At 38.0% G+C, this 60,948-nt stretch overlaps 12 protein-coding genes across 17 annotated transcripts in view; 9 read left to right on the forward strand and 3 right to left on the reverse strand.

The window, feature by feature from the left end:
• The window catches only part of LOC137742250 (protein OCTOPUS), a 2,188-nt gene extending 394 nt beyond the window's left edge, over positions 1-1,794 (reverse strand). The window contains exon 1 of the mRNA XM_068482068.2: positions 1-1,794. This exon is cut by the window's left edge and continues 394 nt beyond it. Coding sequence (XP_068338169.2) covers positions 1-1,427 — 1,427 coding nt within the window. The 5' untranslated portion in view covers positions 1,428-1,794.
• Positions 1,795-8,116: 6,322 nt separating this feature from the next.
• On the reverse strand, positions 8,117-9,211 carry LOC148692742 (uncharacterized). Its single transcript, XM_088679592.1, has 3 exons — positions 9,206-9,211; positions 8,331-8,871; positions 8,117-8,157 (listed from the first exon to the last, which is right to left on the reverse strand). Exons 1-3 carry the CDS (start codon positions 9,209-9,211, stop codon positions 8,117-8,119), a joined length of 588 nt encoding a protein of 195 aa, XP_088535718.1.
• On the forward strand, positions 9,164-11,030 carry LOC137743446 (uncharacterized). The gene is made up of 3 exons (XM_068483335.2): positions 9,164-9,401; positions 9,731-9,871; positions 10,725-11,030. The coding sequence occupies exons 1-3, from the start codon at positions 9,210-9,212 to the stop codon at positions 10,866-10,868; spliced, it is 477 nt and encodes a 158-aa protein (XP_068339436.1). The 5' UTR covers positions 9,164-9,209; the 3' UTR covers positions 10,869-11,030.
• A 1,219-nt stretch (positions 11,031-12,249) lies between these two features.
• On the forward strand, positions 12,250-14,084 carry LOC137742576 (uncharacterized). The gene is made up of 3 exons (XM_068482486.2): positions 12,250-12,531; positions 13,213-13,353; positions 13,891-14,084. The coding sequence occupies exons 1-3, from the start codon at positions 12,328-12,330 to the stop codon at positions 14,035-14,037; spliced, it is 492 nt and encodes a 163-aa protein (XP_068338587.2). The 5' UTR covers positions 12,250-12,327; the 3' UTR covers positions 14,038-14,084.
• A 5,612-nt stretch (positions 14,085-19,696) lies between these two features.
• On the forward strand, positions 19,697-22,291 carry LOC137742575 (uncharacterized). Of its 5 annotated transcripts, none has more exons than XM_068482484.2 (4): positions 19,703-20,060; positions 20,710-20,850; positions 21,390-21,561; positions 21,838-22,291. In XM_068482484.2, the coding sequence occupies exons 1-3, from the start codon at positions 19,824-19,826 to the stop codon at positions 21,531-21,533; spliced, it is 522 nt and encodes a 173-aa protein (XP_068338585.2). In that variant the 5' UTR covers positions 19,703-19,823; the 3' UTR covers positions 21,534-21,561; positions 21,838-22,291. The 5 variants fall into 5 exon arrangements, with proteins under 5 accessions (XP_088535202.1, XP_068338585.2, XP_068338584.2 ...); XM_088679075.1 differs by having other exon boundaries at positions 19,708-20,027; XM_088679076.1 differs by lacking the exon at positions 21,838-22,291 and having other exon boundaries at positions 19,697-20,060; positions 21,337-21,477.
• A 4,856-nt stretch (positions 22,292-27,147) lies between these two features.
• On the forward strand, positions 27,148-30,230 carry LOC137741441 (uncharacterized). Its single transcript, XM_088679077.1, has 3 exons — positions 27,148-27,488; positions 29,398-29,535; positions 29,836-30,230. Exons 1-3 carry the CDS (start codon positions 27,267-27,269, stop codon positions 29,980-29,982), a joined length of 507 nt encoding a protein of 168 aa, XP_088535203.1. The 5' UTR covers positions 27,148-27,266; the 3' UTR covers positions 29,983-30,230.
• Positions 30,231-31,594: 1,364 nt separating this feature from the next.
• On the forward strand, positions 31,595-34,992 carry LOC137741330 (uncharacterized). The gene is made up of 3 exons (XM_068481051.2): positions 31,595-32,284; positions 34,168-34,305; positions 34,601-34,992. The coding sequence occupies exons 1-3, from the start codon at positions 32,063-32,065 to the stop codon at positions 34,745-34,747; spliced, it is 507 nt and encodes a 168-aa protein (XP_068337152.2). The 5' UTR covers positions 31,595-32,062; the 3' UTR covers positions 34,748-34,992.
• Positions 34,993-36,334: 1,342 nt separating this feature from the next.
• On the forward strand, positions 36,335-38,197 carry LOC137742574 (uncharacterized). The gene is made up of 3 exons (XM_068482482.2): positions 36,335-36,617; positions 37,526-37,666; positions 37,934-38,197. The coding sequence occupies exons 1-3, from the start codon at positions 36,396-36,398 to the stop codon at positions 38,078-38,080; spliced, it is 510 nt and encodes a 169-aa protein (XP_068338583.2). The 5' UTR covers positions 36,335-36,395; the 3' UTR covers positions 38,081-38,197.
• A 2,808-nt stretch (positions 38,198-41,005) lies between these two features.
• LOC137742420 (putative anion transporter 4, chloroplastic) lies at positions 41,006-44,725 on the forward strand. Its single transcript, XM_068482280.2, has 9 exons — positions 41,006-41,539; positions 42,055-42,281; positions 42,423-42,789; positions 43,000-43,044; positions 43,129-43,275; positions 43,606-43,743; positions 43,851-43,884; positions 43,991-44,170; positions 44,381-44,725. Exons 1-9 carry the CDS (start codon positions 41,108-41,110, stop codon positions 44,386-44,388), a joined length of 1,578 nt encoding a protein of 525 aa, XP_068338381.1. The 5' UTR covers positions 41,006-41,107; the 3' UTR covers positions 44,389-44,725.
• Positions 44,726-45,394: 669 nt separating this feature from the next.
• Positions 45,395-48,872, forward strand: LOC137743579 (calmodulin-binding receptor-like cytoplasmic kinase 2). The gene is made up of 6 exons (XM_068483502.2): positions 45,395-45,808; positions 46,446-46,687; positions 46,771-46,939; positions 47,175-47,264; positions 47,385-47,680; positions 48,298-48,872. The coding sequence occupies exons 1-6, from the start codon at positions 45,577-45,579 to the stop codon at positions 48,619-48,621; spliced, it is 1,353 nt and encodes a 450-aa protein (XP_068339603.2). The 5' UTR covers positions 45,395-45,576; the 3' UTR covers positions 48,622-48,872.
• An 872-nt stretch (positions 48,873-49,744) lies between these two features.
• On the forward strand, positions 49,745-55,917 carry LOC137743866 (alpha-glucan phosphorylase, H isozyme). The gene is made up of 16 exons (XM_068483798.2): positions 49,745-50,114; positions 50,231-50,487; positions 50,573-50,752; positions 50,977-51,153; positions 51,237-51,322; positions 51,574-51,763; positions 51,970-52,062; positions 52,386-52,570; positions 52,716-52,833; positions 52,915-53,043; positions 53,550-53,768; positions 53,881-54,084; positions 54,286-54,444; positions 54,575-54,838; positions 55,124-55,314; positions 55,554-55,917. Exons 2-16 carry the CDS (start codon positions 50,269-50,271, stop codon positions 55,678-55,680), a joined length of 2,541 nt encoding a protein of 846 aa, XP_068339899.2. The 5' UTR covers positions 49,745-50,114; positions 50,231-50,268; the 3' UTR covers positions 55,681-55,917.
• Positions 55,918-56,330: 413 nt separating this feature from the next.
• On the reverse strand, positions 56,331-59,454 carry SR45A (RNA-binding (RRM/RBD/RNP motifs) family protein). Of its 2 annotated transcripts, none has more exons than XM_068483800.2 (7): positions 59,315-59,454; positions 58,782-58,804; positions 58,410-58,481; positions 58,198-58,300; positions 57,955-58,104; positions 57,448-57,511; positions 56,331-57,368 (listed from the first exon to the last, which is right to left on the reverse strand). In XM_068483800.2, exons 2-7 carry the CDS (start codon positions 58,802-58,804, stop codon positions 56,590-56,592), a joined length of 1,191 nt encoding a protein of 396 aa, XP_068339901.2. In that variant the 5' UTR covers positions 59,315-59,454; the 3' UTR covers positions 56,331-56,589. The 2 variants fall into 2 exon arrangements, with proteins under 2 accessions (XP_068339901.2, XP_068339900.2); XM_068483799.2 differs by having other exon boundaries at positions 58,404-58,481.
• Between the last annotated feature and the right edge of the window lie 1,494 nt (positions 59,455-60,948).

Consider the following 60,948-nt stretch of genomic DNA (forward strand, 5'->3'; position numbering starts at 1 on the left):
TGATCGAGATTGCTTGGTGAATACCGAGCACTCTTGTTCCTCTGCAGAGTCTTCACTTCATTACATTTGTTTTCCGCCCCAACACCATGCACATTGCTTAACAAGCCAACCATTTTGCACCGGTTCTGGCAGCTGACGCTGTAACTCCGAATCAGCTTCTGACTCACGGACGCGTTGGCTTCTTCTCCATTGGCAACCCTCCTCAGCTTTTGCCAAGAATCCGCGGATTCTTCATCCACGCATTTCTTCTCGCTTCTCCACTGCATCAAACCCCAAAAACTCCACTTCTTGTGCCGCCTATTCAGCTTTTGGTGGTCAGCATCAACCCCATTGGTTGATTCCGAAGCTGCATTTTTACAAACAGGTTCACCGCCAATCCCAACGCCGCCGCGGCTCTCTTCCGCGCGCTCATCATCTTCAACAGGTTTCAACTTCGAATTCGAACCCATCGAACTCATCAATTCCTTCTCTGTAATCAGCAGCTTGGCCCCATAGAACAACTCTGAAGTGGCCGGGGAGACTCTGGCATTTGATCCCAACTTCAGCTCATCAACCTCCGCCGCCAAGGATCGATCGAAACTCGGCCGTTCGAAGCTCCGCCGCCGCTGCGAATTGTAATAGTCTTTGGTCTGAGCTGACCCGCCTGGACTCCGCTCCCAGTTTTCTTCCACAACCGAAACCATCCGGGTCAGCCTCGGGTGGGCGGCTCTCGGACCCAAATACCCGTCCCAAGAAGCCCGAGGCTCGTCCATTGACATCCGACCCGGATCCGGATCAGTATCGCACGATCTTCTCCCCAATGCGTACTCTCCAACCTCCGACTGGGTCTCCCGCCGCTTCTCCGCCACGAAACCCTCGTTCTCAACCTTCTTCATCTTCTGCTTCCGCCGCCATTGCCTCACCTTTCCGCACAAAACCGACGTCGTTCCCCAAAATGTCCCTGCAATGTCCTTCAAATCCCTACCCGCACCCTTCTTCTTCTCCCATTCCAGATCTATCAACTCCTTCATCGTCTTGAACTCCGCATCTGCATCCGCATCCAAATCCAAAACATTACCTTCGTCTCCACCTTCGTTCTTCTCCTCATCTCTCACTTCGACATCGAACTTTCTCGGCACTCCCTTGCGGTCGTCGTCGATGTTGAAGAGTTCGGACAGAGTGTTCCGGGCCCTTACATCGCAGGACTTGCGCCGGGTCGGGTCAAGTGCGTTGTCCGACGACGATTCGGTTCTCGTTCCGGAACACGACTTGCTTCTCCGGAGCTCAGACCCGGAATGGGGGTTCTGGGTCGGGGGTTCATGGTGAGCGGTGGCGGCGGCGGAGTCGAGGCCGGCGAGGCGTTCGCTTAGGCAGGGGGCGCAGAATCCGGTGATGGGTTTGGTAGGGTGACGGTGACAGGTGGATAGACGGCGAGTCTGGGGTTTCATTGCTCTTTTACAGTTGGAGGAGGAGGGCGGAGGCGGTGGTAGTTGAGAGTGCGTGCATGGCAGAAGAAGGAAGTGGTGTGTCAGTGAGAGAGGGGCGGCGAAGTTGAGAAAGGAATGGGAAATTGGAAAAAAAAAAAATGGAAACCCCGGAAAAACCTCCTTTTTGGGATTTTATGGTATCATGAATCTTTTTTTTTTTTTTCTCTAAGCAATTAGCATGGAGATGCAGGGGTCACAGAGGAAGAAGAATCCTATGCGTATAGGAATTTACGGCAATTTTAGCAGCATGCATATAATAAAACGTTATTTATGTTGTAAGGCCTGTTTATTTTTATTTTTTTAAAAGGATTCAAAGGTTGTTTTGTGACGGCAATTTATCTTTTGGGGTTGGAAAGCTTATATAGGAATTTCAGCTTATCCTTAATTATCATAGTGTGATTCATCAGTGTCAGAAATCGAATCCAAAATGTGACGTTTCAAACGCGGATCAAGAAATGTTGACATCCCAATTACATTCACACATCGACATATTTTAGTTAGTACATGCATTAACTTATCTCAATTATGTAGACGGGTGAACAACTGAGCCTGATGTTCCTCTCGATCTAAATTATTAGAATAGTCAACAGAAGCTGAAATATAAGTTAGCACTGAGCAGTTACAATGCTTGTTCACTAAACAAGATTTAGGTCGTCTTATTATCTTAATAACTTTTTACTTCAAATATAAGTTGTCTATTAAGAACAATGAAGTGTGAAAACTTACTCCATCGAAAAAATGATTTCCGCATCCTCTTTTTATGTTCTTATGCACTCATTTCTTTATAGTCCTTGAATTGAATAATCAACGGATAAAAATAAAAGAAGCGTAGGAGCAAAAAATAATACTGCGAAAATTATTTTTCTTTTCGGTAATCTTATATTCATATATATATATATATATATTTTTTTTTTTTTGTTGGATTGAATCGAACAATAATACATCAAATTATTTGGTATATAACAAATGAATTTGTGTAGAAGTTAAAACGTTTGCTAGTGCATGATTATCTTGTTGAAACTTCTTGATGAGTCTTCAAAACTTTGCTTGCAGCAGAAGGGCGAGCAAGCAAATATCAGTCAGTGTGAAGAAGAAGGAAACTTACAGCTTTCCGGCCCACAGAAAGCCCAACGCATTAGTCGCACACTTTTCTTGGATTCTGGGTTTGTGAACGTAAACAAATGCAAAATCCAACCACATCCTTGCGTTGCGGACGTGCACAAAATTTGTAGGTCAACTGCACTACGGACACCACCATTGACATCGAAATCCACAACTTATGTAGCATTCCCAAACCAATGTGTGGTGGTAAGAAATAAGGAGTTCAAATCCTCTGCACGCAAAATGTTTTACGTGTCATTCAATGAGGTAGGTTATAAAGGAATATGGGAAGAGATCTTATCCAAATATCTCCCACCAAAGTTCTTCAATAAATTAATCTAGACTTTTGAAATTTAATTCAAGATTAAAATTATACTTTTTAAAAAGGCCACCTGTTTATAGTAGTTGGATCAAATTTCAAGCGTCAAAATTAATTGATTAGTGGGATTTTGTGGGAGAGATCCGGAGGGGATCTCTTCCCAGGGAAGATGTCACAAATCGAAATATTTTTGCACTTCCCTATAAACTATGATGTATTTTTATCATACATTTCATCATCTGCTTTGTGTCTTTTCACTTAACATTGATTAACCCTTTATTTTATTTTTTATTTTTTTTTTTGTTCTTTTCAGTTAACCTTGATTAACTTTCATATTTCTTTTTTAACAAATAATATTATCAACACTGAGAGGGATGGGAAAGAGGATGACTTTAGCCTTACAATGGGCTAGCAATAATGTGATTCAAATTCTCTTTTGGTAAGAATCGAACCTAAGATATCTTACTTACAAATGAAGATGAATATTACTAGATTGTAGTATTAAGTGACTGATTAGCTTTCATATTAAATGTTCATTTTTCAATTTTGAAAAATATTTACCAAAGTTAGGCAAAAAAACATATCGTAGATGATGAGGTGTATTATGAGCATACATTATAATTCATAGTGGTGGCAAAAATGCTCCTGGTCACAGGGAGTTTTCGGGGTAGAAGATTTGAAGTCGAAAATAAGAGACCTAGATGTTTGGAGTATTAAGATCCAATGGTTATGAAATGGACAAGTGTCAAAAGATCATGAAGTTAGTTACATTGGTTATATTGTTACTTAGAGTATAAGCTACCAAATGTTATTATATATAGCTTGTAACAAATCATTGTAACTAATAAGAAAAAGAATACAACAATTCACAACAAACTTCTCTCTCAAATATCTCTGATCGTCTCCTTCTTCCTCTATCTTCTTCTTCTTCTTGCTTCTGTATAATCTCTTTTCTTAATAACACTTGATGCTTTACATGGTATCTTCGCCAAAATCCGCATAACAACTTGGCGGTGGTGTCGATCTTGGTTCCAATTGCTTCCGCTACTGTAATTGTTCTTCTTGTATATTGATATATTGCTGTTCAGTTTCTGGTAGTTGGCGAGTGTTCTCTGCTACTCTACGTCTGGTTCTTCCGTTCTCCAAACGTGCACACCAACTGTTTGTGATTTGGTTTCAGACACGATTATCTGTGATTTCTCGACGATTTGCAACAATGGTAACAGCGTCTCAGCTACAGATCTTACAATCTCCGATTGCGTCCTTGATCTCATCTGTTTCGAGTTTCGGTAAATGTGAAACTGGATGAGACGAATTATTTGGCTTGGCATTTCCAGATGCAGCTCCTACTTGAAGGCCATAGCATAATTGGGTTCGTTGATGGGTCAATACCTTGTCCTGCTCAATTCAGTCAAGATTCTTCTGATCATTCGGCTATTTTGTCTGGTGATTCTTCTGCTAGGGTTTTGTCTGACGATTACAAGATATGGAAGATGCATGATAAGGCCTTAATGCAATTACTTACTGCGACTTTGTCTCCGGCTGCAGTCTCTTGTGTAATTGGAAGCACTAGCTCTAAAGAACTGTGGAATCGTCTTAAAGATCAGTTCTCTACAGTCACAAGAACGAGTATCTTTCAACTCAAATCTGAGCTTCAGACAATAAAGAAGGGTAATGATTCTGTCACATTATATTTGCAGAAAATTAAAGAAGCAAGAGATTTATTGTCTGCTGCTGGTGTATTTTTTGATGATGATGACATGGTGATTCTTACACTCAATGGTTTACCTTCTGAATTCAATACCATACGATCTGTGATTAGGGGTCGTGAGACTGTGATCTCATTGAAAGATCTTCGATCTCAATTGCTTGCTGAAGAAGCTTTGCTTGAAAATGGCACGAATTCTCCTGTGTTATCTGCATTAATGGCACAAAGTAATGGTTTTTCTCCCAAGCATCAGTCTTTTTCTGCTGCTGGTGGTACTCATAGCAGTCTTAATTCTACTGCTTACAAGTCATTCACCAATAACAATAAGGGTCGAAATCGGTTCAATTCCAACTTCCACTCCAAGTTTGGCAACAACAAGAATCTTCATTCGAATTCTGCTCCTGGAATTCTGGGTACATCTCCACCCACAGCTCCAAATTATGGTTTTCAGAATCACCAATATCAGATAACCAATGTAACTAACTTCATGATCTTTTGACACTTGTCCATTTCATAACCATTGGATCTTAATACTCCAAACATCCCCCCTCAAGCTCAGGGGCAGAGAATTGAAGCCTGAGATTGGCACAATGAGTCTGAAATAGAGGAGCAGATAATCCTTTGGTGAGTATATCAGCAAACTGCTCGTTGGAAGAAACAAAATGCACCTGCAGTTTCTGGTTTGCAACCCGTTCTCGAACAAAATGCACATCAACCTCGATGTGTTTTGTACGTTGATGCTGAATAGGATTTAAGGTCAAGGCGATGGCAGACAAGTTGTCACAAAAGAGAAGGGGCGTGTCCTGAACTGGAACATGCAGAAAAAGCAACAGTTGATGGAGCCAATCAAGTTCAGCAGCGGTAGTGGATAATGCCCGGTACTCAGCTTCTGTGGATGAACGAGAAACAGTAAGTTGTTTCTTGGAAGACCACGAAATTGGATTAGATCCTAGAAACACAACCATCCCAGTAGTCGATCGCCGATCATTAGGATCGCCAGCCCAATCTGCGTCACTATAAGCAGTAATATCCAAAGAACCCTTGACATAATGAAGACCACAACCTCGAGTAGCTTTGAGATACCGAAGAATCCGTTTTACTGCCATGAAGTGAGACTCCATAGGATGTTGCATAAACTGGCAAACCTGATGAACGGCAAAGGCAATGTCAGGTCTAGTGAATGTTAAGTACTGTAACGCTCCAACTAAGCTGCGATAAAGGGCAGGGTTATTATAAGGTTTGCCATCATCTTTGAGCAGCCGGTTGTATGGCAGGCATGGAGTTGCACAGGGTTTAGACAGTAGCATATCAGCCTTAGTTAACAAGTCTGTGACATATTTGTCTTGAGAGAGAAATAGACCATCAGGCTTCTGCACAATCTGAATCCCCAGAAAGTAGTGTAGGGTGCCCAGATCTTTGATATCAAACTCTCGTGTAAGGGAGTCAATGACCTCAGTAATTGCATGTGGTGCACTGCCAGTAAGAATAATGTCATCCACGTACAAGAGTAAAATCACCACAGAGCTGGCAACAACCTTTACAAATAATGAGGAATCGGCATAAGTGGATTTGAACCCCAGAGATGGTAGAAAGCTCGTAAACCTCTCATTCCAAGCCCTTGGTGCTTGCTTTAAACCATATAAGGACTTATGTAAACGGCACACATAATCTTCATGTTTGGAATTCACAAATCCGGGTGGTTGAGTCATATATACTTCCTCTTGCAGGAGACCGTGGAGAAAGGCGTTTTTCACATCTAATTGCCGCAATGGCCAACCAAAATGTGCAGATAATGCTAGAACAAGTCTTACTGTCGTAGGTTTCACAACCGGACTAAAGGTCTCCCCAAAATCGATACCGGCTTCTTGATTAAACCCTTTAGCTACTAGGCGAGCCTTATACCTCCCAATAGAACCATCAGCATTCTTTTTGATCTTGAAGACCCATTTACAGCCTACTAAGTTCTTATGGTGGGGTAGAGGTACGAGAGACCATGTACCTTGATTTTGCAAAGCTAAAATCTCATCTTGCATAGCCGCAGACCACACCGGGGACTTTAAGGCAGACTTATAAGTGGCAGGCTCCACTTGACTCAGATCAACCCCTCCATGTTCATGCAGATCAGCGAAAAGGGCAATTTTCTTGGAAATACCATTCTTGGACCGTGTCTGCATAGGATGGAGATTCAGTGGTGGTATAGGTAGTACCACTTGCAGATGGTCAGGTTGGAATTCAGGCACCACAGGGAGAGTGGTAGACAAGGGCTGTGTAAGTGCAGCAACAATGGATTGACGAGAGCTTGAGTCTTCAGAGTTTGAACTTGGAGCAACAGCTGAGATGGAATGAGGCTCAGGAGAGGCTTGATGCATATCAGTATTTGACAGAGGACTAAGTGGAGCATTGGAATCAGGATGTACAGTACCATGAGATGAACCAAAACTAGATGAATTTGGAGGTGTTGGGAGACTGAGAACATTATTATGATCTGGAACTGGAAAATGGGAAGGTATGAGTGATGGTAATGGTGCAGAAGTGACAGATTGGTATTTAAGGACCAATGACTTGTAAGGAAACTCAGTTTCATCGAAAATCACATGTCTTGACACATAAACTTTCTTCGTAGCCACATCATAACAAAGATACCCCTTATACTTAGATGCATAACCTAAGAAGACACACTTTGTTGTTCTAGGGTCTAATTTAGTGCAAGTGTATGGTCTTAACCATGGATAACAAGAACACCCAAACACTTTCAAGTGTTGAATTTCAGGGAAAGAATGATACAGCAACTCAAATGAATATTTATGATCTAATGTTGGGGATGGCATGCGATTGATCAAATAGACTGAAGCTTGACAGGCAAAGGACCAAAACAGGGATGGTAATGAAGCTGTCTGTAACAAGGTAATGGATGTTTCAACGATATGCCTATGTTTTCTCTCTGCTGTACCATTTTGTTCGGGTGTGTGAGGGCAAGACATCTGATGCTTTATTCCTTTATCAAGAAGAAATTGTTGAAGGACCTTACTTATATACTCACCACCACCATCACTTTGAAGAGCTTTTATAGTAGTATGAAACTGATTTAGAATGAAATTGTAGAAGGATACAAAAGTTGCAGAAACATCACTTTTATTGCAGATCGGAAACAGCCAACAGTACTTAGTACAATGGTCAACGAAAGTCACATAATATTTGAATCCCTTAAAGGACACACAAGGAGCAGGGCCCCACACATCACTATGGACAATATCAAATGGGTGTACAGACTTTGAAACGGACGGAGAGAATGGTAGTTTACTAAACTTACCCTCTAGACAAGTTTGACACAATGAAGGAATACTATCAGCAACACAAGACACTTTGGAATTCCTTAAAATCTGAGAAACTATGGAATTAGAAGGATGACCGAGCCTCTTATGCCAAATACTGACTGTGACCTGTTTTCCAAGAAAAGCTACAGGTTGGCCTGTATAGTGGACTGAAGAAGCACGCGGTGAAAGGATGGGATACAATCCATTGTTACACAGCCCTTTGTAGAGAATCCTCCCTGTGGCTTTGTCCTGAATCCAAAACGAAAAAGCATCGAAGATCAACCAACAGTTATTATCCAAACAAATTTTATGGACAGACAGTAAGTTTTGTGACAGTTTTGGAACATATAAAACAGAATTGAGCTTGATAGGCTGCATTGGAGTTTTTAGGAGAGAATAACCAATGTGAGAGATAGCTAAACCTTCACCATTAGCTGTCTGAATTACTTCATTTGCGGGATAAGGAGTTGCTAAGGAAAGAGTGCTCAATTCGGAAGTCATATGGTTATTAGCACCAGAGTCAGTGAGCCAAACTTGTGGTTGTTGTGCTGGTGCAGATGGAACTGAGAATTGAGAAGTAGCAGCATGCATTGCATTCAATTGATTAGACGAATTCTTCTGAAAACAAGTTTCTGTACTATGATAAGAATTGCCACAATTCTGACAACCGGAAGGAGCAACAACATTCCTATATCTGCAGGTATCAGCAAAGTGATTGTTTTTACCACAAATCTGACAACCTTGTAGGGTGATTGTATTCCTGAACCGGCAAGTAGACGCCAAATGATTATTCTTCCCACATATCTGACATTGGTGATTCTGAAAACCATAATTTGGAGCTGTGGGTGGAGATGTACCCAGAATTCCAGGAGCAGAATTCGAATGAAGATTCTTGTTGTTGCCAAACTTGGAGTGGAAGTTGGAATTGAACCGATTTCGACCCTTATTGTTATTGGTGAATGACTTGTAATACCGATTTCGACCCGATCGTGCGATTAGTTTTCCTTAGGTACTATTTATATTTAATTTTAAAATTTACATTTTGAAATGATTTCTGATCGCACGATGTACAATGAATGGTCACAATCACGGAATCCCTAAAAAAATATCCAACGAGAATCCTTTTCCAAAATTTAACAGCGAAGTAGTGTTCCACTGTATAAAGCTCCCCTATCAAAAGCTTACGTGGGCTTAATAATAACCCAACTTTAGAAACGAATAGGCCCAGTCCAACCCAGGCCGTTATTTTGACCTCAACGTCTGCAGAGAAGGATCCGAATCAAGGCGCTGCAAACGCCAGCATGGAGAAGGCGAAGAAATCCTTGGACCTGACCCACGACGAGTCAGAGGCCGCGTCACGACTCACCGTTCCACCTCACCAAGCCGGCGCCGGGCCGAGCTTCTACGAGTATTACGCTCTTCGCGGCATCCGAGTCGACCGAGTCGAACCCGGACTCGTCGTCTGTTCTTTCAAGGTCCCTCCCCGCCTCACCGTAAGCCACAGAACCCCTCACTCGTTCGATCACAAGTCAAATTTTCCATAATTTTAATCGAAATTAACTTCTTTTACTGATTGGTACTGTTAGTAGCATAAAATTCCGCTAATTTAGATTGAAATTTAGCTAATTTAAACTTAAAACTTAGCTAATTTAGCTTAAAATTGAACTAATTTTACTTGTAGCTAGCTAATTTAACCTGAAATTTAGCTGATTTATATTGAATTTTAGTTGATTTAACTTGAAATTTAGCTAATTTGAGCTGTGAGCCTGTGATCCAAAATTGGTTTGGCTTAAAGTTTGCAACTTTGGAATTTTGTTTGTAGGATAGAAGTGGAAGGTTGGCTAATGGTGCAATTGCAAACCTGGTCGATGAAGTGGGTGGCGCCGTTGTTCATGTTGAGGGTCTTCCTATGAATGTTTCAGTGGACATGTCCATCTCGTTTATGTCCAGTCCCAAGCTTGATGTAAGCAAAGCTTTTCACTCGAATATCCCGGTTTCCCTTTGACATTTATGCATTGTTAGCTGCGTTTCGATTTGTCGTATCTGGATGTATGTGTTCAGTTTAGCATGCTGTCTTGAACTGAATGTTACCAAATGTTGTTAGCTTGTTTTGTATATAAGACCAACATTGCCAATTTAAGCCTGGTTTCAATTTGCCAGAAATATTTGGTTTCCTGGTTTTAATTTCAGAGTTTGGCTACTACAATGATGATCAATTTTCAAAAGTATTATGGGAAGTAAGTAGGGCTAATTTGGGTTTCTGTAACTATTTTGTGGTTCCTTTGGATTGGTTTTACCTTTCTTGTCATGTGTCCGGTATATGATTTGCACTTGTCAATAGTGATGGTGTTCAATTTGACAGGCTTTCTTGAATGTCACTAGTTTCGACAACGTTTGAAGTTATATGCCCCCAAAATCTCACACCAGCTTGTTTTCTTATCACTTTATCAGTATACAACTAACTTTGCCTCTTAAGCCTGTTTCAATTTGTCAGAATTTTTTTTCTTTTCCTATTTGTATTTGCAGAATTTGGCTTCTATAATGATGATCAGTTCTCAAAAGTATTAGGGGATCGTTTCCCATGTGAATAGCTTGGGAAGTAGGATTTCCTTTGGAATTTTGCCACTATTTCATGTTAGACTGCTTTTCGAATCGCGATACTGTTTTGTATTATGACTAGTTTGAGAACTTCGGTACTATTTGGTGTTTCCAGTGGCGTGCTTTACCTTAACTTGTCATGTGTGTTTGGTATACGATGTGCATTCGGATATTTACTGGCTATAATGTCTGCTCTCTCTCTTTATGTCAAATTGCAGGACGAGTTAGAGATCACGTCAAGGGTGTTAGGACAAAGAGGGGGTTATTCAGGAACAATAGTGCTTCTGAGAAACAAAGCAACTGGTGAGGTTATTGCTGAAGGTCGGCATTCGTTGTTTGGTAGACATGCTAGCAAACTCTGAGTCCTTTTTTACTTCAGTATGTATATAACTGGAATGGACGGAGCTCTTTGGGGTCGTAGGTTGAATCTTTTTGTAGATTCGCTTTCTTGTAAGTGTTTTTCATTGAATAAGGATTGAGAATTGTGTTTTAACTCAAATTGGGTGGACAATTTTTTACTGCTATTGTTCTTGTTTTTCGCTTTATCTTTTTCACTGATTCGTTCGTACACAACCAAACATAACCTGAATCTTCACTCCCGTCGCCGGTTTTGCATTTTCCTTCGAATCTGGCTTTCTTTTCTCGTTGTAATTTTAGGGGTGAGATTTTCCGTGACATGGTTTTCAGTATGTCCAAATTTCTGCTTCCTAGGTTATTGGATGCTAATTTTCTTTTCTTTTCAGAATAGATAGTGGAGGTTAGCTTACATCCTAATTAACTGGCGTGAGTCGCGTGACCACAATAGTGTTACTGATCTGTTTCTTTAAATCTCACTCATTTATTTCATGTTATACCGCAATATGGTATTGGAAAGATCGAAGCATCTAATGTTGACCAAAGCAATCAAAGAGAGCAATCTTGTAAACTTTGTAATATACTTCAAAACACAATGTTTCCTTTTTCTTGTTTACATTGGAAGGATGGAAACCTTCAGTATCATAATCCAAATTAAAACTCGACCATCTCTTACCAGTTGGGCTAACTTGAATGGCTCAAATGCCCAATCATCGACTCTCGTGGTTGTGGTCCTAGATAGAAATTGTACGAGTTTGATATTAAATTATCATATATTTTGGTTAACTGTTAGTGTTAACAAATTATTTTATTAAAAAAAGGGTTGAATAGGCTTCGATGATCTTATAAAAATATTTATGGAATTGGATTCTCTCATGAGCATAAGTTCAGGATCTTCCTGATCAACACACGTGAACCGTTGGATTTTGATCTAATGGCTACAAACAGGAGCTCCTTCTAAAAGTTATAATAATTGTAACTTTAAGATCAAAATCCAACGGCTCACGTGAACTGGTCAGCAGGATCCTAAGCTTGTGCTCAAGAGAGGATCTAATTCCAAAATTTATGGTACTCCAAACAATACGATACTCTACCCTTTTTAGTCGTTAGATATTGATTTTTATTTTTGACTAAATATTTAACGGTTAAAAAACTTCACGAATCCGATACTAGTATCACCTTAATAAATCTGATCTCATTACCCTTTGCACATTTAAATTTGGTGGTGGATAGACCTATTTTTACATACCATACACATTTTTTAATTTCCGACCGTCGAATCAGATGAATTTAAAAATATTCATAAATAAAAATTAACAATAAAATACGGATGTAAAAAGGGTGTGTGAACCGTTCTAACCTTAAATTTACCCCAACAAAATCGGCTTTCCGAAATTATGCAGCCTTCAATGTGGACATTTTTGGGGTTTTCAAGGTTCTTATTCGTTGTTCCAGTCTTCCAAAGAGATGAGAGGAGAGAGTTTGGCTCCAATAATGGAGGATGCAAAGATGTATCTGGAAGTGACGCAGGACGAGTCAGAGGCTGTGTCGCGACTCGTTTTTCCAAGCGACAGGAGTATATACGATCATTTCGTTGAGTCAGGCATCCGAGTCGACCGTGTCCAACCCGGATTCGTCGTCTGCACTTTCAAAGTCCCTCCCCGCCTCACTGTGAGTTTTCCCACCGCTCACCCACTTTTCCTCGTATAATACCTGGAATTAGCTTCCGTTTTTATTTATTACAAATGCTAATTACTAATCTAAGCTTGGTTAGGGTTTGAATCCACCAGTAATTTGGATTAATTAAGAGTACAGAAAATAAATTTAGGTTTTGCAGCGAAAATATAAATAAAATTAGGGTCAATAACTTCCAGTTGAGCTTGTAGCTTTACAACAACAACAAAGCCTTAATCCCACTATGTTGGGTGGGCGGTATTAATCTTAGAACTGCTCTCTGTTTTGCCCCAAGTCTACCTTTAGCTCAAGTACGTCAAATATTTTCTTATAGTCTCTTTCCAAATCTTCGTAGGATAGAGGAAGTATTGGAATGTGAGGCATTACCAAATGGCAATAGGAGGGAGTGTCCCATTGATTTTAAACTATTAGCCAAGGTTCCCTTGGACGATGTGGGATTCATACTCTCGAGAGGAGGATTGAGTATTTAAAAACCAAGCTTTTATCTTGAATTATCAAATTGACAGGTGGATTTGATTGATATAGAAACCATTGATTCTTCTCCTAACAGCTCAAATTTTTTTAGCGGGAAATTTGATGCAATTAGTATTGGTGATATTTATTGAAAACGCGAGTTGCTTGTGAGTAATTTTGGAACTGTGTTTCCATTGTTTGCAGGATAGAGCTGGAAATCTGGCTAATGGTGCAATTGCAACCCTTGTTGATGTAGTTGGTGCCTCTACTGTTTTTGTTCCACATATCCCTATGACCGTTTCCGTGGACATGTCCATCTCGTACATGGCAAAGGCGAAGCTTAATGTAAGCAAAGCTTTCACTAAGTCATAAATCCCCATTTTTTGTTTCAGATATATGTTGTCCATAGCAACCTCTGAATTGGCCATACATGTCCACGTTCAATCTAACAGTTTGCAAATGTATGAACTTATGTGCTGGAAAACCTATTATAGGTCTGGTTTCAATGGATCGGAATGATTTCCATTCGTATTTTGATTTTCAGAATTTGGTTACTGTAATGGATAGTTGTCTCTCTCAACTTTTCTCAAGGTCTTAGGTTTAACTCTCATGAATATGAGTTTGATCCGCCTTGAGTATTTTTTGTCAAAGGGAAAGAATGATTATCATTTCTAAACAATCTTTTAGGATCATTTCCATGCACATTTGGCTATGTTCTTATGGTTCTAATATTGGGGTTTTTCTCACTCGTCGTGTGCTGGTGTTATATGATTCCTGTTTGGATATTTCTTGCTTGAACATCATTTCTCTGTATCATTCTGATTTTATCAGATTTTTCAAAGAGCTATAGCATCTGATCACTTTTTATCTCTCAAATTGCAGGATGAGTTAGAGATCACCTCAAAACGGTTAGGACAAAGAGGTCGTTACTCTGGAACCCATGTACTTCTAAGAAACAAAGTATCTGGGGAGATTATTGCTGAAGGTCGACATTCGTTGTTTCGTCCATCTTCTACCAGCAAACTCTGAATCCTTTCCACATATACAAGTATAAACGGTGTAGGAACTCCTCCCCCCACAGCGCCACCACCCCCCCCCCCCCCCCCAACACCACAAAAAACACCAAAACAAAAAAAACAAAATTCCCAGCCCCGACTCCTTCCTCTGGTTGGAGTCGGCCGGCTTTCTCTTGCTGCTACCCCTCTTCTTTCTACTCTCTAGCCCGTTACCCACGCCCTCAAGTCCTCCTCCTTCCCCCTCCGCCCTTTTCCCTCGTGACACAACCCAACCCGTCACCCACACCCTCAAGTCCTCCCCCTTCCCCCGTCAAACTTTCCCTCCTCTGGTTTTCTCCTGCGGTGCTTTATTTCTGTTTTCCTTTTGGCTTTCTTTGAGCTTTGTCTCAATGTTCTTGAGCTTTGTCTCCTTTCCTGAGCTTGTCTCAGATCGGAACCTTTAGACACCTCTCTTGTAACGATGCTTCCTTCCATCGTGTGTCCACAACTAGAAACCACAGCTACCAGGGCCCCTGGTGCTTCTCCTCGGTGACGAGCTTGGGTTTTGGGTTGCTGTTAAAAGTGATTTTTGCACTATTTGGTAGGATTATGGGAGCGCTCACTGCGCCGGTGGCTCGCTCACCCCCAGTTTCCGTTGACCCTGTTGCTCTGTTTGGTTTTAGTGTTTCTGTTGTTTTTCAGTTATGTCTTTTGGGCTTTGTGTTGGATTTACTTTTTCTTGATGGGCTGGTATTTTGGTTCTGGGATGCTTTTTGGGCTCTCTTTTCCTTGTATTAGTCTTTTTGTTTAATGGAAAAGTAACTTAGTTTGTCAAAAAAAAAAAAAAAAACTAGTATAAACGGTATGCGTGAAGACTGAAGAGCACTATCCATTTAGGGTTGGTTTCTTCTTGTTATTATTTTTTTAAGTAATCAGAATGTTAGAAGGACGTAACCAAATTGATCATTAGCCCATATTCTTTCCTCTTGTAATACACACAAGGTACGATTTACATGTAAGAGATTAAGGGTTGGTTTGGTATTGCTATGCTTTGAAAAAAAGCTGATTCTGCTGTGCTGTGAGAATAAGCAGTAGAGTGTTTGGTAAACTTTTTTGTAAAAGTGCTTTTGAAAAAAAACAGTATTATAGTGTTTGGTAAACTTTTATGTAAAACAGATGTGAAAAAAAGTCGGTTTTAGCTTCTTGTTTTTGGCTTTTTTTAACCAAAAACTGAAAAAAAACTGAAGCTGAATGTTTACCAAACACAAAAACAGTTCTTAGTTTTTTTTATACTAGCATTTTTTTAGAATCACCTCAGTACCAAACCAGGCCTAATACCGATTAAGACCGATTAGTAGTTACGTGGATGTTATTCTTCCGTCTGCTTCGTTCATTTCGAAAAGTTAATAGGAATTCTTATGTAGAATTCAATTATGCAGGCTAGCAAGTGTTAAATTTCACTCCATGGTGCATGGTAGTAAAAGGCTGCTTCTGTGAATCAAATTTTCATATCACACACTACCGTGAGTTTGCTATTGTAAGAATGTTTATGTATGCGTCCAGCAGTTAAAATTATGACAACGGGGAACTCCGATGAAGATTGTAGTTTGGGAAATGAAAGATTGACTATAAGTAATTGAACAGTTAACTTAAATCGAAACAAAGAAAGTTTGTTAAAAAGTCGGACTCTGGTCACTTAGTAATATAGTTTAATAGTATTCCTCTTCATTTGTAAGTGAAAGATTTTAAGTTTAATTCTCGCCAAATTTGAACCATATTATTGCTAACTCATTATAAGGTTAAGTCTACCTCCTCCCTCTTAGTGTAGATAATAATGTTTGTTCTAAAAAGAAAAGAAAAAGAAATCGGACTCTAGTAGGCTAGACTACTGAAGATAAACCTGTATTCATTTATTAATAATATACAACTCATCCTGTAGAGCATCTCTAAATGCGATGCCAAAAGTCCACATCAGTACTAACAGTAAAAAAATAACATTAGTGTTTTTCAATTGAAATGTCAACTTTTTATGGGGCATGACGTGGATTGACGGCAAAGATGGCTGCTGTCAAATTTGACAAGAGCTTCAAATCCATTTTTAATTGATTAATAAATCTTTTTTATTTTTTTTATTTTGTTCTAAAAAAAAATTTATTATCATTGTGAAGGTAAATAACATAATAAATAATAATTTAATTTAACATACCGAGTGGAAATCAAAACTAAAAAAAATCAAAGTGCCACATAGGCTATTAGTTTAAATTTTATGTTTAAAATTTGACATCTCTTTTAAAGATGCTCTTAACTATCAATCGTTTTATTGTGCTTTATCTATATTATAATGCAAAAATTAATAATATCATTTGTCTGTGTAACTGTAAATGACCAAAAAAGCCCAAAGAGTAGACTATCATGACTTCACCTAGGGATGGGTTCAAAAAACCGAAAACCGAAAAAAACCAAACCGAAATTGAAAAAAACCGAAACCGAAATTTTTTTTGTTCGGTTTCAATTTTGGTGGTTTGAAAAACGAACCAAACCGATGTAAATATATATTAATTTTATTTGTTTATTTAAGTTAGGTATTTATTTTCTATACCAATTCAAGTCAATCATCAACTTAATTTTAGACCCAAATATGTTCTATCTTAGCTTGGCTTTTTGGACTAGGTCTCCAGCTAAAATCATCCTTTAAACCAACAACCAATGTCGTGATTTTTTTTTTTGTCAACAACCAACCATCCCATTGTTTTCCGGAGTTTCTGCAATGTGGCAATAGGCATTTGTAAAGCAGAGATCTCCACCTTGTGCTATTGCATACACCTCTGCAAATCAATAAAGCGCCATACAAACATATACACACACATATATTCGTATATATGCAGATAACTTTTAGAACTCTCAACTCTCCCCCAACCGTTGCTTGTGAATATTTAGATTTTTAAAAATAATTTTCAGATTTCAATTTTTTTTTTCATTAAAAAAAAAAACCAAAATTTAACCAAACTGAACAAAAAAAAAAAACGAAAAAAAATGAACCGAACCGAAATTTCGATTTTGGCAAAAAACCGAACTCAGCCCTAACTTCACCACCACCTAGTCCCCTTTAAATAAATAAATAATAATAAAAAATAAAAAAAATAAAAAATAAAAAAAAACCTTACTCATAAGATTGAACTAGGCCTAGCAAATGGATCGTGTCTGTCGTGTTCGTGTCGTTTTCAAGTAATATCTGTTATCTTAACGAGTCGTGTCATGTCACACTCGTTATCTTAACGGGTCCTTAATAGGTTGGATCACGAGTCACGACTCGCTCCAGCCTGATTACCAACCAAAGAGCAAGTGCTCTTATACACTATTGTGACTACCGCCAGTTGGCATTTCTAACAAATTTCCCTAATAACAAGTAAAACCCTCAATTACAACTAACTTGACTTTTAATTGCGATTAAGATAATCACAATCCTCAGTTCATAACATTCTACGACGCTTTCACTGTTGCGGGAATCCGAGTCGAACCCGGACTCGTCATCTGTTCTTTCAAGGTCCCTCCCCGCCCCACCGTAAGTCATCTAATTAGTTCACTTCCCTCCTCGTTTTGTTGCATTTGCAAGTAAGTTTTGTATTGCCATTTCTTGAAATTTAAAATCATCATCAAAAGCCAAATTAGGCTCGAAATGTTGGTAATTTAAGCTGTATTTTAATTCTTTTTAGGTGTTATGTGAATCGAATTTCGGAAATGTTGAGTTGGCAACCAAACAGTTTTGAGTTTATGTTGGACGCAATTGGTGCGTTTTGATATGTCGAAGTTTTAGTCCCTAATTTGAGTGGGGTTGTCTTTTGGCCTTTTTATGTGCCAACAGGATACTCTGCGGATCCTTTTGGTGAGGATCCTAGAGATCCGTAAATCATATCCGTTCATCGTATATTGTATGGTCAGTTTTTATCAAATACTGTTCATGTTTAATTTTAAATAAAAATATTTAAAATAATTTTTAACCGCATGATGTTCGATGAACGGATACAATTCACGAATCTCTGGGATCCTCACAAAGAGGATCTGAATTCTTTTATGTGGATGATGGCCAGTAGAAAAAATGGAAGACTAACAAACGGAAAATTAACAACGGAAGAAGAAATTCATTAGGTACTTTTGGTTAGGCCTGTTTACTAGACTGATTTAGGTTAGGCCTTGTCTTAATCATTGAATAAAGTTATTACATAATTTTTAGTTAAAAGAGGGCTCTATTCAATAAAGTCGGGCTACCACTGGGCGCATTCTCGAGTGATTCCAAGGATCAACCTCAGATTGTCATCGTCTACATCTATTTTGGATTCGCTTTGGAAGTTGGTGTGGAAACTTAAAACCCTCCAAAAAATCCAGTGCTTTATGTGGAAGTCCCTGCATAATGCCCTGGCCACAATGGTAGCTCTCTATAGACGAAAATCTGCCTCTTCAGCTTTATGCCCCCTATGCAACTCTCAGGAGGAATCGATTGAGCACCTATTTCTCCTCTGCCCGTGGGTGGAAACTATATGGTTTGGTGGAGTTTTAAACTACAAGGTAAACCGGAATGAGATTACAACATGGTTGAATTGGCTTCTTGCAATTATCAGGTCCAACGAAAACTTTAAGGCCGAACTGGAAAGGATACTGACTTTTTTTTTGCTTTCTCTTGTTGGCATATTTGAAAGGCTAGATGCTACTTCCTCTTCCAACAAAAACAAATAATCCTGTCCTAGGTGATGGCTAACAATACGATACTCTACATTTTTAACCATTAGATATTAATTTTTGTATTTTTAATTAAATATCTAACAGTTAAAAAACTCTGCGAATTCGATACTATGTATCACCTTAATAAACTCTGATCTCATTACCCTTTGCACCTTTAAATTTGGTGGTGGACAGACCTATTTTTACATATCATACACCTTTTTCAAATTTCGACTATCAAAACGAATTTATATAAATCCAACACTAAAGGTGAATAGTACTTTTTTGGTGTCACAAGATTCAACAAAAGTATTTGGACAAAAATGCCCCCCAAACAAAATCTTCAAAAGCAACCCAAAATAAGGCATCAAATGTGGCAGGGGTATTTTTGTCATTTAAACAATGTTTTTTTCTTTTAATAATTACTATTTTTGTACTTTTATTTTAATTAGTATATCAAAATAGGTTAGTAATAATGTGATTCAATCAGCTGTTCATTCAACATTATTTTCTCTACTTTTAAACACGTTCAAAACATCTTAAGAGACGTGTAATGTCGGTTATAAAAAAAGTTCTTTCGCACGCGGATAATAATGTGATTAATTTAGTTGTCAAATAAATTTTTTTTAAACAAAGGATATTATCTACATTAAAGGGGAGGGGGTCGGCTTAGCCTCACAATGGGCTAGTAATAATGTGATTCAACCAGTTGTTTATTAAATATTATTTTCTCTATTCTTAATGTAAATTTGATACATATCGATTTTATTATATGAATTCAGTTGCTTTAAATGATTTATGAGGGTTTTTTTTAGCATGATCTAACATTATTCATTTACTTCAAATATTTGACTTTTCTTTAATTAAATTACGCATATAAATACATTTAAAACGTATAAGTAACATATTATGATTCAAAACATATTTTCTGTGCGCGTGAGAGCATGGCTAGTGAATTTAAAAAGATGAATAAATAAAACTTAAATTTACCCCTGCAGAATCGGTTTTGTTCAATTACGCGGAAGCACTTTGGTTCCCTGCCCGTAGTTCGGACATTTTTGGGGTTTTCAACGTTCTTCTTCGTTGTTCCAGTCTTCCAGAGAGATGAGAGAAGAGAGTTTGGCTCCGAAATTGGAGGATGCAAAGAAGTATCTCGAGGTGACGCAGGTCGAGTCAGAGGCCGTGTCGCGACTCGTTTTTCCAAGCGACAGGAGTATATACGATCATTTCGTTGAGTCAGGCATCCGAGTCGACCGAGTCCAACCCGGATTCGTCGTCTGCACTTTCAAAGTCCCTCCCCGCCTCACCGTGAGTCTTCCCACCGCTCACCCACTTTTACTCGTATAATTTCTGGAATTAGCTTCTGTTTTTATTTATTAAAATCCTAATAACTAATCTATGCTAGGTTAGGATTTGAATCCATCAGTAATTTGGATTAATTAAGAGCACAAAAAATAAAATTAGGTTTTGTAGCGAAAAAATATACAAAATTAGGGTCAATAACTTCCAATTGAGCTTGTAGCTTTACAACAATAACAAAGCCTTAATCCCACTATGTCGGGTGGGCGGTATTAATCTTAGAACTGCGCTCTGTTTTGCCCCAAGTCTACCTTTAGCTCAAGTATGCCATATATTTTCTTATAGTCTCTTTCTAAGTCTTCGTAGGATAGAGGAAGTATTGGAATGTGAGGCATTACCAATTGGCAATAGGAGGGAGTGTCCCATTGATTTTAAACTATTAGCCAAGATTCCCTTGCACGATGTGGGATTCATACTCTCGAGTGGAGGATCTTGAGTATTTAAGAATCAAGCTTTTATCTTGAACTGTCAAATTCACAGGTGGATTTGATTGATATAGAAACCTTTGATTCTTTTCCTAACAGCTCAAATTTTTTTAGTGGGAGATTTGATGCAATTAGTATTGGTGATATTTATTGAAAACACGAGTTGCTTGTGAGTAATTTTGGAAATGTGTTTCTATTGTTTGCAGGATAGAGCTGGAAATCTGGCTAATGGTGCAATTGCAACCCTTGTTGATATGGTTGGTGCCTCTACTGTTTTTGTTCCACATATCCCTATGAACGTTTCAGTGGATATGTCCATCTCGTACATGGCAAATGCGAAGCTTAATGTAAGCAAAGCTTTCACTAAGTCGTAAATCCCCTTTTTTTTGTTTCAGATTTATGTTCTCCATGGCAACCTCTGAATTGGCCATACATGTCCACGTTCAATCTAGCATCTTGCAAATGTATGAACTTGTGTGCTGGAAAACCCATTATAGGTCTGGTTTCGATGGATTGGAATTATTTCCCTTCGTATTTTGATTTTCAGAATTTGGTTACTGTAATGGATAGTTGTGTCTCTCTATTTTTCTCAAGGTCATAGGTTTAACTCTCATGAATATGAGTTTGATCTACCGTGAGTATTTTTTGTCAAAAGGAAAGAATGATTATCATTTCTAAACAATCTTTTAGGATCATTTCCATGCACATTTGGCTATGTTCTTATGTTTCTAATATTGGGATTTTTCCTACTCGTCGTGTGCTGGTGTTATATGATTCTCGTTTGGATAATTCTTGCTTGAACATCTTTTCTCTGTATCGTTTGATTTTATCAGATTGTTCGAAGAGAGCTATAGCATCTGATCACTTTCGATCTCTCAAATTGCAGGATGAGTTAGAGATCACCTCAAAACGGTTAGGACAAAGAGGACGTTATTCTGGAACCTATGTACTTCTAAGAAACAAAGCATCTGGAGAGATTATTGCTGAAGGTCGACATTCGTTGTTTCGTTCATCTTCCAGCAAACTCTGAGTCCTTTCCACGTATACAAGTATAAACGGTATGCGTGAAGAGCACTATCCATTTATGGTTGGTTTCTTCTTGTAACTATTTTTTAAAATAATCAGAATGTTAGAAGGACGTAACCAAATTGATTATTAGCCCATATTCTTCCCTCTTGTAATACATACAAGATATGATTTATATGTAAGAGATTAAGGCCGATTAAGATCGATTAGTAGTTAGCGATTAGTAGTTAGCGCGGCTGTTATTCTTCTATCTGCTTCGTTCATTTCGAAAAGTTATAGGAATTCTTATGTAGAATTCAATTATGCAGGCGAGGAAGTGTTAAATTTCACTCCATGGTGCATGGAAGTAAAAGGCTGCTTCTATGAATGAAATTTTCATATCACACACTACTGTGAGTTTTCTACTTGAAGAATGTTTATGCATGCGTACAACAGATAAAATTATGACAACGGGGAACTCCGATGAAGATTGTAGTTTGGGAAATGAGCGGTGAAAGATTAACTGTAAGTAATTGAACAGTTGACTTAAATCGAAACAAAGAAAGTTTGTTAAAAGTACGACTCTGATTACTTAGTACTACAATTTAGTGGTATTCATCTTCACTTCTAAGTGAAAGATTTTAAGTTTGATTCTCGCCAAATTTAAACCATATTATTGGAACTCATTATGAAGATAAGCCTACTCACTCCCTTATAATGTAATATTGTTTGTTCAAAAAATGAAGAAAAGAAATCGGACTCTAGTAGGCTAGACTACTGAAGGTGGACCTGTATTCATTTATTAATACTATATAACTCATCATTTAGAGCATCTCTAAAGGAGATGCCAAAAGTCCACATTAGTAGTAATAGTAAAAAAAATAATATTAGTGTTTTCAACGTAAATGTTAATCCTTATGGGGCATAACGTGGATTGACAACAAAGGTGTTTGCTGTCAAACTTGACAACAACTTCAAATACATTTTTAATTGATTAATAAATACTTTTTATTTTTTTTCTTTTGTTCTAAAAATATTTATTACCATTGTAAAAAGTAAATAACATAATAAATAATAATTTAATTTGGCATATCGAGTGAAAATCAAAACTAAAAAAATAACATCAAAGTGCCACATAGGCTTCAATTTAAATTTTATGTTTAAAATTTGACATCTCATTAAAAATGCTCTTAATTGTCAATCATTTCATTATGCTTTATCTATATTATAATGAAAAAATTAATAACATCGCATGTTTGTGTAACCGTCAATCACCAAAGAAGTCCAAAGAGCCAATACAAATAGTTTCGCAACCTTATAAAAAGCCCAATAATACAATAAAGCTAGTTGATTGGTTAACTATTGATGTACTTTGAAAAAAAAATCTTCTGCTGTGATGTGAGAAAAAAATATTTCTTTGTATTTTTAGCATTTTTTTCACTCAAAATTGTGAAAAAAAAAGTTGAAGCTGAATGTTTACCAAATAAAAAAAAGCTTTTATAATCACATTTTTCAGAATCATCTCAATACCAAATCAAGACTAAATTTGGTCGTTGCTCTTGACATTTTAACGGTTAAGTCGTGCTGAGTTGTTTATTCTTTATTGATCAATCGGATGAAGGTTATAGGTTCAGGAAGTTCTGATGGAGAAGGCGAAGAGGTCTCTGGGGCTGAACTCGGACGCGTCAGAGACCGTTTCGTGAGTCGCCATCCCTGCTCTCCAAATCGGAAAGTCCAGCTTCTACAATTTCTTCGCTGTAAGAGGTATCCGAGTCGACCGAGTCGACCCCGGTCTCGTCGTCTGCACTTTCAAGGTCCCTCCCCGCCTTCTCGTCATTCAACTAATCTATAAGTTTCGCTTTTGTTATTTAAATATTTGTTGAATTTAATTATTAATTAACTTGGATTTTTTTAATTTTATTTATCGATTAAATTAGTCGATTGTTTAAGGTTTTTATAGTACTTCAGGAAATTTCAGATGTAGACTCTAAGCCTAACTAGTTTTATTTTCATGAAAAGCATTATCCTATGGCTACTCATATGACTGAACCACCACGGGGTGTCCAAAGTGATTAAAGCAAATTTCAGGTCTATATTTCATACGGTTGGTCCTGAGTTTGATTCTTGGTAATGGTGAATCAGTGATGATGGCTAAAAGAGACTAAAATACATATGTAAGTTTTCCCGACCCTCAAAAGAGTAGAATATCATGACTTCGCCACCAGCTGGTCCCTTTTTCAAAAAATAAAAAATAAAAATAAATAAAGGGCCTACTTGTAAGATTGAAGTCTCTTCGCATAATATTTTAACATTTTGTTTTTTAGTTTTTAGCTAGAAATCAAAAGTTCTTTTAATATGATTGAAAGTACTTTTGATGAAAATGTTTTTGAAACCAATTCTTACTAAAATTCTAAGTAGATCATGAGAAAACACTTAAAGGGCTACATATGTAGTGATTGTTCCAAAAGCACTTAAATTGCTTTCGAAATTCAAAATCAATTTCATCAAAAGTGCTTTCAATCTTTTTAAAAGCACTTCCAAACGAATATTAAAAAGATTTAGTTTCATGTGAGAGATTTTGAATGTTCTTCTTAATAATTTGTTTCCAGGATAGAGATGGAAATTTGGCAAATGGTACAAATGCAAACCTCGTTGACATAGTTGGTGGTTCCTTAGCTTATGGTGCAATTCCAAGTCTCCCTATGGGCTATGAATGTTTCTGTCGACATTTCCATCTTTTATGTGTCAACTGCCAAGCTTCATGTAAGCCAAATCTTTCCACTCCGATCCTCTTCTTCTTGATGAATATGTGCTACGATTTCGCTTGGTATTTTCCAATCTCTTTAGTCAACTAGGAGGAAATTTGAACTTTGAACATCTTCTGACGGTAGAAAAAGAGATCGAAGTAGCATGAGATTAAGAGCTGATTGGTTAACACACAGATGATCATTGTATCGTTCCAATCTTAATCATTGGATGTCCCGAAGAGACCTCTAAGGTCATCTCCAACCGACCTGGCCAAAGGGCCATAGGCTAGAAAATAGCCGGTTTTGACACGAAAACCTTCTCCAATCGAGGGCTAAGCCAAAAGGCTTGTGGGCTCCACCCGGCCAAAAATTGGAGAACCAGCCAAGAGCAGCCAGCCAGCTAGCCATATAGCCTAGCCCAAACACATGCTACCTAACATCATGCTGACGACATGTTACTGTTGGATTTGACCTTTTTTTTTTAGACGAAATTTAAAAAAAAAATCTAATTTGTTTTCCTATAAATACCTAGGTCATTTCTACCCCATTTCTCACATTATTTTCATTATTCCATACTATATTACCTCATTTTATTTCAATTCTTCACCAATTTTTCACATCATTTTCATTATATAAAAATAAGAAATCTGGAAGCTTATTAATTTAGCGACAAGTGGCACTCAAAATATGTCTGAAAATCTTATTTTAATATGGTAGTTTAATTCAATTAACCATATTAATTCAATTAAAATAATAAATTACTGAGGGGGCTAAAAAATAGCCCCCTTGGGTTGGATATGGGTTTTTTGTCAAACGCTATGTTTTGGCCTATGACCTTTTGGTCTCCTCGGTTGGAGATGGTATAAACTATGGTATCTCACTGTTTATTAAAAAATAATTTATTGCTGAGCTATAGGGCTAAACATGGCTCCTTGGCTCTCTTTCGGTTAGAGATTACCTAACATTTTGATGTCAAATTACAGCATGAGCTAGAGATAACAAGGATTTTAGGAAGAAAAGAAAGTTATTGTGGAACAATAGTAATTTTCAAAAATAAATCAACGAGAAAGATAATAGTTGAAGGGCGACATTCATTGTTTCGTTTAAATGCTGGTCTCGTTCCCAAACTCTAATGAGTCATTCCCACATTCATATATATGAAGGGATCTCTAGAGGTCACATCTCTATTAAAAAAATTATATAAATATGGTATGAAAAATATGGTAAAAGTATCATTTTTGTATTTAGTTCAAAAAGTTCACTCTTTTGTCCGTTCAAAGATTTCATTGTTATTCTTGTTATAAAAAAAATAAAAAAAAAGGTCATAAACAAGATGGAAATGATTTCATTTACGCGCGTCATGCACTTACATACATGTTCTAACATTTGTTTTGCCATGGAATAGAACATATTGTTGATATGCATTTGATATTGAACAAAATGTACAAACATGTAACTTACATTTTCGACAATATTAACGTGCATCTATAATTTTTTAAAGAACAAACATACTGCTTAGAGAATGTTTATCTGGTTAGTATTCAAGCACTGCTGCTGATGTCACCAAACATAAGAATTTCTCACGAGACCTCGAAAGCAAAACAATGATGGGCTATGGCACATGGACGAGTTCACAATTATCCCAATCTAATGGCAGCACATAAGCCTATTGTTGCTCACTGTGGTAAATAGTTATTTGCATCATTTTTTTAATAATGACACTTAATATTTATTTGCAGAATATAATTTAAATTAGTTAAATAAAGAACACAGAATATACCCTACTGAAACTTGAATCCTCCGCCCATCCCCACCCACTCCTCCCTTTCCCACCCATTCCTGCATCGAGGCAGATTGTCTGCCCTCCTGTTTAGGTGTCCTTCTCATCTTCTTCTATTTTGTTTAGTTACGGTTAAGCCACGTCAACATTTTATATTGATTTTTTTTTTATAAAGATAATAAGACAAAAAAACAATAGAAATATAAACTATTGACGTGTTTTAACCGTGACTGCACAAATAGAAGGGGATGAGAATGACACCCAAACAGGAGGGCAGACAATCTGCCTCCTTCCTGCCTTTCCCATCATCTCTTTAGTGTTTATTCTTGGTGCACTTGGCCACCATCCCCATCACCGGAATTGGCATCAACCCAGCTCGGAGTCTTGGGGCTGCCATCATTTCCTATACGCGTCCTCTTCGACATCGTAGAATTTCTCAAGATAATTGTCGTCATCGTCGTTGTAGTGGTCTGGAACTGAATGGTGTGGCGCGGCGGTGTTGTGATTTGTGGGTTCCTCGAGGAAGTTGAGACCCTCGTGGTCGTCGTAGATAGGAAGCGAGTCGCCATTCAAGGTGGGGATCGGGGCCGAGGAGGGAGACATTCCGCATTCGTCCAGTTTTTTGTTTTTGTTTTTATTTAACTAATTTTTGTTAAACAAAAGATTTTTTTAGGCAAAATGGTTATTGATATTTGCATAATTCATCACTTTGATTTTTAAGATTTGAAATCAATATAATTGTTCCTCATTGTTCATCATTAATCATTTTAGTTATTCTGTGAATAATTATGTTAAATAAAGATTAAAATGACAAAACTATCCTCAATTTAATAAACAATAAGTCAAAATGATTTGACAAAAATTGATTGTATTTTTATAATTTTATCCTTATTTAATGGAGATTTTTCAAGAAATGATCAAAATGATTGATGTGAACAAACTCAGAATCAATTATATCGATTTTAAATCTCAAAAACCAAAATAAATAGTTATGCAAATCTAAAGAATTATTTTGAATAAAAAATTAAACAATGTTTAGCGGGAGATGTGATATCATGTGATTGCAGGGGAACACCAGCTCACTGTTCGCGATATGTGATATCATTGGATTGCAGGGGAACACCAGCTCACCAACGGTATAGAAAAAATAAATTCTCGCACTTTTTCAAGCCAGCCTTTGGTCTTTACATTCCAAGTTTTCAACGCCGGAGCGAGTCGTGACTCGTGAGAAATGGATCCGAATGAACAAGGTAATACTAATATGGGGAGGGCGAAGAGGTTTCTGGGGCTGACTCGGGACAAGCCAGAGGCCGTGAAAGGACTCGCGGTTCCAGAACAGGCAGCCGGCGCGGGAAAGAGCTTCTATGACGCTTTCGCTGTTGCGGGAATCCGAGTCGACCGAGTCGAACCCGGACTCGTCGTCTGTTATTTCAAGGTCCCTCCCCGCCACACCGTAAGTCATCTAATTAATTCACTTCCCTCCTTGTTTGGTTACAATTGCATGTAAGTTTTGTATTGCATTTCTTGAAATTTGGATTAGTAAAACCATCATCAAACGCCGAATTAGCTCGAATTGTTGGTAATTTAAGCTGTATTTTAATTCTTTTCAGTTGTTATGTGAATCGAATGTCGGAAATGTTAAATTTGCAACCAATTTAATCTCCACTTGCTTAGTGTAAATATATGGTTTATATGATATATATATATATATATATATATATATATAATGTCTAAAAATCTATAAGAAACCTATTAGTATTTGACAATTTGTTGTGAGGAAGCACAACAATGGGTCCCACACACACAAGTCGCTATTGTTGATATTCCCCCCATTTTAGCTTTCGAAAGAAACAATTATGAGGTGCTACCAAAAGGCCTTGGCAATATGTGTGTGGGGTATCATTGTTTATAAAGCACTACATGCTCATCTCATGAGCTGATGTGGACTCTCAATCTCAAATCTAAGCCACCAAAACCAACAATTTTTACCTTAGCTTGATTCGAGCCATCTCTAAATTCACGTCTCACGATCCAAATGCAAATAGAGCTCCACCTTAACTACATGCAACAAATTCCAAATGAGATATTCAACTTCAAATATTGTGACAGTCACCAATTCAAGCGTTGCCTGGGGCCTAATACCAATTGTTGTCCGAAAGCACACTAACGTGTCACATCCCGGCCCGGGACGGATCACTTCTCGGGCCCGCTCCACCATCGTAGCACGATATTGTCCGTTTTGGGCTTACCATTCCCTCACGGTTTTGTTTTTGGGAACTCACGAGCAACTTCCCAGTGGGTCACCCATCATGGGATTGCTCTCGCGCGCTACTCGCTTAACTTCAGAGTTCCTATGGAACCCAAAGCCAGTGAGCTCCCAAAAGGCATCATGCTAGGTAAGGATGGGAATATACATTTAAGGATCACTCCCATGGGCGATGTGATAAGTCACAATTCACCCCCCTTAGGGGCCTGACGTCCTCGTCGGCACACCACGGCCAGGGTTAGGCTCTAATACCAATTGTCACATCCCGGCCCGGGACAGATCACTTCCCGGGCCCGCTCCACCACCGTAGCATGATATTGTCCGCTTTGGGCTTACCATTCGCTCATGGTTTTGTTTTTGGGAACTCACGAGCAACTTCCCAGTGGGTCACCCATCATGGGATTGCTCTCGCGCGCTACTCGCTTAACTTCAGAGTTCCGATGGAATTCGAAGCCAGTGAACTCCCAAAAGGCCTCGTGCTAGGTAAGGATGGGAATATACATTTAAGGATCACTCCCCTGGGCGATGTGGGATGTCACAAACGGGTCTCAGACACATGAGTTGATATTGCGATATTTCTTCCACTTTAGCCACCCAGAGAAATGGTGTATAGGGTTTTACCAAAAAACCTCGACCATGTGTGGTACCATTGTTTATGAAGCACTAGATGCTCATCTCACTAGCCGATGTGGGATTCTCAATTTGGCTCAAACCTAAGTCACCAAACCCAACAGTGTTCTCACAATGAGGTTGAATTTTGTGCTTTCAACATCTTAGGACTATCACACTTAATGGTCACAAATTAGAAAGCGCTACGTTTGAGGGGACGTGTTGAGGGTATTTCACAATGAGGATGGAAGTTTCATATTCCACTTTTGCATTGCCTATTCGAAACGTAATATGTGTAAGCGTATCTCCACCCGAAATAGGATTGAGCATGCCATAGAGTCCCATTACTTGAACCAAGTTCCTAGTATAATCATATTGAACTTCTTAGCCCTCTTAACCAAACAGTTTTATGTTGGACACTTGAGTACAATTGGTGTGTTTTAAAATGTCAAAAAATTTTAGTTTTAGTTCTTGTTTGTGTTTGCAGGATAGAAGTGGAAACTTGGCAAATGGTGCAATTGCAAACCTTGTCGATCTTGTTGGAATTTCTCTGGAATTTGGTGAGGGACTCTGTAGTGTTTCAATCGACATGTCTATCTCGTATTTCTCTACAGCGAAGATTAATGTAAGCATAGCCTTCCCCTCAAATCCCTGTTTCCGTATGAAATTTCATTCAGTCCAGCATCCTTAATGGACTTTCTGGGCGAATTTCCGTCCCCTAGTACGACGTATATGCATCGCCAGTATTAATCAAAGCTGTACTGGTAGAAAGTTTGTTTGTTGCAAATGATCTCTCTTCAATTTTCTGTTTCTAGTGTTGGGATTTACCTTGTCATGCGCGCTTCACCTCTCGTTCGAATTTTCTCGGATGTTCCCGAAATGACTCTTATCAGGCGATACTTTTTCCTTTCATGTCAAATTGCAGGACAAGCTAGAGATCACCTCAAAAAGAATAGGAAGAAGAGGAGGTTATACGGGAACGGTGGTAGTTTTGAGAAACAAAACAACGGGGGAGATTATTGCCGAAGGTCGACATTCGTTGCTCCGTTCACGTCGTTCTAGCAAACTCTGAGTTTCAACCTCCCTCCCCTTGAAAATTCGATGGCGATGGTCTTGAGGTACGACAACAAACAACTAGGCACAAGTTCTGGTGGATTCCACGTACGCTCTTTACATTTATGTAACATTCGCCGTTCTGAACCATAATTTAAAGAACGAATGAAATTAGAATTGTTTTAAAAGCTGTATATTGGTATCATATTATGTAGCTTATGTATGAACACGTCTTACTTCCAAGATAAGATCTTTGAGATTAGTTTATCTCTGAAGAACCTCCGCTAGCAATTCCGAGTAATAACGATCACAAAGAAGTGAAGAACCAACTTCAATTGCTTGAGAGTATTAAAAGACGGAAGAGGACCAGCCTTCATAAGAGATACAAGTATTACGATGACGACAACAACAAACTTTAATCCCATTAAGTGGGGTATGCTGTATAAATTCTAAAACACTACTGTGCTCGGTTTTGCATCAAGTCTTCCATCGACTGGTGATAATTTCACATGTGACACCCCCATTAATTCTCTAGCTTCTACTCTTCACTTTCACTTCTTTCATTCTGACCTTATCAAGGGGCTTGAGTATGATCGATGACAAATCCAACTTTCAAATCTACTGTCGCTGACTTCCGATCAAAGCCCACGTCTACTCGATGGCAATTTATAGTGTCCTTCTCCGACATAAGGGAGGGTTAGAACAAAAACTAGGGAGGGAGAAAGAGGTAGAAAGAGATAGAATTGAGGGGAAGGCAGAGATGGGTGGGAGTGGGTGCGGAGGTCGGAGACTCCGGCAGAAAATCAGAGTTCAATTTTTTCAATTAACTTTTTTTTGTTTTTATTTAATTTATTTTCTTTACGAGATAGGTTCGATTCTTGCAAAAAGCGAATTCAAACCACATTATTGGTAACTTATTGTGAAACTAAGCCCGTCATCTTCCGGCTAGCGTAAATAATGTCATAAAGATAGTATACAGTGTTGTGTTTGGCTCATATACTTATGAGTTGGCAACAATTTTGTAATTGTAACTTTATGAATGCTTGGCTTTCGGTTGTGGCATGGAAGACATGGTGAAGCCCGTCATCTTCCAGCTAGCGTAAATAATGTCATAAAGATAGTATACAGTGTTGTGTTTGGCTCATATACTTATGAGTTGGCAACAATTTTGTAATTGTAACTTTATGAATGCTTGGCTTTCGGTTGTGGCATAAATAATGTCATAAAGATAGTATACAGTGTTGTGTTTGGCTCATATACTTATGAGTTGGCAACAATTTTGTAATTGTAACTTTATGAATGCTTGGCTTTCGGTTGTGGCATGGAAGACATGGTGAAACTAAGCCCGTCATCTTCCGGCTAGCGTAAATAATGTCATAAAGATAGTATACAGTGTTGTGTTTGGCTCATATACTTATGAGTCGGCAACAATTTTGTAATTGTAACTTTATGAATGCTTGGCTTTCGGTTGTGGCATGGAAGACATGGTGACTGCCACAAGCAAAGTCGGAAGCAAGAAAATCTTGACTTTGTGTTTGCTTGCACGCAACTGTGCATGTTTTATTTTCTATGCATTAAATGGCACATGGAGAAAAAGTTGTACTCTATAGGCTAGGTATAAAAAAGGGAGTTGCCGTGTGAACTTCCGGAGGAGAACACAAAGGAGAGAAAATAGAGAGTGAGAGTGAGAAACTCTTGGGGGTAGAGTGAGGTTCTTGAGAAAATTCTGTGAGTGTACAAGGGATTGGGGTTTGAGTTATGTTGATTTAACTCAAGTGTATCTTGTACTAGTTATTCTCATAGTGAAGAGTAATATCTCTCCGAGGATGTAGTTAGGATTTTGCCGAACCTCGTAATTCTTTCGGTGTCTTTATTTCTTATATTTTAAACTGTTCAACTGTCGATTTGTAGTTTGATGAGATGATCTGAATTTGGTTTTGTCCTGACCAGCCAAAGCACAACATACAGGCCATGTCACTGTATCAGTCATCCATTACCTGAAAATTTTTCCCCATACGTACGTACATACTTTTTCCAGTGAGCAAGGTCTTTGCTGTTTAAATTCGAACCAGGCCGGAGCGAGTCGTGACTCGTGAGAGATGGATCCGAATCAACAAGGTAATAGTAATATGGAGGGGGCGAAGAGGTTTCTGGGGCTGACTCCGGTCGAGTCAGAGGCCGTGTCGCGACTCGCGGTTCCAGAATGGGCAGCCGGCGCGAGAAAGTGCTTCTACGACGCTTTTGCTGTCGCGGGAATCCGAGTCGACCGAGTCGAACCCGGACTCGTCGTCTGTTCTTTCAAGGTCCCTCCCCGCCTCACCGTAAGTCATCTAATTAGTTCACTTCCCTCCTCGTTTTGTTACATTTGCAAGTAAGTTTTGTATTGCATTTCTTGAAATTTAAAATCATCATCAAAAAAAAAAAAAAAAAATCATCATCAAAAGCCAAATTAGCTTGAAATGCTGGTAATTTAAGCTGTATTTTAATTCTTTTTAGTTGTTATGTGAGTCGGATCTGGGGAATGTTAAGTTCGCAACCAAACATTTTTGAATTTATGTACAATTGGTGTGTTTTGATATGTCAAATGGAATTGGAACCTATCCGGATCTATTTTGTAGGGATCATAAGGATTCTCACATTTTAGCTATTCAACGTGTATCGTACGGTCAGAAATTATTTCATTTTTTTTGTTTAAAATTAAATATAAATAGTATTTGACGAAAACTGACTGCACGATATATGATAAATGGTCCACAAAATAGATCCGGAGAGAATCCCTTTCCATGTCAAAGTTTTAGTTTTAGTTCCTAATTTGGAGCAAGGATCCTCTCCGAATCCTCTTTGTGGGATCCAAGGATCAATCAATTTTATCTGTTCATCGTATATTGCGTAGTCAGTTTCGTTAGACACTATTTATATTCAATTTAAAATTTAAAATTTAAAATGATTTCTAATCGCACGATATACGATAAACGAACAAAATTAATTGATTATCTAGATCTCTACAAAAAGTATCCGAAGAGGATCCTTGTTCCCTAATTTGAGTGGGTTTGTCCTTTGGCCTTTTTATGTGGATGATGGCCAGTAGAAAAAATGGAAGACTAACAAACGGAAAATTAACAACGGCAGAATTAAAAATGGTCAAGGGTAAAACTGAAAATTTATTAGGTACTTTTGGTTGGGCCATGTTTATTGGACTGATTTAGGTTAGGCTTTGTCCTAATCATTGAATAAAATTATTACATAATTTTTTGTTAAAATGTCAAATTTTGAATATAAAATTTAAATTTTGACAACTTATATGACACTTTGATATCTTTTAAAATTTTGTTCTCTCATTGATATGTAAAATTAAAGGGTAAAGTAAAAAAAATTACTTTAACTATTGGTGTCACGGCACTTTCATGCCTCATCTTTTAAAATTAATAATGTCATACCTCATTTTTAGAATTTATGTCAATGTTATACCTTCCGTTAGCTTAGTCGTTTATTTCTCAGTTAAATGTTGACGTGATTTGATCCGGACCCATTTTCTATTAAAAAATTATTAAAAAATTATTAAAACTAAAAAAATCATTTAATAATTTTTAAATAATAAAATAATAAAGAAAAGTAAAAAAAATAAAATTAAAAGATGAAGTATGAAAGTCTCGTGACATCAATAGTTGAGGTAGTTTTTTGTACTTTACCCTAATTTAAGTTATTATTTTATAAAATAAATTATTAAACTAATTAAAATTTAATAAATGATATTTAAAGTTTAATTAGTAATATGTACACCTTCCTTGATTGAAAAAATTAAAAATAAAAAAAAAGTAGGATAATTGCATTGGTCAACTCAACATTGATTATAATAAATGATTAAACTAATTAAAATTTAATAAAATATATTTAATAATTAATTAAAAAAATTAAAGTTGACAGCAACCTCTTTTGTTGCCAATCCATGTCATCGCCACATAAGATTTGACATTTTCTTTGGATATGTTTTTCTTATTAGTTTTCCTTTTAGTAGTTAAATAAAGAACACGGAATTTACCAACTTGAATCCTCCGCCCATCCCCACCCTTTCCCATCATCTCTTCATGTTTTTTTCTTGGTGCACTTGGCCACCATCCCCATAACCGGAATTGGCATCAACCCAGCTAGGAATCTTGGGGCTGCCATCATCTCCTAACCGTAAGTCATCTAATTGTGTTTGCAGGATAGAAGTGGAAAGTTGGCAAATGGTGCAATTGCAAACCTTGTCGATCTTGTTGGAATTTCTCTAGAATTTGGCGAGGGACTCGGTAGTGTTTCAACCGACATATCTATCTCGTATCTCTCTGCGGCGAAGATTGGTGTAAGCATGGCCTCCCCCTCAAATCCCTGTTTTCGTATGAAATTTCATTCAGTTCAGTATCCTTAACGGACTTTTTCTTGGCGCATTTCCGACCCTATTGTGACATATGTGTGTCGCCAGTATCGGTCAAAGTTGTACTAGTAGAAAGTTTGTTGGAAATGTCATGGGCGCTTTGTATTCGATCTGCATTTGAGCATTTCTAGCTACATATAACACACGTCTCGTTCGAATTTTCTCGGATGTCTCCAAAGGACTCTTATCATGCGATACTTTTTTCTTTCATGTCAAATTGCAGGACGAGCTAGAGATCACCTCAAAAAGATTAGGAAGAAGAGGAGGCTATACGGGAATAGTGATAGTTTTGAGAAACAAAACAACAGGGGAGATTACTGCCGAAGGTCGACATTCGTTGCTCCGTTCAAGTCGTGCTAGCAAACTCTGAGTTTCAACCTCCGTCCCCTTGAATACTCCTATGGCGACGGTCTTGACGTGTGACAACAAACAACTAGGCACAAGTTCTGGTGAATTCCACGGAGGCTCTGTACATTTATGGTCTCATTCGCCGTGCTGAACCATAAGTTAAAGAACGAATGACATGAGTATTGTCGTAAAAACTTTATATGGGTATCGTATTATGTAATTTATGTATGAACAAAACTTACTTCTAAGAAAAGATCTTTGAGATTAGCTGATCTCTGAAGAACCTCCGCTACCAATTCCGAATAATAGCGATCACAAAGAAGTGAAGAACCAACTTCAATTGCTTGAGAGTATTATAAGACGGCAGAGGACCAGCCTTCATAAGAGATACAACTATTAAGATGACGATGATGACAATAACAAAGCTTAATCTCATTAAGTGGGGTATGCTGTATGAATTATAGAACACCACTGACTTGGTTTTGCATCAAGTCTTCCGTTAACTCCAAATATTTCATGTTTTTTCTTAAAGTCTTTTTCCAAGTCTTCCTAAGTCTTTTTCCACCCCTTTTGTCCTAATCCTCTGTCTCACAATCATATTTTAACCGAAGCATCTATAGGTCTTCATTTCTCATGTCAACTTACTTAGGCGAGGGAGGACCTTTAGATTCCAAAACTTCTTGCCAAAAGTTAAGCTTCACATTTACTCCTTATACATTTCCTCTATCAATACTATCATTTACGAAAAACATACACCAAGGGATATTATCTTGAATGTGTCATGTTAACTCATCCATTACCAATGCAAAAAAGATAAGGACTTAAAGCTGAACATTGGTATAACCCTATGATTATGGGCCCTCATGAGTTCTTACTGCAGTCCTTAGTTCATCATGCATATCATTTATTGCTCAAATATATGCTATTGGTATTCTTTTCTTTAGAATCCTCTAAAAAATTTCTCTTAAAATCCTATTATACGCTTTTTCTAAGTATTTATTAAACATAAATCCACACAGAAGTTAAACTTTTCTTCGTGCACGTGAAACTATTTCAACTCAAAAAATTGCAGAAATGAACAAGGGTACTTACCTCAAAACAATGGGCCAAAAGAGACGGATATGTCACATTGCGAACTTGTGGCAGGAGCGCCACCGTTCTTCTTCAATGCAGGGGTCTAGAAAGTTCTCTCTTTAACTCGTTCGAAGAGTTCATAGTTATTAATGTACAAACGGAAATGATTTCATTTACGCATTTCGTGCGCTTACGTACATGGTTTAGCATTTGTTCAACCATGGAACATAACATATTATTGATGTGCCTTTGATATTAAACAGAACGTACAAACATGTAACGTACATTTTCGACAATATCAAAGCGCATTTATTTTTTATTAAAAAATATACATAATGCTCAGAAAATATTTATTTGGTTAGTATTCGAGCGCTGCTACTACCGTCTCCGCCGGACTTGAGAATTTCTTAGGATACTTCAAAAGCAAAACAATGATGGGCTGTGGCCCATGTACGAGTTCACAATTATCCAGATCCAATGGAAACCCACAGGCCCGTTGTTGCTCTTACGTAATACGTACCTACTTCTTCGAGCCATAATGGTCTTTTGCTCTTTACATTCCAACCATGCCCGGGGCGAGTCGCGACTCGTGAGAGATGGATCCGAATGAACGAGGTAGTACTAATATGGAGAGGGCGAAGATGTTCCTGGGGCTGACTCCGGACGAGTCAGAGGCCGTGTCGCGACTCGCTGTTCCTGAACGGCAAGCCGGCGAGGGAAAGAGCTTCTTCGACGCTTTCGCCCTTGCGGGAATCCGAGTCGTCCGAGTCGAACCCGGACTCGTCGTCTGTTCTTTCAAGGTCCCTCCCCGCCTCACCGTAAGTCATCTAATTAACTCGCTTCCCTCCTCGTTTGGTTACGATTGCAAGTAAATTTTGGTTTACATTTCTTGAAATTTGGATTAGCAAAATCATCATCAAAAGCCAAAATTAGCTTGAAATGTAGGTAATTTAAGCTGTATTTTAACTGTTTTTAGTTGTTAATTTTATATGAATTTTCTTAATTCTTTCAACATTTGCACTGGTACGATCGTTTCTCCTTACAATTTAGGGGCAATTTGCAAATTTACAAGTCAACCTATGCTTACTTTTATTTATTTAATAAATTTAATCTAAGAATTCATAAGTCACTTATTACTACGCATTATTGGTATTCATGTTCATTTGTAAGTGAGAGTCCTTAAATTCGAATCTCGGGAATGTCCACTTCGCAACCAATTTAGTCACCTCCCTTCTTAATGTAAATATATTGTTTTTTTTTTTTTTTTAAATCTAAGAATCTATATTCCCTATTAGTGTTCTCACAATGGAGTTGAATTTCAATTAATTTTGGATTGGATGATTTAATTTAATCATATGATATCAGAGCTAGGTTATCTCCGTGTCACACTTAACGGCCATAAATTAGAAGGCGCTACGTGTCAAGGGTGTTTCACCGTGAGGATGGAAGTTTCATATACTACTTTTGCGTTGTCGATCTGAAATGATTATGTGTTAATCATTCTAGTAGGGAACTAAGATACGTTTAAGAGCCTCTAATTGCTTGTTGAAAGGTAATTTGTTTAAGCGTATCGCCACCCGAAATAGGATTGAGCATGCCATAGGGTCACATTACTTGAACCAAGTTCTTAGTACAACCATATTGAACTTCTTAGACCCTCTCAACCAAACAGTTTTGAGTTTTGATATGTCAAATTTTTAGTTTTTGTTCTCAATTGTGTTTGCAGGATAGAAGTGGAAACTTGGCAAATGGTGCAATTGCAAACCTTGTCGATGTCATTGGAATTTCTTTAGAATATGGCAAGGGGCTCCCTATGATTGTTACAATCGACATGTCTATCTCGTATCTTTCTACAGCGAAGATTGATGTAAGCAAAGCCTTCCCCTCAAATCCTTGTTTCCGTATGAAATTTCAGTCAGTTCAGCACCCTTAATCGATTTTCTTGGCGAATTTCCGCCCCTATTGTGTAGAAGAGTAACCGGTATTGTTGCAAATGATCTCTTTTGGCATAAAACTTTGTTTTGCAATTTCTGTTTCTATAACAATTGATCTCTCTGTCTCGTCCTAACTTTATCGGATGTTCCTGAAATGACTTATAGCGTGCGATATTTCTTTCTTTCATGTCAAATTGCAGGACGAGCTCGAGATCACCTCAAAAAGATTAGGAAAAAGAGGAGGTTATACCGGAACGGTTGTAGTTTTGAGAAACAAAACAACAGGGGAGATTATTGCCGAAGGTCGACTTTCGATGTTCCGTGCACTTGGTTCTAGCAAACTCTGAGTTTTAATCTCAATAGGGTTCCTTTCCTTTGAAACATTTTGTATTTACCATTCATGTTTGGCCATCTAATGACTCGTATTGATTCCAAATCTTCTAATGCTACCGTTCTTAAGCAAATACTCTGCAAGTTCCATCTCAACCTCCCGCTCCTTGAATTCTTGGACGGCGATAGTCTTGAGGTTCGACAACAAACAACTTTTCTTTGTGCACGCGATAAATTTCGACTCAAAAGGAAATGAATAAGAGTATGCCTGTACTTGCCTCAAAACAATGTGCCAAAAGAGAGATGAAACATTGCAAACTTGTGCCAGAAGCGCCATTACGCGGTGGGAAAAGGCAGGTCGTTGCATCAATGCAGTGGGCTATTTGACACAACGTCCAGCTGTATATCAAGGTTTTCAAGCTTGGGGCATCAATAATAGATGGACGAGTTCCTAAACTAAGTAAAGTTTCTTGCTTGTTGGGTTCCAAACCTCCCACGTATATGGGCCAGTCTCCTATCCTTGCCGCTGTTGTGATTTACTATATCCATGTGAATTATGTCCTCTATCTCTATGAAGGAATTGTTCAATTATTGTTCACTAATAAATAATAGACGAATCATTGGTGCAGAGTCAAAAAGTTATTCTGACCTAACACCGTTGATGAAACAATCCAATAAATCCAATTATAACAAATTCTTATACGATTTCTAGTATAATTAGAAAATATTATTCTTTAGTGTTCGTAGACCTACTTAAGTAGTTATGGTAGTTACGGTTCTTCTCTCTACCTTTGAAATGCATTCTCCACACTATTTCAGATTCGCTGTGTGTGCTAAAATCGCTTGATTCACTGAAATCGTTGCCATCTCTGAGATCCATATTGAAGAATGACAATGACGGTTGTTCCTCCCGATTGTTCCTTGTGATGAAAGGAGTACAAGACTCAAAAGCACTTGTTCACTCTTTCATATACTGGGGGATTTCACTTGGAAAAGAAAATGTTCCACAATAATGGATTCGGGTCTATAACTATGGGTTCTACCAACAGACAAACTTATGCGCAACGATTTCAATTCAGGTGCAGAAATTATGAAGCTTAAAACTTCGTGAGCGCTGATATCTCCGTCAACAGTCAAGCCCTAAGTACTGTGGGACTTCGTGGTAAGAGCATCTCCATTGAGAGTTTTCAAAGCTGTCCTTATAGCTCTATGTCCTTATATATAAGGACTGTCCAATGGGAAGGAGCAGCTGTCCCTATAGTATAGAAACTGCTCAAAAATCTCCACATATAGGGAGTCCACAGGAACTCTTGAGTGGAGCCCAATGTTGATTTTGAGTGGGACAGAGGCCCTCGCCCAATCCACATGAAGGCTTTTTTTTATTTTTTTATTTTTTCAACCGATGAGAAACCAACGGTCTAGATCTAGATAGCTTCTTGTTTTTTATTTATTTATTTATTTATTTTTATTTATTTTAATGTTCTTATTGCCTAGATCAATGATTTTTTTAATCTTTTAATCCCTACTAAACTATAAGAACCTTCCATTGAGGATAATATTTATTTAGAGACTTGAAAATTCATTTGACGTAGTTTTTAAAAATGTTGGTGGGAGTTTTTATTTAAAGAATATAATCAAAGATGCTCTAAGCCTTAACCTAACCTAACCACTGATTGATGCTTTGACGTGGAACCATGGGTGGATCCATATAGGGACCCGGGAGGTCCTGGACCCTCTGGAAGCTCCGAAGAAACACTTGTGATCGACCTTCGGGACCCTTCAACAATTTGGGCAGGTGCAGCGAAGCCTCCATGGATGTGCATGCAGCAATGCTTAAAACGAAGAAGAAGAGGTTTCTAATTTTTGTTTTAATCCTCCAAATCGTCGCAACCTCCCAACTTTAAACTCAAGTTACCCCAACCCCAAGTACCATATGCCGTTCCACCACCTCTAGCTGCCTAAATTTATTTCTTCCAAATTCATTTAAGTTTTTTCAAACCTAGACTCTAGTCTCAACTCCCCATTGTAATATATATGTTACATTAACAAATTTCATCTTTGTAGAGTCATTAATTGATGCGTTATGTTGTTAAGAAGAATTTGTTGGTTTTATACTTTTATTACCTTTGAGATTAATCTTGATTATTATTATTTTATTTTTTTAAAAGCGGGACAACTAGTGGCAAGCCACGGTTATCCACCCCTTCTAGGGGCCTAGAAGACTCACAGAGGCATTTCCGCTTTCTCCTGGCCACAGTCAAGCAGACTCACTAGCTTGGAGCCTCGAACCCGAAACCTCCCTTTTTTTTGTATTTTGAGAGCCAAAATCCGCACCCTTACCATTGAGCCACTTGATGTGGTTAATTAATTTTGATTATTCAATGAACCAAATTCAATAAAAAAATAGTGCTATGGAACTAAACTAGTCTAATATTTTTTTTTGAACTTTTATTTTGGGACCTCCCAATCTTGAAATCCTCGATCCGTCACTGCATAGAACCCTTTTGTACCCTCATCCTTTATTAACATAAAAATCTAATCATGTGATCCACAACTAGTTGACATATCTAGCATCGCCCAAACCCAAAATGTAGACAATGAAATGGAATCCGGATCCATTCATCGTACAATAAGAAATCATTTGATTTTTTTATTTAAAATTAAACACAAATAATATCTAATAAAAACTTATTTCATAATGTACGATAAACAGTTAAACATTGGAGATTCTTATAATCCTCCTAAGGTGGATTTAGAGAGGATTCTCTTCCAATAAAAGGTAGTGAAAAATCATTTCAGTACCTAACTCCCGCAATAATTACGAAAAAAGGGTCATATATATTCCCGGTTTACAAAAATTAATGATTTGATAATATAGATTTCCACTTCAGCCCTCAAACTTTCTCCGAATTTACAGACCCGCTCAAAACATTTTTTGCAGAACAGGAGGGCAGTCCACGTAATTTTGGCACTATCAAAACACGCGATTTCCGTCGTCACGCTCACTGGCGACTGGGACTTTCTCCGCCACTGCGCACTTGACCATGGCCTCCGCAATCCGAACTTCTTATCTCGATCTCTCCCCAGACCGAAACGTTACGAAACCCGAATCGAAGTTCACGATCCCTCCGCGTTTCGTCGACTCACGGAACCGAAACAACCGATTCCGAGACGTTTCGTCGGCGAGCTCGCTCCAGAGAATTCGACTGCGGCATGACTCGGCCGTGCTCCGCCCCGTTGCCCCCCACCGAGTTAGGGTTTCTTCTAACGACGCTCAGTTCGGTTCGTATTCGGAGGAGAACGAAGTTCAGGCGCCGAGTTTCGCCGAGTTTATCACTTCGGAGCGGGTCAAAGTTGTGGCGATGCTCGCTTTGGCGCTGGCTCTCTGTAATGCGGACCGTGTCGTGATGTCGGTGGCGATTGTGCCGTTATCGCTCTCTAATGGGTGGAGCCGCTCGTTTGCTGGTATTGTTCAGGTAGTTATCTCCTCATTTCTCCTTTTTAAATTTAATTTAATTTAATTTTTTATTGAAATGATTTTATTTGAATTTATGAAGTATATGAGCATAAAAAGTTCTGAAATTAATGCCTTCAGCTGAGGGACTGGTCCAAATCACCAAAGAGTTGAACTTGAATCAAATAATTGGTGATTTGAATATTGAGAAGCGGTTTAAATATGTAGATGTTGAATCAATCGACTCAATTTATTCTCATGATCTTATTATGACTATGGAAAGTAATTTCCACACTAATTTTCTCCGCTTGCACACCCATGTTTATTTATGCATGCGGACTGAATAAATCAAACGAGAATCAAGAGACGTGATAAACAGGGTGTGCAAAAGGAGAAAATGGGCATGTGGAAAATGATTTCTTTATTATTTTTAAACTAAAACTGTTGAACTCATGGGTTTTCAACAAAATCGATCTAGAAATTGTTTTTGGTGATAGTAGGGAAGCTGAAATACTCATTTGAAAAAATGCTTGGCAGTCATCTTTCCTTTGGGGATACATGGTATCTCCCATAGCTGGAGGGACACTTGTGGACTATTATGGTGGTAAGGTAGTCATGGCATGGGGGGTTGCTTTGTGGTCTTTAGCTACCTTTCTTACACCATGGGCTGCGGAAACTTCTCTATGGGCTCTCCTTGCTATGCGAGCTCTCCTTGGAATTGCAGAAGGAGTGGCTCTTCCGTGCATGAACAACATGGTAGCAAGGTGACGGTGCTCTCTAAACTTCGTTTTTTGATTTATCAATCGCATTAAAGTCAATTTAATGATGTGCTTCTAGACGCACGGGTTCTTTTTCAGTTAAATTGTTGGTTGAGCTTTGATCAAGGTGTGAACTTTGTGTTTCAGGTGGTTTCCTCCAACAGAACGAGCCAGAGCTGTTGGACTTGCAATGGCTGGGTTTCAGCTTGGAAGTGCAGTAGGACTCATGCTTTCTCCAATCCTTATGTCACAAGGTGGTGTTTTTGGACCATTTGTGATTTTTGGTTTATCTGGATTTCTTTGGGTTTTGGTGTGGTTATCTGCAACATCAAGTACTCCTAACCGAAATCCTCAAATATCAAAATATGAATTGGATTACATATCGAACAAGGGGCAGAAGTCCTTTTTGGTGGAGAATAAACCTAAGACAGCCAAAGTGATCCCTCCTTTCAGGCGCTTGCTCTCTAAAATGCCAACCTGGTCCATAATAGTTGCGAATGCCATGCACAGCTGGGTAATGCATACACATCTCATGTCAGGTTATTTTACTCTGAGAATCATATTGTTAGTGACCTTAAAATGTGTTGAATATAACATCATCTAATCGGGGACAAAATTCCTATAGATAGTTATTGTGAATTCATATTTGCTTTGTATCCTTGTATGGAAATTATATATGCTTGCACGGACTCATTATTTTTGTTTCCTTTTTCAAATTTTGCAGGGTTTTTTCATTATTCTTTCCTGGATGCCCATTTACTTCAACTCTGTAAGGCCTAATATTTAACTGTATTTTCTTTTTTCGCTTTCTATTGTGAGGGTTGTGTAGCTTATGCTTGACTCTCTACTCCAGGTGTACCACGTTGACCTCAGACAAGCAGCTTGGTTTAGTGCTGTTCCATGGAGTGTCATGGCGGTCATGGGATATGTTGGTGGTTTGTGGTCAGACATATTGATACGAAATGGTACGAGTGTCACTTTGACTCGAAAGATCATGCAGGTATGTCAAGGAAATGCGGTCTATGTACTAGTTTTTGACTGTAACGAGGCCTTAAACTTAAAGATGGATAATCCGTTCTTACTTCAAATATGGATAGAATGATCAATAAAATAGATGGGAAGGAAACTTCTATATTTTGAGTTTATTTGCAGAAGGTTATACTTGTAATCTTGAAGTTTAATATTATCACATGTTTCTCATCACCGGGGACTGTTAAATTTCTAGTCAAAGTAGATCTTTGTTCAAGAAAAATTTTATATCCTATAATGTCATATATGAATTGACTTTCTAGTCATCTTATTGAATGTGAATATTGTTCCTTCTCTGCAGTCAATCGGTTTCGTTGGCCCTGGGATAGCTCTTGTGGGTTTAGTTACAGCAAAAAGTCCAGCAGTCGCATCTGCTTGGCTTACTTTAGCAGTCGGGCTGAAATCTTTTAGTCACTCTGGTTTTCTTGTAAATCTCCAGGTTGGCACAGTGAATGTTGTTAAAGTCAACTCTTTGTTAGTAGTTAGTACCCAGAATTGATACTTTATTTGTTTGGTGTGACTTAATTATTATGTTTCTTTAACCAGGAGATCGCTCCACAGTACTCTGGTGTTTTGCATGGTATGTAAAAGTAGAATTCAGTTTATTAATTTTCCAAAGCTTAGTGAAATATACAAACTTGTTTATTTGGTAAAATTTGATATTATCCCGTTATTTGTTGTGTTAGGAATTTCAAACACCGCGGGAACATTTGCTGCCATTTTGGGAACAGTTGGAGCTGGTTTCTTTGTTGAACTCGTGGGTTCTTTCCAAGGATTTCTATTGCTCACATCACTCTTATATATTCTTTCTGCCCTTTTCTACAACGTCTTTTCTACTGGAGAGAGAGTAAATTTTGATGAACCTAGTAAGTATCACTTGTTATTGCTTCTTCAAACTTGATTTTCCGTCCAAGCCCCCACTCCGCTTTTAAACTTCCATTAGGAATTACGGAGATTTGACTTAATGACCAATTCGTTGCTTTGTTATACCGTTTAAACATTACACGGTTTTATACTCCTAATGGGTTGACAGTTTTATATCCCTAATGGCATGTGGATTGACTTTTGCTTGACAGTTCATTAATGATATTCTAAGGCTGCTGGTGAAACATCCATTGATGATGATGAGACGATGCGTTTTCAACTGTAACTAATGGAGCTGTCTTATGGAATTGGACAGTTTGTTGGAAAGCGACTTGACGAATGGTACAGATCGTTTGAAGTCATCCGTTGTATCGATAAATAACCTTTTTGTTCATTGTATGAATCCAAAGTGTGTACAGTGGATTTTCTAGTAGTGTTCCTCCTCCTCATGCATCAGTAGTTTGTTTCAGGTGCATATGGGGATTCTGGTTACCAAATTTTGTAAAAGATATGTATAAATATGTTCCGGAGGTATGATGCCGGATTCTTTCCTCTTACTTCCTCATTGATTGATTTCGGTTAATATCTACACATGCATGAACGACTGATGATAGCATTTTTTGTTCGAGTGATAGCCAAATGCAAATCAATATCGTTATTTTAGATATATCAAGTAAAAAGTTGAAGTCACGAGCGCATGCTGAAAATGAACGCTAAAAATGAAGATTTGAGCAAAGGAAAATGATTTACACAATCCCACCTTTTGCATTCATCCATCTGTGTATGTTTCTTAATTATTTCTTATTTTATTCAATCAAATGGTTAGAAAAAGAAATGGGCGTACAGAAGAAAAAGGGAGTGCGGGAATGGAGATGCAACCTATTAATATATTGTTCCATTGGAGAGATTTTTCAGTGTGATCGATATATGGGATGGTACATCATGTGTCATTAAACAAATGATGAGATATGCGTGCTAAAAAATTAATAACTTAAAAAAAAAGTTTCCACCATGCCTTAGTGTAACATTTGTATTCTCATTACAACTAAACGCCGACCAAATAACATTAAAAATTAAAACTATTCTTCCCTTTTTTTTTTTTTTCTTTTCTGTTTTGGCAACCACTATTATTGAATTCTTCTATTGACCAAATCATAACGTTGATAATTCAAATTACTGTAGCTGAGTTGTCCTTGATCAAAACACGGAATCACGATTAAATTACTAATCACTTGAATCAGTCTTACAAAGCATAGACATTTGTGGGCAAATCAAAATTTAGGACTTAAAATTATATAGGTAAGAATCATAAATACATGTAAGCAACAAATGCCATGTTGATTTCGTTTCATCAAAAGAGATGATCAAAATCCGCATCGGACGGCCAAAAACTCCATAACTTGTGGCCATGAAGAGAACGCCAGGTCCTCACAACCTGCAAACAAATCAGAGGAACCAATTCTCCAGTTTCCAGCATGAAGATGCCAACAAGAACAAAATTAAGCAGCAGCATCGAACAAGTCGTATAAGGGCAGCGGTGAAGAAGGTTGCCGGGATTTTCAAAGTTCTCTTCGGGCAGCGAAAGGCTGCTGCTGTGATTGAAACAAGAAGAAACAGTTCTCGAATCCAAGGGATTTCGTGTAAGTTTTCAACTTTCGTGTTGCTTCTGCACAAATCTAAAATTAGACATGTTTGGAAGTGCTTTTAGAATAGCTAAAAGCACTTTCTTCCAGACATGCTTTGGATTTTTATTGATAAATTTGGATGTAGTTTGAATGAAAGTGCTTTTGAGTAGATTTTCTTTCTGTAGAAGCATTTCCAAACGGACTAAGATCATGTGTTTTGCAGCTTGATAGATACTGTATGTAGATGTAGGCCTAGTTTGGAACGAGGTGATTATGAAAAAAAGTGGATATCAAAAAAAGTTGGGAGTTTTTTTATGTTTGTTAAACATTCAGCTTCAGCTTTTTTTCACAGTTTTGGATGAAAAAAACCCAAAAACACAAAGCTGCAAAACCTAGCTTTGAAAATCAGTTTTTTTTCACGTCTGTTTACATAAAAGTTTATCAAACACTGTAATACTGTTTTTTTTGTTTTTCAAAAGCACTTTTACAAAAAAAAAGTTTACCAAACACTCTGCTGCTTTATTTTACAGCTGCTTATTCTTAGAGCACAGTAAAACTAGTTCTTTTTCAAAGCACAACAATACCAAACCAGCTCGTGCTTTCAAAAGTCGAACATTGAGTAGTTTTGTTGATGTTTTCTTCTGCCCTGCAGCTTCAACTGATCGTTCGGCAGGGAGTGAGACTAGGAGTAGGAGCTCGTCAAAGTTTAAGCTCTCACAGTCCACTAGTTCTGCCAGTGGATTAATTGAGATGACGAATTTCTCCTACGAAGAGATTCTCAAAGCAACCGAAAAATTCTCTCCCGCGAATAAGATTGGCCACGGTGCATTTGGAACCGTCTACAAGGGAAGGCTCGGAGATGGATCTGTTGTCGCTGTAAAGCGTGCCCGGAAGGTATGGATATTGGTGAAGCATTGTTCGGACAATAGTTAATGTCATTTTCTGTTAGCTTGCATAATGACTTGAAGTTTGCGCAGGCTGTGTCCGACAAGCACTTAGCAATGGAGTTCAAGAATGAAATACTTACCTTGTCAACGATCGAGCATCTGAATTTGGTAAGGTTATATGGATACCTGGAGCATGGAGATGAGCGGATTATTGTGGTTGAATACGTTGCAAATGGAACGCTTCGCGAACATTTGGATGGTAAGTCTTGTGAAAACTTATGTAACTTTATTGGGTTAGTAAGTATAAGCCGGAGAGCAGAATTAGTACCCGAGTATCTGTTAGACATAAGTTCATCAGGTGGAATATGTCAGTTCCGCTGAGAAACTGGAAATGTTACTTCAAAATTTCAAATAACAAAAAGAGTTAGATAAGAAATAACATAGTACTTCGATACAGAAATGTTCTTTATAAAAATAGTCATCTTTTCATGAAGGTATCATTGGAAATGAACTTGAAACTGGGGAACGTTTGGACATTGCTATTGATGTGGCTCATGCAATCACCTATCTTCACATGTATACAGGTATGTATATCATTTTCGATCCAGAGTACTCGACCGATAAAGATTTTTTCATTTTGCTTCCCAATTAGTTTGATTAGACTTGGGAATTTGACAACCTAAAACATCTCATGTATTTGACAGATCCTCCGATAATCCACAGAGACATAAAATCTTTAAACATCCTCATCACTGAGAAACTTCGGGCTAAAGTGGCGGACTTTGGGTTTGCACGAGCATCTGCAGACCCAAACGCAACTCATATTTCAACTCAAATAAAAGGAACTGCAGGATACTTGGACCCCGAGTACCTCAAGACTTATCAACTCACTGAAAAGAGTGATGTTTACTCCTTTGGTGTCCTGCTTGTAGAACTTATGACAGGAAGACGACCCATCGAACCACAGAAGCCAAGCAATGAAAGAATAACAGCAAGATGGGTAAGAGTATAACTGATTAAGCATTCTTTACATTACTAAACCAACATGAAGCTGGAAATTTGTTGGGATTGATGTCTGTTTCTGTATGTTGCTTTGCGGTAAAATCTTCCCATATTTCCACCTTACATGATTTAGCCATCGCTAAAGTCTTGTTTTACTCTTAATCTCCCCGATTTCTTTGACTTCCGACATTCATCACATGTTTCTGTTGAACTTTAGACATTTTGTCATTCATGCTCTAGTAACATCCACCATGTTCCTGTGTTGCATTTGCACATGAAACACTCATCAAATGAAACCGCTACAGGTGCGGTGGCTCAGTTCATCCTCCTCTTCAGACGTCCTGTTCCCATGTGTTATAGACAAAGATAAGGCATTAGAAGTGGTACGAACCAAACGTCAGCCTAACCATGTTAACACATAGATACCCGACAAAGCAAATTCCAAAATTAGAAACAGAAGAATTTTATCATTCGAATTACAACTAGTAGTTGTATAATTCTAGTAAAGATTGAAAATGCATGTGCTTTTAGCTTCAAATTCATGAGACCGGGAAAGAAAGTTTCCGATCCCTATAGATTATCGGAGCACAAATGAACTGTTGTTTACATCTGCAGGCAATCCAAATGTTGAAACGAGGAGATGCGATACTTGTCATGGATCCAAGGCTACGGAGAAATCCGGCGTCAAGCATGGTATTGGAGAAAATCCTGTTGCTAGCTCAACAGTGCCTTGCACCTCTAAGACCGTCAAGACCCTCCATGAAAGAATGTGGTGCAGTATTATGGGGAATTCGAAAAGATTTTCGAGAAAAATCCCTCTCTTCTTCCTCTTCTGCTGTTCATTGTTCTGCCAATTATCCTGTGAGAGATCCAAAGATGACTCGGCAGATATCGTTTGGGATTCAAGATGATGATAGGCATAAATTTATCTCTGCCTAGCTTTTAAGAATTTTGAGTGAATTATTTACTTAAATTTGTTTTCTTGTTTAATTCAAGTGTTAATTTGAAGAGAGAGAAAAAAAAAAAGAAAAAAAAAAAAAAGGGATCTTTGTGTATAAAACCCAATCTTCAAATATTAAAATTCAATGTCAATCAGATTTTGTGATGTCTGTAGCTCCTTCTCTCTTAAAAGGACATGTAAAACCCAAACCCAAACTACATAAACTGTTTTATTCCATTCTTCGTGTAAAGCCCCTTTTCATGCTTCCAAAACTTTTGGACAACTTTTGGAAAAAGCACTTCTCGCATACAACAACAGAGTTGTATCATGACATTATTGGTTTTTTTTTTTGTTCGGGTGAGTGATGTTAATCTTACCACATATTTGTATCATCATTTGTATCATCTCTCCAATAAAAATAGGGCTCACTAACAGGGTGGGATCCATCTCTATTAAATAGATGACGCAAATATATGGTAAAAGTAGCATTTGAGATATATATCATTATTCCATCATTGCAAAACTTTCCTATTTTCCTTCTATCTTCTCGGCTCTTTTTGACATACTACAATATTGCACGATAATCCAAATCGTATATTTTTTTAGTAATCAATTAAAGATGAACCTTGCCAAAAACCAACCAAATTCGAAATCCTTTAATTATCTAACGATTATTCAATAAATAGACGAGCTATGTTATTCAGTTAACTAATACTTTGATAACGTTAATCATATGGTTCAACGATTTTTAAATGGTGAATTACAAAATAGACGATTCTGATCATGGTAAACATTGTCGATGTTATACATAAATCACAACCTCATACCTAAGTCAAGAGATGCTAACAAAATTGTTTCGCTCAGCTATAGATGTTTATCAGTCATTAATATAGAAAAAAATCTTGTTATATTACATCAAAGATAACTTTAAATGAATTATGAACGATTGTCGCTAACCTAACTTTACTTAAGCTTCACCCCTTATGAAGAATTCTTACATGCACACGTGATCCAAGGCACCTTGGATCAAATGCAATGACGTGGGATCCCTACCTAAAATTAAAAAAAGGCAAAAGAAAATGTCAAAATCTGATCCCCAATTGAAGCAAAAGCTTGTCATTTGCACCTTTCACTCACTCTTTTGGCTCCATTTTCATGTGACCGTTCACGTTCACTTCACCCCAACAAAACAAGAGAAAAAAAATAAACAAAAATATGAAAATTTAGAACCTCCCTCCTCCAATCTTCTTCTTCCTCCTCTCTCTCTCTCTCTCTCTCTCTCTCTCTAGTTCACTTCCAAAACTCTCTTTCTGTTTGCTTCCTTGTCTCTTCCCCCACTAAAATATCTCTCTTTGGCCTTTATTTTATAAAAATATCTCCTCCCTCCTCCATTCAGATTCTATGTTAAATTCCTTTATGCTCATAATTTCCAGCTGATTATATCACTCCAAGAACCTCACAATTCCAAAAGCCAAAAACCCACTTCAAAGATGTAATATTTTCTCTCTTCCTCTTCTGGGTTTTGTTCGTTTGATCAATTCTGTTCTGGGTTTTTTGTTTACAGTGTAAATCAACACTAATTTACTAACTTTGCATTGATTTTTTCAGATACTATTGAGGAGTGAGAAGCTGTTGCGAGTTCAGCCATGGTGCTTACTGAGAAATCGGACGGAAAAACAATCACAGACTCCGCCATTTCATCCAAGATTCCGGCGACAGCAAACCCTTTAGCCGAAGAGCCATCGCAGATTGCTTCGAACATCAATTACCACGCGAAATTCAGCCCCCACTTCTCGCCGTTCAAGTTCGAGCCGGAGCAAGCCTACTACGCGACAGCTGACAGCGTCCGCGATCGCCTGATCCAGGTACTGTACCGCAGTCTCTCAGCCTCCGGGATTTCATTGGCGTCCGGTTTTGATTTTTATATTTGCCTTTGTTGGCTTTTTTTAGCAATGGAACGAGACGTACCTGCATTTCCACAAGGAGAATCCCAAGCAGACATACTACTTGTCCATGGAGTATCTTCAAGGACGAGCCTTGACCAATGCGATCGGGAATTTGAATGTTCAGAGTGCTTATGCTGATGCTTTGAACAAGTTGGGGCATCAGCTGGAGGAAATAACAGAGCAGGTAATCTCCGATACGATTTTCGTTTGTTTAATAATGTAAAGATTGAGTTTTTGTTCTTCTACTCAATTAACTTTTGAGTGTTTACTTCTAGTGTTGTTGAAATGAGTTGTATTGTTTACCTCAGAGGTTGTTAAACATTTAAAATGGATTCTTAACTGGTTTTTGTTATATGAAATCGACGTGCAATCTGTTGATGGATGATTGGTAGAAATGAATCTTTGTAGGAAAAAGATGCAGCACTCGGAAATGGTGGGCTGGGAAGGCTTGCTTCGTGCTTTCTAGACTCCATGGCAACGCTAAACTTACCTGCGTGGGGGTATGGTTTGAGGTACAGATATGGTCTATTCAAGCAGCGGATCGCCAAGGATGGCCAGGAAGAAACTGCTGAGGATTGGCTAGAGGTTCTGTATCACCTTAAGTTCTGTAAAATTTCGTGTAGTTCATGCATTCTTACTGATACTTTTTTCGATTGAATTTTATGCAGAAGTTTAGTCCTTGGGAAGTTGTCAGGCATGATGTTGTGCACCCTGTCAGATTCTTTGGCCGTGTTCATGTCAATCCTGATGGATCGTAAGTATCTAATACTGATAACAGACTAGATTCGTAACTCCAAGAATGTTTTTTAATCAATTATCGTAAATTCACATGCGACGTGACACAGAAACAAGCGCAATGGCATTCTAGGATTCATATAGCCGACCCCACTTAGTGGGAAAAGGCTTTGTTGTTGTCGTTGTATCGTAAATTCACATGCAACTTGGTTGGTTGCTTGAAATATACGTACACTAACTCAGCAATAATTTCTTATGACTATATCACAGCCGAAAGTGGGTTGAGGGAGAGGTTTTGCGAGCTCTGGCTTATGATGTGCCAATTCCAGGATACAAAACCAAGAACACTATTAGTCTTCGTCTATGGGAAGCTAAAGCATCTGCTGAGGATTTTAACCTATTTCAATTTAATGATGGACAGTATGAATCTGCTGCGCAGCTTCATTCTCGAGCGCAACAGGTTGGTCATTAATATCCTAATGGCAAGGTAGTCTTGGAACCACTTCCCATTGTTCAAGTCTTCAATAGACATACAATCAAAAGCCTTTTGAATTTGTTATATGTACATATATATGTTTATATTATTGTGTATAATAATGTGTCTCCACCTCATCGTCATGTTTTTAATGTTTTCTTGAACCACGTTATGAAATTGTGCTTTTACAGATTTGTGCTGTTTTGTATCCTGGAGATGCCACAGAGGAGGGGAAACTTTTAAGGCTGAAGCAACAATTCTTCCTGTGCAGTGCATCACTTCAGGTCGGTTTATTATCATTTTAGCCTTCATTATTTTGTTGGTGTAAGCGTCACCATTTTTTTCTTTCTATTTTCTGTTTCAGATGACCATTTAATACTTCAAATTTAATTAAAGTTGAGAAGGTGAAAAGAATCTCACACATTTAGAGAAAATTTTCAGATTGATGTTTTCCCTCACAGTGGTGCTTGATTTCAGATTTCTTGTTTTTTTGTTTTAAAGATGAAAATTACATATCCAGTCTTCTCGTTAAGAGGCATTTTCAGTTTCTAGTTTGACATCCTGTCAAGATGTTGTGATCATCACTCTTAAAATCTTGAAATTACAGGATATTATTTGTAGATTCAAGGAGAGGAAGCAGGGGACAGACTCATTGCAATGGTCAGAATTTCCGAAAAAGGTTGCTGTCCAAATGAACGATACTCATCCTACACTAGCAATCCCTGAGCTAATGCGATTGCTATTGGATGAGGAAGGGCTTGCGTGGGATGAGGCATGGGAAGTGACAACAAGGTGCATTCTATTTCATGTTCTTTTAGACTTTCTTGGTTGAAGTTGTTGCCGCACATTCTTGTTTCTTCCATGACTGCTCTCCACTTATTTGTAGTACTTTTTGCACAAGGAGTTATAAAGTGCTAACTCGTAATAATTGAACCAGGACTGTTGCTTATACTAATCACACAGTCCTTCCTGAAGCACTTGAGAAATGGTCACAAACTGTAATGTGGAAGCTTCTCCCTCGCCATATGGAAATAATAGAAGAAATTGACAAAAGAGTAATATTTCTCATCTTTTCTGCTTTGTTCTGTTTATGCTAAAATTGTCATCTCCTAATGTAAATTCTTGCATCCTGGCAGTTCATTGCTATGGTACGTGCTACACGAACTGATCTTGAGAGCAAAATTCCCAGCTTGTGCATTTTGGATAACAATCCCAAAAAGCCTGTTGTGCATATGGCAAATTTATGTGTGGTGTCTGCACATACGGTAAGACATCTATTTTGGGAAATTTACAAGTATCTCCTGTAGTTTATTCTGAGCTGTCTTCAACATAAACATATGGTAACCTGGTTATTAGAAATCTTCTTTCAATAAACTTCTATGAAAGGCAACTTATTCCCTTTTTCCCTAAGAAAAAGGGTTGGGAGGGCAAGCAAGAGATTGTGCGCAATAGTGAATACAGAGCCTATGACTCTAAGGTACGATCCACCATGTACGTTGGTGAGACTTGAACTCAAGCTTTTAACGAGGAGAAGCAAGTTATTCCCAGGAAGACACCCATTGGCAGTCTGCAACTCTGCATAAGTGCATATTTTGACTATTCTATTTTATCTCAGAGTCCCATTTGTAATAAAATCTTATGAGGCTTGAAAATAAATATTTTCTGCTTTCCTTTTGTTTTTTTCCTCCCACAATATAAGAACCCCTTATTTCCACATTTGAGCTGTTGAGTGTTGACGTCGAGAAACTCATTGCTTCTTGTGTCATTGTAGGTTAATGGTGTTGCCCAATTGCACAGTGATATTTTGAAGAATGAGTTATTTGTAGACTATGTCTCTATATGGCCAACAAAGTTCCAAAACAAAACAAATGGGATTACTCCTCGTCGGTGGCTTCGCTTTTGCAGTCCTGAGCTCAGTAACATTATAACCAAATGGTTAAAAACTGATGAATGGGTTACCAACCTGGGCCTACTTGTAGGTCTTCGAAAGGTATGCATTTATGTTTTCAAACATATATATATATATATATATAGAATTGTTTGTCCTTGCCAGAGCGTTCCTGCAGTTGAATTATTAAAACTCAATGTGTTTTCTCCAACAGTTTGCCGATGATTCAAAATTACAAGAAGAATGGGCGTCTGCCAAGATGGCTAACAAGAAGCGTTTGGCACATTACATAGAGCACGTGGCAGGTGTCAAGATTGACCCAAACAGTCTGTTTGACATACAAGTGAAGCGTATCCATGAATATAAGAGACAGTTGCTGAATATTCTGGGTGCAGTTTATCGGTATAAGAAGTTAAAGGTATAAAAAGCATATGAACCTGCATGCTCTTCCAACTTGATTTCTGTATGCATCTTTGTCAATTTCTTCGTAATGGTTTTGCACCCACTAATTACACTTCATAGAGTTTTATCCAATTCTTTGGAGGCAGGTTTTAAGGCTATAACACTAGTAAATTTATGCATGGTTTTTGAGAACTTGCCCGTAACTGAACTGTCGCAGGAGATGAGCCCTGAAGAGCGGAAGAAGACAACTCCACGTACTATCATGATTGGAGGAAAAGCATTTGCAACATATACAAATGCAAAAAGAATAGTCAAGCTGGTAGACGATGTAGGTGCTGTGGTCAACAAGGATCCCGATGTCAATAGCTACTTGAAGGTTGGTTAATATTTTTAAGAGGTGCTTCATATCTCATATTTGCTTGCATTGGTTCTGGACGTCCTGTAAAGTTTCAGTGAGGAGTTGGGACCCTGGTTTGATTCTGACCTAATAACCATTAATTCTTCAGGTTGTATTTGTTCCAAATTACAATGTATCTGTTGCCGAGATACTTATCCCAGGAAGCGAGCTGTCACAACATATCAGCACTGCAGGCATGGAGGCAAGTGGCACAAGCAATATGAAATTTGCTCTGAACGGTTGCCTCATAATTGGAACATTGGATGGGGCTAATGTGGAAATCCGTGAGGAAATTGGGGAGGATAACTTTTTCCTCTTTGGTGCAACAGCAGATGAAGTCCCTAATCTACGCAAGGACAGAGAGAACGGCCTGGTATGAGGCGTCATTTTCTCTTTATTTTATTAGTGTCACTCAGATCAGTGTAAGTAGTATGGAAGCTCTGCACTCATTGTTCTTAGAGGTAGATGTCTTCTTATCTTCGTTAGAAAATGGTACTGACATCATGAAGCTTTAATTTCGGGAGAACTTGCCAAAGCCTGAGCAATATTAATATGAATTTCTTACATCTAGCTGAAAATTTAATTCATTTTTGTGCGTACTGGTAAACAAGCACAACTCTTCCCTATCTGACTTTGCCCCTTCTTGCAAATCATGCAGTTCAAACCAGATCCTCGGTTTGAAGAAGCCAAGCAGTTTGTTAGGAGTGGAGCATTTGGGAGCTACGATTATAATCCACTTCTTGACTCTCTGGAGGGGAACACCGGTTATGGTCGCGGTGACTATTTTCTTGTTGGCCATGACTTCGCACAGTATATGGATGCTCAGGCAAAAGTAGATGAAGCTTACAAGTAAGATGTCAAACCTACTAACCTTTACAATATAGATTTCTTGAATTGCAAGTATCTACTCCGACTAGAAAAGAAAATCCGAAAGCATTTACCCACATGTTGGCTGTTGTCATGAATCACATCGCTTGAAATATGAGTCCGTCACCACAAGACAAGGATTTAGGAAAAGGTTTAGGGTTTAGGGAGAGTTGCTAATATAACCTATTTCCACTACCTTTGACACCTTTCTTCACCTGCAGGGATAGGAAAAGGTGGCTGAAGATGTCCATACTAAGCACTGCAGGGTCTGGCAAGTTCAGCAGTGACCGGACAATTGCTCAGTACGCCAAGGAAATCTGGAACATCGAGGAGTGCCGCGTGCCATAGATCCCTCCACGGTGCTGGTTCTAATGCTTATGTTAATGTCGTAATTATGGGACGAGAAGCTTAAGGTAGAGAATAAAAGAAGCCAACAGAAGTAGCAACCACCATACGTACCCTGTTTGTATTATTGTGCCTGAGATCTAACTGAAATACGCACAACGATCCAAAGACAAAAATAAACAAGTGTATGTAAGAAGAGAAATAATGCGTTTGGAAATCGTTTGGCCTATGATTGCATCACTGTTAGTTTCAAAGTTTCCTCGATTACTATGAAAGGGAAATATCATTGCTCCATTTGGTTATGTGGTGGTTGGGGACCAAACCAAATTACAGTAGTACTACAAGAACCGAGGAGTTTTCGTCCCAATTCTATCACGTAAACCTGTCCAAGACCGCGTCACATGAGAAAGTTGAGACGAGTTTGAGCAGCTCTTGAAACTCGTAATTGGGTTGGATTTTATAACTCGCTAGATTCTATGTACGAAAAAATGGTTGCAACTAGCAATTTTCTACCTTGAACAAAACTTTGAAAGAAACATCCATTTCTTCATTCACAATTCATAATAGTACGATAGCTCATGGATGTGAATGTTGTTAGTTTCAGATCTTTGCGGCCGAGTCTTCGCCACAAGATCACTCGCGAGGGCTCAACGTTTATGAAAGGTAGCGCCTTCAATTTATACATAAGGTCAAACCAAACATCAGACACTGAATAGTATTAGATAGTCATGAAACGTTTCACTAAAATGACAGACTGATCAACTCCACAATATACAATAGTTGATCATCAGCTAATAGTACCCATCCCAAAATGCATGATAGACATTCCCCACTCAACCCCCCACCCATTGGTACCGACATCACGAAATCACCATCCCTACACAAAGCTAGACACATGCAAGTTAACATCCTTCACGATGAAGGTGAAGTAGACCTAGGGGTTGCGGATCTTGACATAAATCTGGAACTTGCATTCACACTCGGACTCCGGCTGCTTGAGTAGCTCCCCCTGGAAGAACCCCTGTGAGACTTTGAGCTCCTGCGTCTGGGAGATACGCTTCGAGAGTAACTCCTTGTTGACCGCTTCTTCACCGGTTCAGGTGATACACTAGGGGAATAACTCCTCCTGGAGATCCTCCTAGGCCTGGGCAAAGGACTGGGGGAGTAACTCCTCCCCCTAGGTCCGGGTGAAACACTAGGTGAGTAGCTCCTGTAACTCCTCCTCCTATGCCTGGGAGAGACACTGGGGGTGTAGCTCCTCCTCCTCCTCCTAGGTGACACACTAGGAGAGACAGAACGATAGCGACGCCTCCTACCATAGTAAGAGTCATCTGGTGAATAGTCCCTGTAGCGGCGTCTCCTTCCATAGTAGGAGTCATCTGGTGAATAGTCCCTGTAGCGGTGTCTCCTTCCATAGTAAGAGTTATCTGGTGAATACTCCCTGGAGTCATACGGAGAGTAGTCCCGATCATGCCTTCTCACCGGTGACCTGCTGTAGGGGGAGGGAGACCAAGAGTAAGATCTACGCCGACTGTATTCAGGTGAGTATGACCTCTTCCTACGGTAGGGTGGAGAGGATGACCTGCTCCTGCTTCGGTCAGATGAATGAGGTGACCGGCTATAGCTCCTCCGATAAGGAGAGTAGGTAGGAGACCTACGAGGAGGTGAGTAGCTAGGGGTTCGTTGACGAACTACAACAAAATAAGAAACATTAGAGCCAGAAACAAGATATGTACATCTATGCAGATATGGTCTTTAAAATGAACTTACCATGAACTGTTCGCAGCCCAAGATACCTTCCTGGAGTGGGAGTTCTCCCTCTCCGCCTTCTAGCCTAAAATAGATGAAGACAGAATGAGAGCAGGGAAATGCCAATCAACGGGGATGCAACTATTGTAAATTGTTATCAATAACGTTGACTTCAGAAGACAAAATTATCAACCGGGCAATAGAAAATAACTGAAATAGCACAACATTCTAATATGTAAAGAAAGAGAGAAATGCAGGGCATACAACCCCAAAGATCTGATACTTGTTGAATTTGATTTGTTTGTTAAGTTGTGGTTTGGAATTCGTTGTAGAGCTGCTTCACACAGCTAAACCTGCTGCCACAAACACTTCAAGTGGAAAGAAGCAAACAACTTTCAAACTCAAATAACTCATAGCAAATCATCTTGAATCCATAAACATTGCCAAATGAAGTGTGGTATCAAATAACATAGACTAAAAGATGTCACAGTTGATCAATCATCGAAATGAAAAATTAAGGAACATTACCTTCTCCACTGTAATGACACGGCCTTCAAGTACAGATCCATCTAAGTACTTGATACAGCGCTCGGCCTCATCAACATTTTCCATTGTAACAAACCCAAATCCCCGAGATTCTCTTGTCCATGGATCAACCACGAGATGGACATCAGTGACCTGTAAACCAAAGGTACGGAAACTAAGAACACTACAGAAATAATAAATAACTTCCGAGTTACATAACAAATAATTAGGAAAGGGAAATCATACCTTTCCCTCAGCTGCAAAGTGCTTCTCTAGCTCTCTCTTTGTAACCCGAGGCGACAATCCAGTCACATACAAATTGTTCCCCGGGTTCTCCACAGACGGACTTCTGCAAAGCCAGCATCAAAATGCATACAATCAGAAACGTCCACAACATAAAAAAGACCAATTAAAATTGTCCAAATGAGAAGCAACTTTGTTAAAGGCACAACCTTGACCTGTATCTCGACCTTGAAACAGACCTCGAAAGGGAACCACTGTATCGCTTCGGGGATGGAGAGTAGGAATACCTGATCAAGTAAAATGAAAATCAACAAATTGAAAATGAATTATTACAACCAACATGGCTAATCGTAAAGGCTAGTCATTGGGTTGTTAATGAGTACCCATTAAGACTCATTTAGTTTGATTTCACCTTGCACCATCATCACCACTTCCAATCTCACCTCTATGCTATGGTGATATAAAATTAAACGGGTCTTAATGGGTACCCATAGAAAACGCAATGGGTTGATTTGCCACCTCTAGCTATTGACTAATCATAAAATTTTTAAGAACAGTGCAAGGGACTAGTTCTGAACAAAACGCACCTTGACCTTCTGGAGTACGACATCTGAGATAGAATAACAAAATACAAACAAGAACCCAGATTAGTATTAGGAATAACACGAATACATAATTAACAAAAATCAAAAGATCACCCAAAAAAAAAAACAAAAAAAAACAAAATCTCAACTTTTTGTAATTTTTATTACATCATTAAATTCAAACAACCAGATTATCACATACCATCATAACGCAACAATTAATAACCAGTTTCAGCAACGAAAATGTACAAAATTAAAAAATTCCTAAATTTCTCATAAATTAATATCAAATCGCATCGGAATTAGCGTCTACAATACCACAAACGTTAGTTTTCTAGATAAATAGACGTCGCTTATTTAAAAATAAAAATTAATACTTATAAAAACGATCGCCAACAAAATATAACAGAAGAATAGGTGTAAATTTATACCAACAACAATAAATTGAATAATTGAATGAGAAAATCTAATTGCCTACAAGTACAACTATCATCAGATCAGTGAAGACGAAACACCGCGAGGGAACGAAGGCTTACCGTAGCAATCACAGGCAGAGATTAATCACTCTTCACCTTCCTAAATCAACGATCAATCTCTCGCCTTCTCCTCTCGCTCTGTGGGGAATCGCTTTGTCTGAGAACGGGAATGAACGGTGAAACCCGATTGGCGAAAACAGAAGGCCTTATAAAAGGAAGGAACACGTAGGAGAAGTTTCTGGAGCCCCGGACGCCAAACCACATTAAAATACAATTTAATTTACTTACGGTGCCAACTTATGCCACGTGCTGACCAGTGATGGTTTTGGTAAAATTGGTAATTACCACCAACTTCTTCAGCTCGTAATCGCTTTCGCAAGTAGCAATTTATTAGAAACATATTGAAATCCAATGTAAGAGTATCTCTAAATGAAATATTAAAATTGTTACCTAGGTATATATCAGTAAAAAAATAATAGCAAACTCTATCCAAACTAACCTTCAGTTTCTTAGGTGGTGCTAAGTCATTTGAAGGCAAAGTCTTTTGCTATCAAATTTGACAGCAGATGTCAAATTTATTAAATAATATTTTAATAGTTTAATATAATATATAATAAATGTTGTTATATTTTTGAAATATTTGATTGGTTGCTTTAATCATTGGACTCCACAAAAAGATAAAAAATTTATTAAATGATATTATTATTTGTCATATCGGGTGAAACAAAATATTGTATAAAATGTTAAATTGCCACATAAGCTATCAACTATCATTTTGATGTTTAAAATTTGACATCTCCTTTAGAAATGCTCTAAGAAATTTGATTACATTTTGCGTCAAAGATTTTTATGGTCACTGTGAGTATTTTTAAACAAAAATGTTATTTTTATTAATATTTGTATATGTACTATTTTTTTAATAGTGACACGACTACATATTTTGGTCGGTCCTATTTTTATTAAAAAAATGTTACAAATGATGAATAAATAATTAAAAATGTGTTAAGCGTAACTCATTTTAAAAGAAGATGTTAAAATGTCAACATAAAACATAATAGTAAAAAACTAATATTAGTATTTTCCAACATAAATATGAAATTTATGTGGTATGGCATGGATTCCTCGCAAATGTAGTTGGTCAATAAATTAAGGTGCTATATAAACTTTTAAATTTTAATTTTGTATTTAAAATTTGTTATTTCAAGAAACTTTTTAGTGTGCTTAAAACATGCATGGTACAATAATTATTTTTTTTAAATAAACGATATTATTTACATTAAGGTGGAGAAGTGAGCTAAACCTCACAATGTGCTAGTAATAACGTAGTTCAAATTCGTCTTTAGCGAGTGGTATGATAAATTTTTGGAGAAATGTGGAATGATAAATTAGGCATGAAAAGTATGATAAATTTTGTAATCAAATACCCACAACAAAAGTTAATTAAAAACAAAAAAATGGTTTATCACAAATGGTCCATGTGATTGATCAAACTCATTATTTTGATCCCTCACTTTCAAAATCAATCAATGTGGTCTCTGACATTCACCACCCATCAATTTGGTCATTCCGTTAAGATTATGTCAACTACTCTGTTAGTTTGTACGTGGGACCCACAAACCCAATGAAATGGTGACACATGGATTACACAAAATAAGAGTTTTTATCGCAAATAGTCCCTAACATTGATCAAATTC

This window comes from Pyrus communis, chromosome 11 (genome assembly GCF_041283825.1).
Source record: "Pyrus communis isolate YQ-2024b chromosome 11, ASM4128382v1, whole genome shotgun sequence".
Taxonomy (NCBI): Eukaryota; Viridiplantae; Streptophyta; class Magnoliopsida; order Rosales; family Rosaceae; genus Pyrus; species Pyrus communis.

Bases quoted from the DNA above. Each gene is read 5' to 3' on its own strand.
- LOC137743446 (XM_068483335.2), top strand. From the start codon at position 9,210: ATGGAGAAGGCGAAGAAATCCTTGGACCTGACCCACGACGAGTCAGAG. The intron at 9,402-9,730 runs GTAAGCCACAGA...TTTTGTTTGTAG, and splicing joins AGGTCCCTCCCCGCCTCACC to GATAGAAGTGGAAGGTTGGC. The intron at 9,872-10,724 runs GTAAGCAAAGCT...GTCAAATTGCAG, and splicing joins TGTCCAGTCCCAAGCTTGAT to GACGAGTTAGAGATCACGTC.
- LOC148692742 (XM_088679592.1), bottom strand. The intron at 8,158-8,330 runs GTTTAGCTATCT...TTTTGGATTCAG, and splicing joins TCAGACAGCTAATGGTGAAG to GACAAAGCCACAGGGAGGAT.
- LOC137742576 (XM_068482486.2), top strand. From the start codon at position 12,328: ATGAGAGGAGAGAGTTTGGCTCCAATAATGGAGGATGCAAAGATGTAT. The intron at 12,532-13,212 runs GTGAGTTTTCCC...CATTGTTTGCAG, and splicing joins AAGTCCCTCCCCGCCTCACT to GATAGAGCTGGAAATCTGGC. The intron at 13,354-13,890 runs GTAAGCAAAGCT...CTCAAATTGCAG, and splicing joins TGGCAAAGGCGAAGCTTAAT to GATGAGTTAGAGATCACCTC.
- LOC137742575 (XM_068482484.2), top strand. From the start codon at position 19,824: ATGAGAGAAGAGAGTTTGGCTCCGAAATTGGAGGATGCAAAGAAGTAT. The intron at 20,061-20,709 runs GTATAATTTCTG...TATTGTTTGCAG, and splicing joins CCGCTCACCCACTTTTACTC to GATAGAGCTGGAAATCTGGC. The intron at 20,851-21,389 runs GTAAGCAAAGCT...CTCAAATTGCAG, and splicing joins TGGCAAATGCGAAGCTTAAT to GATGAGTTAGAGATCACCTC.
- LOC137741441 (XM_088679077.1), top strand. From the start codon at position 27,267: ATGGATCCGAATGAACAAGGTAATACTAATATGGGGAGGGCGAAGAGG. The intron at 27,489-29,397 runs GTAAGTCATCTA...TTGTGTTTGCAG, and splicing joins AGGTCCCTCCCCGCCACACC to GATAGAAGTGGAAACTTGGC. The intron at 29,536-29,835 runs GTAAGCATAGCC...GTCAAATTGCAG, and splicing joins TCTCTACAGCGAAGATTAAT to GACAAGCTAGAGATCACCTC.
- LOC137741330 (XM_068481051.2), top strand. From the start codon at position 32,063: ATGGATCCGAATCAACAAGGTAATAGTAATATGGAGGGGGCGAAGAGG. The intron at 32,285-34,167 runs GTAAGTCATCTA...TTGTGTTTGCAG, and splicing joins AGGTCCCTCCCCGCCTCACC to GATAGAAGTGGAAAGTTGGC. The intron at 34,306-34,600 runs GTAAGCATGGCC...GTCAAATTGCAG, and splicing joins TCTCTGCGGCGAAGATTGGT to GACGAGCTAGAGATCACCTC.
- LOC137742574 (XM_068482482.2), top strand. From the start codon at position 36,396: ATGGATCCGAATGAACGAGGTAGTACTAATATGGAGAGGGCGAAGATG. The intron at 36,618-37,525 runs GTAAGTCATCTA...TTGTGTTTGCAG, and splicing joins AGGTCCCTCCCCGCCTCACC to GATAGAAGTGGAAACTTGGC. The intron at 37,667-37,933 runs GTAAGCAAAGCC...GTCAAATTGCAG, and splicing joins TTTCTACAGCGAAGATTGAT to GACGAGCTCGAGATCACCTC.
- LOC137742420 (XM_068482280.2), top strand. From the start codon at position 41,108: ATGGCCTCCGCAATCCGAACTTCTTATCTCGATCTCTCCCCAGACCGA. The intron at 43,276-43,605 runs GTATGTCAAGGA...CCTTCTCTGCAG, and splicing joins TGACTCGAAAGATCATGCAG to TCAATCGGTTTCGTTGGCCC. The intron at 43,885-43,990 runs GTATGTAAAAGT...TTGTTGTGTTAG, and splicing joins GTACTCTGGTGTTTTGCATG to GAATTTCAAACACCGCGGGA.
- LOC137743579 (XM_068483502.2), top strand. From the start codon at position 45,577: ATGAAGAGAACGCCAGGTCCTCACAACCTGCAAACAAATCAGAGGAAC. The intron at 47,265-47,384 runs GTATGTATATCA...TGTATTTGACAG, and splicing joins CTATCTTCACATGTATACAG to ATCCTCCGATAATCCACAGA. The intron at 47,681-48,297 runs GTAAGAGTATAA...TTACATCTGCAG, and splicing joins AAAGAATAACAGCAAGATGG to GCAATCCAAATGTTGAAACG.
- LOC137743866 (XM_068483798.2), top strand. From the start codon at position 50,269: ATGGTGCTTACTGAGAAATCGGACGGAAAAACAATCACAGACTCCGCC. The intron at 50,488-50,572 runs GTACTGTACCGC...GGCTTTTTTTAG, and splicing joins TCCGCGATCGCCTGATCCAG to CAATGGAACGAGACGTACCT. The intron at 52,571-52,715 runs GTGCATTCTATT...TAATTGAACCAG, and splicing joins GCATGGGAAGTGACAACAAG to GACTGTTGCTTATACTAATC.
- SR45A (XM_068483799.2), bottom strand. From the start codon at position 58,804: ATGTCGTACTCCAGAAGGTCAAG. The intron at 58,301-58,403 runs GTTGTGCCTTTA...CTGGCTTTGCAG, and splicing joins AGGTCGAGATACAGGTCAAG to AAGTCCGTCTGTGGAGAACC. The intron at 57,369-57,447 runs GTAAGTTCATTT...ATTTTGTTGTAG, and splicing joins TGGGCTGCGAACAGTTCATG to TTCGTCAACGAACCCCTAGC.